General features: G+C 33.2%; 1 protein-coding gene across 1 annotated transcript; it reads right to left on the bottom strand.

Annotated features, from left to right (window-relative positions):
- Positions 1 to 3,725: 3,725 nt before the first annotated feature.
- Positions 3,726 to 55,005, bottom strand: LOC149414064 (Kv channel-interacting protein 4). Its single transcript, XM_089643974.1, has 5 exons — positions 54,290 to 55,005; positions 20,821 to 20,890; positions 12,343 to 12,413; positions 8,656 to 8,850; positions 3,726 to 4,299 (listed from the first exon to the last, which is right to left on the bottom strand). The coding sequence occupies exons 1-5, from the start codon at positions 54,443 to 54,445 to the stop codon at positions 4,171 to 4,173; spliced, it is 621 nt and encodes a 206-aa protein (XP_089500100.1). The 5' UTR covers positions 54,446 to 55,005; the 3' UTR covers positions 3,726 to 4,170.
- Between the last annotated feature and the right edge of the window lie 6,302 nt (positions 55,006 to 61,307).

The following is a 61,307-nucleotide window of genomic DNA, read 5'->3' as shown; positions in this document are numbered from 1 at the left end:
CGGGATCAAAAGTAGCCTATGTCACTTCCCATTCCGGGATCAAAAGTATCCTATGTCACCTCCCAGTCTGGGATCAAAAGTATCCTATGTCACTTCCCAGTCTGGGATCAAAAGTATCCTATGTCACTTCCCAGTCTGGGATCAAAAGTATCCTATGTAACTTCCCAGTCCGGGGTCAAAAGTAGCCTATGTCACTTCCTAGTCCGGGATCAAAAGTAACCTATGTCACTTTCCAGTCCGGGATCAAAAGTAGCCTATGTCACTTCCCAGTCCGGGGTCAAAAGTAGCCTATGTCACTTCCCAGTCCGGGGTCAAAAGTAGCCTATGTCACTTCCCAGTCCGTGGTCAAAAGAAGCCTATGTCACTTCCAAGTCCGGGATCAAAAGTAGCCTATGTCACTTCCCAGTCCTCCAACTATCCATATGCAAAAAATCACGTCGGTCGGTCGCTCCGCTACGACGTGAAAGGACAAACAAACAAACAAAAAACCGCACTTTCACATTTATATTATTATTTAGAATTAAGATAATTATTATTATTCATAGATTTAAAACCATACATACACACAGGCGTATATCTGACATCTTTTATTCATTTTGCTGTCCATTGTATTTAAAATGACACAAAATAAAAACATTTTTTTTACCCTTAATTTACATATTTTGACGAAACTCCACGAGGAATTCAAATGTAACATTTTCATCAAATTGCAAACGTTCGAAATGTTCCCGTATAAATTTTAGGCTATTTCAGTTCTTGAAAAAATTGTGATCCTTAGAAAACAGCAACTGTCATATTGTCTATTGGGTGGCGCAATAGCTATCCTGCCATCACACTGTACAAACAGGAGCGATCTTGTGAAGTGTCTCATAAAATAAATGTTGTAATGCCTGTCAGCATCTTCAAATAGAAACATGGACAGAGATTGGGGAAATTGTCTGGCAGCCATCTTGTATTTAAAACTTTTGAATGAAATTTGATGTCAATGTTAGATTTAAATTTCTGTTAGTCGACCTGAACGAATAATTTTATGTTATATCTTCGGTAAATGAAGTATTTGTGCAGCAGATACTTTACAATACAATAAACATTGTACCACCCACGACCTAGTACAGATCGCTATTTGCTCGATAAGTGCGAAATCTGTTTGATCGACCGTAACCTAACGAGTGATTGGCTACGCACCTACGCGAATGTTCGGAAACGTAAGCGGGATTTGCACAATCACCGCCAGCGTTTTATTGTATGCTGTAGAAACTGCATTGACAGTTAAAGATACCTGTTTTCGGACCGCTTGCACTGGGTTTAGCAGATTTTAGTACTAAACCATGCTAAACCCAGTGCAAGAAGTCTGAAAACAAGCCTCAGTCAATGCAGTATTAATAAATATGGCGCTGTGACAACACATCTTTAAACCAAACATCGTTCTTGTGACGTAATTACGTATTTTATTAAAAAGAAAAATAACCCATTTTAAATAAAGCGATGTAAACAAAGTTATTCTTCTTTTTAATAAAATAGAATTAATTGAATCCTGAATATTCGCAGCTTATTTTAAGTTAACAACCTATATTATATGGGCTCAAAATCACATATCTAATTCAAATATTGTATATTTAACCTCGTTTAAATTGCCCTTGTTAAAGACCACCCAAAATAATATCATTGAGACCACCTTTGCGAACTGAAAAGAGGCCACGCGGTATTTTTTTTATAAAATCCAAATTTTTTATTTGAAGCCAAAATACTCGAGTCTTACTCGAACAAACTAACAATTTAAAAAAATCAAAACGTACACCAAATATCTAGTAAGGATGTGAGTTATTTTATTTATTTGAATTTGAAATTATAATATATAATATATGATTTAAAGTAATTTTTTTTTATTTGTGAGATAATAATTAATTATTTGAAAAAGAAAACATAACTTTGCCTTACCTGCCATTTAAATATGATGCAATCTACATATATAAAAATATTACTGTTCGTTTGTTCAAAATCTTAAGACCCCGTAGTAAGCGTTCAAAGATGGTTCGAAAGGGAGATATGTAAATACGAATGTTAGAGGGAGCGCGCTAATATAGAAAAACTATAGTAATTAACTGAAAATTTTGAAAATATTTAATAAAACACGACTCGTTTGAAATAGAGCAAAAATCTCTCGACAAATGCTTTAGTAGCATTTAAAGATACACTGTGATGTTTTTCATATCTATAACATGTTAAATAACAGAGCAAAACATGTTTTTAATAATTTTCGGGTCTTGGTTCGCGAAATTTTTCTATCGAGGGAATTTCATATATTTAACGTTTCGGCTTAAAAAATAACATATATTTTTTTGGAACTTAAAAACTTAAAGAGTTAAGGCGATGCACTACGTCGTGTAATATTTTAAATCGAGCCGCAATCAATAACACCCCTTACGTAGATGGCGATAAGGTTTAAATTCCCGCTTAACACCATCCGCCTGTTTTGATTTATGCAAGAAAAAAACATGGCCAAAAAGTGCCTTTTATTTTATTTTGTGGATGTTCAGGCATAAATATTTATTTTTTTTCCAATCATTTTATAAATAACTTAATTTGCCACATTAAACAATATAACCATAACCGAAAATGGGTTCGTAAGTAGGAGATTTTGAACTTTAAAGCAGTTTTCATAGGCTTTATACATTATTTTTTCTGGGCTTATAAAAAGACTTATCTAAAAAATACTCGATAATTTCAAAGGCCAAGATGTATTCTACTCGCAGTATTTAATTAAAGCATCAGAAACATTTATAGGCGACCAAATTTTCAAACCAAAAACCCGTGTTTTTGCAATACTACGTAGTGCATCGCCTTAACGAGAAACTTGTTATAAATCGGTAGTGTATTAAATCATAACTTGCAAAAGTGTTTTTTTTCTTAAATAATGAAATTAGCGCCATCTATAGAAGAGAAGATAGCGAACACTCAATATCGTAGATTTAGAAAGGTGATTTTTAATAGTTACTATTAACTAACAAAAAAATTCCTCTAAAATTATAAAAAAAATGGACCAATTTTTTAAAATTATTTAAAAAAAAAAATAGTAATGTTAGATATTTGATTTTAAAAACATATTCAGTTTGGTTGAGTATTTTGATCTCAACTAAAAAAAAAAATTACTATGTAAAAAAGCCTCTTAATGGTTTTGGCTAGGTTCATAGGTGATTTTAATATATACCTAGTAACTTTTCAACCTTGTACCACTACGTCAATTTCTCTCTTCCTTTAGCTTCGCAACATTCTCAGAAAATTAGGTATGCCAAAGACCTCTGGTTCTGGGCAGTTGGGATTCTTACAACACATAAAAAAATCATTTACCGATCGTAATAAAGCGTTGTCTCTGTCTTCAATTTTGTTCAATCATTGAACCATACTTTGCATATCCACAACTTTACTGCTGTAAGTCATAAAAGAAAAAAATGCTTGATTTTATATCACAAACAATTATTTGTTTGTATTCTTTAGTTGGCGGGTGTTGGTACCGTCGCCCCGAGATTTATTCAACGAATTCAATAACCAACATCTTTATCATTGATCAGTCCAGGTGACAAGCTACGTTTGTTAACTTAGCAGGGGTTCCAGGGTTCATTGGGTGAGGTTTGTCCAGAGCTCGGTGAGGGCCAGTTGACGGAGACACTTTGACCTCTCCAGTCGGACTCTCATCGACTTGCACTGCAGTGGGAGGGTTGGATTCATATGTCACTATATATTTATTTAAGTTCTGTCCTCAACAACTTTAATTAATATGATATTTGTTAAAAAACATTAAATTTCGAACAGAAAACCTCATTAAATGAAAAATTGTCAATCGCATTGAGAAGCGATTATTTTCGTTCTCCCATTCCCCACGTGAACTGGAAGTCTCAATAACCCAATTATAGAATTACGGCTTACTGAAGTATAGTTGTGGATGTTAGAAATATTTATTTATGGTTACATAATGTTTCCCGGTAGGCCAGAATACCAAAAGCTCATTCTAAATCCGTCGATTAAAAGTTGTTTGGAAAATTGCAAAACTCGCTCCAGAACTAATGCCGATGAAATGGAACTTTTCATCAGTTTTACTGAGTCGCCGACGGAGCGAGGGGGCTTTTTCTCATCAGCGCGATGAAGGGCCGCCCGGGACAGGGTCGGGCTTCATCACAGGGGGGCGTCGAACATCTGCAATGACCTGGTGATGACTTCGTCCTTTAAGCAGGACTCCATGAACTCTTCGATGGTGATCACCCCGTCTTGGTTGAGATCGAGTTTGCGGAAGACGCGTTCTACCTGAAAGTGGAAATAAGAGATGATTCAATGAAATTGATTCGATCAACACGGTGAATTAATTCATTTGATATGGTGAGTCATACTGGATTGATTCATTTCACATGGTCATTAATACTGAATTTATTAATTTGACATGTTGAGTCCAGATGAATTGCTTCATTTAATATGTTGAGTCAAAGTGAATTGATTCATTTGATATGTTGAGTCAAAGTGAATTGATTCATTTGATATGTTGAGTCATACTGAATTGATTCATTTGATATGGTGAGTCAAGCTGAATTGATTAATGTGATAAAATGAGTAAAGCTGAATTGGTTCATTTGACGTGGTGAATGGATTCATCTGATATGGCGAATTAATGAAGAAAAGAATTAGAAATTGAATTGATCACCAGTCAAACTGAATCGATTAATTTGACACGGAGAATTGTTCTTTTGATTTGGTGAATTGATTCATTTGATATGGCGAATTGTTATGTTGATTTGGTCAATTGTTATTTTGATAATGTGAATCAATTCACTTGATTTAGTGAATTGATTCACTCGATATGGTGAGTCCAACTGAATGGATCATATCATAAATCTATCCAATTGGGGATGCATAGTCACGATGGATGCGGGCAGTTGGGACTAGTGCGCAGTGATAAAACATAAAATGAGTTTTTATTAAATTTTATTTTTAAATTATCTTTACTTAATATAATAAGCCTTGACGAAGCTTGCGATAAGCGAAACCCGGTTGGTTGTCATTATTAATAAAAAAAAGTGGTGTATTACAAAGTGTGTTTTTAATTTAAAATATTTATTTAATACAATGAACAAACGTCTTCAAACAGACGTAGTCTACACCGACTTGAGTAAGGATTTTGATAAAGTCTCAAATAAAATTTTAATTAAAAAATTAATACCCTTGGAATAACGGGGAATATTTTAAGATGGTTTGAAAGTTATTTGCACATAAGAAAAATATCAGTTAAACTCAATTTATACTTTTTTCACCAGTTTGAAGTCTTCACTGGCGTTCCACAGGGGCCTCATTTGGGACCAATATTGTTTTCCTTGCTTATCAACGACATAACTACCGTTTTTGATGAAGTTATGATATTCCTATTTCCTGATGATCTTAAAATTTACAAAACTATTTCTAATCTCAATGACTATTATGTATTACAATTAAATATTGCGAGGTTAAAAGAACTATTCATAAATAATGAAAAATGTCAAACGTTAACTTTTGCCCGTTTCAAAAACCCTATCAATATACCATCAATAACATCAGTCTAAAAAAAGTCGAGCAATTTAAGGACTTTGGAATTATTTTTGATTGTAAATTCTTCATATGAATGAAATAAAAAACTAGGCCATGAAATATTTGGGGTTTATTTTGAGAACGGTGAAAGATTGTAAATGAATTAATTCATTTAAATTACTATTCACTGGGTTAGTTAGAAGCAATCTAGAGTATAATTCAAAAATCTAGGCCCCATTGTATAAGATTCACCAACTAAAAATCTATAGAGTGCAGCATAAATTTCTAAGATTTATTAATTATTAAATAGTAACTCCAGTCGAAGATCTTAATTACACCTTTTTAATGGAATTACTAAACTTGACCAACTTATCATTAAGGCGTACAATTGCTGATTTAGATTGTCTTTTTAAAATAGTGAATGGCAGATAAGAGTCCATGGGTTTAACGAACCTTATTACTTATCGTGTACTCACTAGCAAAGCGAGGTTGAGGACCGACTGATATTTGGGATAAAGATGAGTGGAGATAACGGGAAGAATGTTGCAAAAAAGCATTTAAAATGGAAAATGCATTGAGAAAAGCATTTAAAATGCAAAATGCAAAATGGTTTTTAGAAAAGCATTTCCATTTGAAATGGATTTATTTGAAATAACGCACATCTCTGGTGATGAGGCCCATTTCCACCTCGGTGGCTTCGTCAACAAGCAAAATTGTCGCATCTGGGGCTCGGAAAACACAAGAGTTATTGTTGAAAAGCCTCTCTATCATCAACGTGTGACTGTTTGGTGCGGTTTATGGTCCGACGGAGTCATTGGACCTTACTTTTTCGAAAATGAGGCTGGAGCTTCAGTTACTGTGAATGGATTGCGCTATCGAGAGATGATTAATGATTTTTTATGGCCGGAATTGGATGGTATTGATCTGGACAGCGTTTACTTTCAACAAGACGGCGCTACGTGCCACACAAGCAACGAAACCATTGATCTTTTACGATTGAATATCAAAATAACACCTCTTATTGGAAAACCCTGTATTGGGCCAATGAAGGAAATTTAAACAAACTATATATTATACAGTATAGAGCTATTAGATGTATACTGAAAAATAAATACGCAAGCATTAATCAAATTAGAGAGCAGTTAAATTGGATTCTAATAAAAAAATAGACAGTTATTTAGTGTGTTAATTTTTATATGTGCATAAAGTCATGAACAACCAAATGCCAAAATATTTTAAGGATGAAATTGTTTTTAATAGAGATGTTCAAAATTACGAAACAAGAAATGTAAATAGAATTAGATTGTCATATATGAAGAAATCAAAATTACAGAACTGCCTAATGTACAAAGGACTAAAAATGTATGATGAAATGCCTGAAAGTCTGAATAATGAATGTATTTAAAAATAAATGTTATGTTTATTGTAAAAATATTTAAAGTTTAAAAAGTAATATTATCTTGTTTATATTCAAATTTTGAATAAACTAACTCAATAAATAATAAAAATATCTCGTGAACACCATTTAGGGATTTGAAAGGCTCAGTAAATTACAACTAATAACAAGCCCTACACAAAGCCCTTTCCACAAAACTATAGAATTCCCAATTATTAATGGTAACTTATGTATTTGCGCAGGAATACGTAAAATACGAAAATGATATGTAAAGTATTTAAGCTAATATAAAGAGAATAGAATTTTAGGGTACCAGCTACTTACTCCCCCAATTGGCTGCGGTATAGTAAAACATTGAATACATGTAAAACAACATAATCAAACATAATATCTAAATGTTTCAAAATGTCATCACATTGTCTTTACGAGAAATAAAAATAAAATATTATTTAATTATTCTTTAAACAACAACAACATTACAACAGTCTCAGATATTTGTTATCTCGGAATGACCCTTGATAGTAAACTACAATATAACCTTCATATACATAAAATCACAAATAAAGCTGCTAAAGTGTTAGGCTTCATCATAAGAAACACAAAACTTTTTAAAAGCATCGATATCATTAACGATATACGAAGTCATTTGGAATTTGCATCAGTTGTTTGGTCTCCATTTAACAAAATCCACATAAACAAAATCGAAGCAATTCAAAACAAATTCCTAAAATATCTTTGTTACAAGTCATTTGTAAGATTTAGGACGGGTTGTTTCGGAGAATTTGAACAATTCATCAAATTTCAACGTTCATTTTCAAGTTCTGTGAAAGATTTTTTCAAGTTCTGTTTATATTTCAGTTCTGTCAAGCAACTAGCCTATAATGATATAAAACAGAACTTGAATAGGACTTTCACAGAACCCGAAATTGAACGTTGAAATTTGATGAATTGTTCAAATTCTCCGGAACAACCCGTCCTTAATAATTATGCAGAGGTAGCTTTACACTTTAAAATTGATTCACTGAGTGTACGGAGGCATCATAAGGATGCACTATTCCTGTATAAAGTAGTTAACAATAATATTAAATGCCCAGAGTTGCTAAACAAGATTCAAAACGCTCTTGTGTCCTGTTCAGGGTTGATCAAAGCAAAACGAACTCTAAGCAGGATTCTTGCCTGAACAGACTATGCAATAATTACAATAGCGTATTATATAAGGTTGATATTTTCAGTTGCGAACTTACCAAATACAAGACGTCCATAAAAGAATATTTCTCTGATGGTTTGTGAATAATGTTTATGTCTCTATTATGATTTGATTTATATCTACAACCTCTCTCCATGGCTATAAATGTATTGTTTTGTAAATTTTTCGTTTTATATAATCTTTGTTTTGTATAATTTATTTAAATAACTTATTCCATATTATGCTGTCTCTGTTAAAGTCACAAGGAGGAAATCCATAATTGGTTTTATTTTACCATATAATACTTATGTACAAACTGATTAAATGTAAACTGTCGATTTCTCGAAAATGAATAAATAAATAAATAAAAGCCTCCATGTCGTGGATAAATAAATAAACAGATTGTTATCCTAACGTCAGCGATAAAGATGCAACAGTAAGTAGTACCCTAACTTATTGGATCGGTCTTAACTATTTCAACGCTTAACCGACGCGTAAAAATCTAATAAATCCAGATTATGTTTACCTGGTCCCTGCACCGCCTATCGTCCTCAACGTGCTGAGCTCGTCGACCCATCAGCTCGTGTACAGCCTGCACTATATCTGCGAGCTCACCACGTGAGATGCACCCGTCCCCATTGGCGTCGTACAGCCTAAAGGTCCATCGCAGTCTCTCGTAGATACTGCCTCGAAGGAGTGTGGACAGAGTCACCAGCAGATCCTGCAACACAAGTAAGATTATGTAACAGCTAATGTTAGGTTAGATAATGCAATTTGAAATAATATATAGTGTATTTGCACGTTCCAGAGTGGAAGATTCCCTCAGTATCGCCCTGGTGTAAGCATTTAGAATTTAAACGTTGCTTGAAATGGCTTTGGCCGTGCTTGATCGCCAGATATGAAGAGCCAGATATTTCCCCGCCTTCATCTTCCCCACCTTCCCCTATCTTCTGTTTCAAAACATACCCCAATTGGGGATGCCATATTCTCACTAACTCCATTTTTTTATTAGCAGTAAGGAATCTGGTGCGGTTTCACATAAAAAAATAAAATAAAAAGCTTTCCGAGGTGTAGATAAATAACAACACGTCATCAACTAAGAATTATCTAGACTAAACATGTGAAACTTTAAATTATCTAGACAGGGCATGTGAACTTTAAAATTATCTTGACAGGGCATGTGAACTTTAAAATGATCTAGACAGGGCATGTGAACTTTAAAATGATCTAGACAGGGCATGTAAACTTTAAAATTATCTTGACAGGGCATGTAACTTTAAAATTATCTTGACAGGGCATGTGAACTTTAAAATTATCTTGAAAGGGCATGTGAACCTTGAAATTAATGAGGAAACCAACATACTGGTTTAAAAACCTGTATAAAAAATAAAGTGCAATTGGAAGAAGCATTGAATTCTACCTTTTGTTGGTCTGCATCATTGAGTATAATACATCAATGGTGTGCATGGACCAAGATCATCTCAACGCTCAATAAGCTGATAAGATTGTTTTTCAAACACGAAATTGAAATAGTTAGGAATATTTTTTCGTAGGAAGCAATCACTTTGTGGTTAGACATATTATATTAAATCAAATAAAACACTTTGTTTATTAACCACGACTTTATTATTATTACATCTACCGGTTTCGCTACGGTCGAGCTTCATCAGGATGTGAAATATAACAGTTATATTTCACATCCTGATGAAGCTCGACCGTAGCGAAACCGGTAGATGTAATAATAATAAAGTCGTGGTTAATAAACAAAGTGTTTTATTTGATTTAATATAGTTAGGAATATTTTAGATAGGTACTCTTGGTGACTTTATCATTAACAATATAATCAGCCATATGAATATTTAAAAAATATATATTTATACCTCATAGATAGCTTCTAGGCGGCGTATCAATTAAAATAAAAATTGTCACGTGACAAATTACGACAAAACTTTTGCCACAAAATGGACGGTCTGGTTTCGCTTACGTTTTTAGAAGCTTGGGACTCCTGGACACTCTGACCCCCAGATTTCTACGCACCCCTCATGCTTTATTCCTTCATCAAATGTTCTCTCCTTCATTTCCTTGAAAATAACCTCCACACAGCATCCCAGGGTTTGATACTAAGTACTTGATATTATTTAGTAGTCTGTTAGAAATTATTTCGTAAATTCGCCCATTCAGAGAGGCTAAACAGACTAGGTAATAGTGAGAGTTTAATCAATGTTTACCACTATTACTAATATATTATAATATTTATAACTGATCCACAAAATATATTTTTTCTTACATGCAACACTTTATATTTATATATTTTCTTTTATACTCCAGAAAACACCCAATCGGGCGTAATAAATGTTTATAGACTACACATTTATTTTATTTTATTTTATTGATACATGATTTAGAGAGTACATGTGGTTTTTTTTGTGATATTTCACCCTCCATGCTAGGGATGACCCTGTGTTATGGCGTGTGAATTTTACAGTTTGCGGACATACAATCTATACATTACTATAATATAAAATAGAGAAATAAGAAAAATGATGTATAGCTAGTTTAGGTTGCAAGAAGAGGATGGAGAAGTTAGAGAATTATAAGAAGATGAAAAATTTGAGAAATTATTAGTAAATAGATCACACTAATTGATTATGTACATACTATACCGCTAAGTTAGGGAATAAGGATTTATTATGTTTTGTCTGAAAGGTGATTAAATTGATAATAATAATAAAAATGAAATAAAAAGAATTTGGCATTCTCAGACTATAAAAATATTACCATTTGTTATTTCGGCTACTGCCATTATACCTATCTCTCTCATTCAAAATTTAGGCGTATTAGATCTATCAAAAAATTTATATATAAAGATGCAAAAGTCGGTCATTTTGAATACATGTAGGATAACAAAAGATTTTTTAAATATTTATGTTGAGGGATCAGTAGGATTTATAGGCCCTGTTAGAAGTTCCACCGAGCCGAACCCTCTGATATGAAAATATCTGGAGACGGTGAATTATTTTCCCATTTGATCTCTGGTGAGTTGACGTGTTGTTCTTGTATTGTTTTCTATTTATGTTGCTTATATAATGCACTTGTATAATGTGGATTGACTAGATGATCATTTGTGGAAAAGTGTGTGGAAGGGTTTAGTTTTTCCTATGGGGAAGATTTGACCCGGACATAAAATCGCAAGTATAAAAAAAAAAAGATTTATTGTCTTATTTTCTTAGTAACATACATATATAGAGATAATGAACGATATCCTCACTGGGATCTCCCGTGCTAGAGTGTAGAATGAATGGGTATTGTAGTTGTAGTGTATTCCGTGTGTAAGGATCTATTTCGTAATTTGTTTTTTAAAGGAATGGGGTTGACTCACGGTTTTTAGGTTTTCAGGGATAAGGTTAAAGATTTTAGGAGCTAGGAAGAAAAATTGTCTTTGAGCTGACGTGGTATGTAGTGAAGGTACTTTGTAGTGACCGTTGGTTATTGTTCTGGTGGTGTAGTTGTGTTGTAAGAGAGTTTTGTTTTTATATTTGAACAAAAAATGTATTAGCGAAAAAATTAGAGTTGTCGTATGTTTAAGACCTTATACTCTATGAGGAGTCAAGTGGATTAATTAATTAATTTATTAATTAATTAACAACCAACTTTATTTAATATGAGAAAGGCATTGTAAGTGCTAACTCTCTCACTAGATGGCGTCGGGACAAATTGTCTACATTTTTAGGTGAAATACTAGAACTTGTCAAATATTAATTATTATTTTTGTAAACTAATGTTTAAGACAAGATTTTTTATGCATAGCACAAAGGGTAACAATTATTTTACATGCAATAATTATTGTTTTCAGGTGAAAAAATGTAACAAGCAGTAATTGTTGAATGAAACACTAGTATATATTGAATTATTTCGCAGATAAGAGATAAGCCGCCATAGCTCAGTGGTCAGAGCTGTCGACCGGAAATCGAAAGGACACGGGTTCAAGTCCCGTTGGCGTCATGTATCTTTTATCAGGAGATTTTTCAATGTGGATGAGTGTTTCAGGCGAATAATTATTGCTTATAAAATAAGTATTGTACCTGCTTACATTGTCTGTACTCGGCCTATTGCGCTATGTAATATACACGCATTATTGTACTCCTTACCTTAAACATTGTTTGCATGTAAAAGCCTTCATTTCGTGCATAAATAAATATACTCAACAACTTACTCGAAAACTGATAGCTCCATTGCAATTGACGTCAAAGGCCTTGAAGACAAAGTGTGCGTACATTGTAGAATCTGAAATAAATAAATGAACATTTAAAAACACATATTTATAAAATACTAGTAGTTTTGCGAACAGCACAACTGAACTCAAAAAATTATCTATTTAATTTTCTCTTATTAAATAAACCAAAACTAAAATTTCCCCCGAAATCATTAGATTTTTAAGTAGGAACTTAAATACCTTCCTACTTATAATTATAATCCATATATTTAGTAAAAAAAAATATTTTTATAATAAAAGGTATTATAAATACAATTTGTCCAAAGAAACGTAACTATCTTAAGGATAATTCTTTATTTATTTATTACACGCTCTAGTGGGCTTTTCTTTAAAAAAAATACAAGCATTTTGTATCAGAGTAAACACTTGAAAATTAATACAATAAAGAAGAATGTAAACATAATGGCAAAAATGAATCCTCACGCAAATAATTGAATTTAAAAGATTCAACAAAACAAAATAGTAGAAGCGGAGAAGTTATATGGGTACATAGGTCTATTTGTGTCTAGAAGAGAAGAAATGATAGAATATACAACATTTATACTGCTTAGTTTTAAGATGAAATATATCACCCAGAACAGAAAGACTGTGAAGTCTCGGAATCGGAGAATTTTGGTAAGCTCGTGTTCTGGTGTTATTGAAGTAAAAAGGTAAGAAATGTCGGCATGATTTTTTGGGAACATGGATATTGATAAATTGAAGTAATTCGGGACAGTCAATTTTAAAATGTAGTATTCTTTGTAACAGTATTAAATCTGTGCTTATTCTTCTTTCTGAAAGTTTCAATAGAGACATTTTATCCAAGAGGTAATTGTAATTTATGTTTTGTATAGGAATATGCAATTTATAATTTATAAACCTTAGAAACTTCCGTTGAATTGAAATTGAAACTCCTCAGTGTGTATCATAACATTTAAAAAACCCAAATAATCTCAATAAATAAGTGAATGAATAATAAAAATAAAAACAAATAAATAAATATCAACAAAATCTATGTAAATGATTGTTTGTTCAAAATCTTAAATATCCGAAAGTTCTTCTGATTGCTTTGAAATTTTGACACAACGTTGCATTCGAATATGCGTGTGTTTTTATATTCCTATATTATATATATGTCACCTGTGACAGGTAAACTCATGCTTTTTTGAAAAACAGCGTTATTTACTGGAGGTAAAACAAACACGCACTATTGTTTCTCTATCTGCACAGGAAGACTGAGCCAGAGCAACGCGTTGTGGGATACAGCTAGTTAAAAAATAAATAAATGAATGAATGCATAATAATTACTCAATCAATACGTGCATGATTGAATGAATGCATGAATTAATGAAGGACTTAATGAATGGATGGAACAATAAATTAATTAATTATTTAATGAATAAATGAGTAAATACACGCATTGTTGAATTAATGAATGAAAGGATTGATAAATAAATTATTGAAAGAATGATTGAACATCAACTGAATGAATGGCCGAATTAATTAACGAATTAATTAATTAATCAAGGAATGAATGAATTAGTGAATGAATGAATTAGTGAATGAATGAATTATTGAATGAATGATAGAATTAATTAATTAATCAATTCATGATAGAAATAACTAATGAATGAATGATTGATAGTTAGAATGAATTAATTAAGGAATAAATAAATTAAGAAATTGATGAATCAATTAATGAAGGAATAAATAAATTAATTAAGGAATGAATGAATCAATTAATTAAGTCATGATTTAATCTATTAATTAAGGAATGAATGAATCAATTAATTAAGTCATGATTTAATCTATTAATTAAGGAATGAATGAATCAATTAATTAAGTCATGATTTAATCTATTAATTAAGGAATGAATGAATTAATTAATTAAGGAACGAATTAATGAATTAATTAAGGAATGAATGAAAATATCTCTCTATATGAAGTAAAAATAAATGCCACCGACGGGAACTGAACCAGTACTTTCTGATGTCCGGTCAAGTGCTCTGGATCACTGAGCTACGTCAGCTTATTTCCAACCCGCCAAATAATTCAGTATGAACTAGTACATCAATCAACAATTACTGCTTATTATATAAGGCGATGCACTACGTAGCAATGCAAAATCACGGGTTTTGGTTTGAAAATTTGGTCGCCTAGAAATGTTTCAGATGCTTTGATTAAATAATGCGAGTAGAATACATCCTGGCCTTTAAAATAATCGAGTATTTTTTAGATAAGTCTTTTTATAAGCCCAGAAAAAAATAATGTATAAGGCATATGAAAACTGTTTAACGTTCAAAATCTACTACTTATGAACCCATTTTCGGTTATGGTTTTATTGTATAATGTGGCAAATTAAGTTATTTATAATTGATCGAAAAACATTTAAATATTTGTGCCTGAACATCCACAGAATAAAATAAAAGGCACTTTTTGGCCATTTTTTTTTCTTGCATAAATCAAAAAATGGTGTTAAGCGGAAATTTAAGCCTTATGGCCATCTACGTAAGTTGTGTTATTGATAGCGCTTCGATTTAAAATATTACACGACGTAGTGCATCGCCTTAATTAATTAATTAATATATAATCAGTCAGATTAATTTATTGGCAAATTAGCGAAAGTAGAACTGTTACACCACCTCCAGATAAGCGCAAATTGGTTTGTTCCCCCTTTACCTGATTGGCTCGTCTGTTGATTTGTATGTCTATTGTATATTAAGTTATTTGTTTGGTGTGAAGTTCATACACTAGGAGTACAATCCAGCTTGTCATGTTGTGTTGTGAGAACATCAACAAAAGGTCTGACGACAGAGTGTTGGTTGGTGGCATGAACTCGATATAAGTGTGCCGCTCACAAACTATTTTTGTACGTACCACTTTCAATTGCCTTAAAGCTATAGTGGTGCAAGTTTACAGTATATCAGTCCGAAGCGAAGCTTAATGACAAATCACTATTTTGATTAATCTTTATAACGAATTGGTGTACATTATGAATACCAAAAAATATGCTTTATATAAATTGAAGATTTTCCTATCGTTTCGTTTGAATAGAATACAAATAAAATAAGAAATTACTCAATAAAAAATATAAATGCAAACTACTAAAAAAATATTTTTTCAATAGAAATGTATGAACGCGTAAAGGAAACAATTTAAAAAAAAAGTATTATAGCTAAGATTATCTGTGAAAGTTTCACTTGATTAACTTTTTTGAATCTTTATAAAATTATTTACAAAATAAATAAAAACCAGTTTTTTTGCTTGAATTCGAACGTTTCTAGACTACGTTTGTCAAGCGATTTTAATGCTTATTACCTACGATATAAAGTATACCAAGAATATACACATTTTTGGCTTGTAGCTTCCTCTTAATAAATAGGTCCCAATGGACGAGTCGTTAAAGACGCTGTTCCGGTAAGACAAGTGATCCTGGGATCGATTCTTATTTATGCGATATTTATTTAAATTGCATACACATTGATTAGGTATGTTGTGAGGAAAGTAGTGGAGAGGGGAAGGAGATCGGAAGAGGAAGGTGAGGGAGTACCTGACTGTTCAGATCCGGTTACAAAACATGGCAATAGCCATTTCAAGCAAAGTTTCAATTCTGAATGGTGGTCTGACACCAGGGCGCTACTGAGAGTACCTTCCACTCTGGAATGTGTCGCAAGTGCAATTTTAAATGAATAAATTGCGAAATAACACATATTCATCAAATAAAATTTACTTGCGCACGCCGGTTTTAAGCCCCCGCATACCCAATTTCTACCGATTATTAACAAGTTTCTCGTTAAATCTTTAAGTTTTAATTTCCAAAAAGAAGTTATTTTTGAAGATAATATCTATACATTTGTAATGCCGAAACGTTAATTATATGAAATTCCCTCGATAGACAAGAATCGCAAAGTAAGTTCTGAAAATTATTAAAAATCCACTTTGTTCTGTTATTTAATATGTTATAGACATAGCACAGTGTATCTTTAAATGTAACTAAAGCATTTGTCGAGAAATGTTTTCTCAATTTCAAACGAGTCGTGTTTTATTAAATATTTTCACCATTTTCGCTTAATTATTATTGTGTTTTTAATATTAGTGCGCTCCCTCTAACATTCGAATTTACATATCTCTCTTTCAAACCATCTTTGAACGCATACTACGGGGCCTTCAGTCATTTATTTTTGGATTGGTAGTGGAGAGCCTTACCCCCCGACCCCGGAGGCTGTATATATATTACATGTGTCTCTATTAGTGTCTCTTTTGTCTCTTAACTCTCCTTTGTCACTTGTCTCTCTTTTGTCGCGTGTCTCTCTTTTGTCTCGTGTCTCTCTTTTGTCAGTTGTCTCTTTTGTATCTTGTCTCTCTTTTGTATCTTGTATCTCTTTTGCCTCTTGTCTCTCTTTTGTCTCTTGTCTCTTTTTTATATCTTGTCTCTCTGTTGTGTCATCTCTCTCTTTTGTCTCTTGTCTCTCTTTTGTCTCTTGTTTCTCTTTTGTCTCTTGTCTCTCTTTTGTCTGATGTCTCTCTTATGTCTCGTGTATATCTTTTGTCACTTGTATCTCTTTTGCCTCTTGTCTCTCTTTTGTCTCGTGTCTCTCTTTTGTCTGGTGTCTCTCTTATGTCTCGTGTATATCTTTTGTCTCTTGTATCTCTTTTGCCTCTTGTCTCTCTTTTGTGTCGTGTCTCTCTTTTGTGTCGTGTCTCTCTTTTGTGTCGTGTCTCTCTTTTGTGTCGTGTCTCTCTTTTGTGTCGTGTCTCTCTTTTGTGTCGTGTCTCTCTTTTGTCTCTTGTCTCTCTTTTGTCACGTGTCTCTCTTTTGCCTCTTGTCTCTCTTTTGTCTCTTGTCTCTCTCTTCTCTCTCTTTTGTCTCTCTATTTTCTCTCTTTTGCCTCTTGTCTCTCTTTTGTCTCTTGTCTCTCGTTTGTCTCTTGTCTCGCTCTTCTCTCTCTTTTGTCTCATGTCTCTCTTTTGTCGCTTGTCTCTCTTTTGTCTCTTGTCTCTCTTTGTACTAAATAGGCCATTGGAGGGAGCTTTTACAAAATTTTGTATTTTTATTTGTTGTCTCCTGAAGATGAGTAGATTTTTATAATAGTATGTGTATTAACCATTGAGTTATATATAAATAAATATATTCTACATTCCTTGCAATATCAGTGTGAAAGATTGTTACCGTGCGGAAAGCAGGAAGGGGGTGTGGCGGCTGTCGATGTCGGCCGAATCCTTCAGACCGCGAACGAACTTAACGAACGACTTTTTAACATTAATAAGTCAATCGACACGACTACTGTTTATGTTAAAACCCTACTTACAGATGAATTGTTATACCATTGCTTTCCCTATATTTTCCAGTGCGACTTGTACAATATCTCAGCGTGCATGCCGGCATTTTGTGGTTATCGCCGGAGACCTGTGCCCGGCGAAAATTCCTTACCTGACTGTTTTAGATTGAGTTTCAAACTTTATTAATGAATATTATTGAATATTATGAATGAATAAATATATATATATATTTTTTTTTAAATTATTATTTTAATGTACATCATATGGGTTACATTAATACATACATATTTTGCAAAATATAATATTAAGGTTCATAATTGGTCATGTATACCTTATCAGAAAAGAGGAGCTCTTGTGCCTGATAAGGGAGCCACGATTCTTACTATATATATATATTTTTTTTTTTGTTTAATATAAGTTTTTTTGGAAAAAAAGTTTGATTTTATTTATTTGTTCTTGTTGGTTCGTAATACAGCGCAATTCGGAAGGGAGATTATTGTAGTTTTTTATGGCTTGGTAAATATAATGGTTTTGCATTTGAGTTGTTTTAAAGATTGGCGTAATAAATTGATTTCCATTTCTCATGAGTTTGTAAAATTCTTGATATTCTGTGTTATTTTTTTCTTTACACATTTTTATAATGGAAGTTTGCTTAAATATATCATCAATATTTGGTACTGGAAACAATTTAAAAAGCAATTTTGTTGGGAAAGTAGAGTTTTTTTTAAGTATTACTTTTATAATAATTTTTTGCGAGACTTTTACTGAGTTTAGGTTGTTTTTATAAGATCCTCCCCAACCTATGATTCCGTAAATAAGCAGGGAGTGGACAAGAGCATAATATACATTTTTTAGTATTTTCACACTATATATATATATATATATACACTAGCTTTTATGTGTCGCATAGATATTATGTTAATACAACTACTACCTAGTATGTACATATAAACTTAACATTTTTCGTCTTTATACCTTAGAAGTAGGCAAATTCTTATTTTCTTACAACAGGCTTATACCTACAAACTATCATATTTAAATTTGCTTGGTTTTATATGTCAAATGGTGAATGTTAAAGTATTGCTTTACTATTCTATATTTATAATCTTCACAATATTTTTTTTTATATAAACTATGTAAAATGTCTGACCGATCGCCCTCGATTTAGCAGGCCACTACAACCAGTCAAACGCAGTATATTTGTTAACAATACTGCCAATAATTATTTCGTTAACTTTCTAACTCAAAGGCCTCATACACTATGTGTCGTATTGTATCATGTTACTGCTGCCACTACCTAGCATTTACATATAAACTTTACATTTCTTATTAACTAATGTAAGTCTGTATAACTTAGGAGTAGGAATATTCTTATTTTTGTACTATTTACTTGCTGTTATAATATGTCAAATGGATATGGTTATATGTAATTTTACTATTACTTTTGTGAACTTACAATCTAATAATCAGAATATTATTTTTTATGAACTGTGTATGTAAAAGCCCAATGGGCGTATAAATAAATAAATAAATTATCGATATTCCTTGTGGCTCAATTAATCATCAAAGTCCATACTGATAAAAGTAGGCAATCAATGTAAATTTTTGTGAGATACAATTGTTTACGTAAATGTCAATTTTATAAATTTTGACAAGTCACAGCTAGCTGCTAGATAGTCTAAAAAAATTACTTTACTAGCTCATCAAGGATTGAGTTAAGTTGCTTAAGGTTTTAGTTTGTTAGTTAATCCATGTGTGGTTAAGCTGATACTATCCTTTTCTACGAATTCGGATGTCGCTGAATCAAATGTCTTAAAATGGCTCTAGCCTTGTTTGGTGAACATATCCGAACAGCCAGGTACTTCTCCTCCTTTCTTCTCTCCCTCACACGTACCTTCAGCCTCACCACATACCCAATTGAGGACGTTATAGTCACACTGGCACTAGACGAAACGGAGCAGTTGGAACTCTTGTGTGCGGCCTGTTGACCTCTGCACGACCCGGCAGACAGATTTCAATAAGTAGTGGTGGTGTGACGTCACATTCAGAAGATTCAGGTCTAGTGTTGTCACCGCAGAGGAATGCAGAGCTATTTCAAGAGTGGAGTGCCTCAGAATGATAGCGGGGCAAGTTTACTCCAGATAAATCTATTAAGGCAATGCACTACGTCGTGCAATATTTTAAATTGAGCCGCTATCAATAACAACCCTTACGTAGATGGCGATAAGGTTTAAATCACCGCTTAACACCATCCGCCTGTTTTGATTTATGCAAGAAAAAAACATGGCCAAAAAGTGCCATTTATTTTATTTTGTGGATGTTCAGACATAAACATTTAATTTTTTTTCAATCATTTTATAAATAACTTAATTTGCCACATTATGGAATAAAATCATAACCGAAAATGGGTTCGTAAAGAGAAGATTTTGAACTTTAAAGCAGTTTTCATAGGCCTTTACATTATTTTTTTCTGGGCTTATAAAAAGACTTATCTAAAAAATACTCGATTATTTCAAAGGCCAAGATGTATTCTACTCACAGTATTTAATTCAAGCATCTGAAAAATTTCTAGGCGACCAAATTTTCAAACCAAAAACACATGATTTTTCATTACTACGTATGGCATCGCCTTAAATAATTGTTTGTAGATAAAGTCCTTGTTAGAACAACTTAGAAGTTGAAACACTTTGGTTCACATCGATAACACCAGTCTTAGTCGCAATCAATTTTATTTTCTGTAAGTTTTTATAATTAATATTGATTTCAATTATGAATACCTACTGTTTCTTCAATCGACCATTTATTGTATAACCAACCATATATTGTATTAGGTCACCCCAAGTGAATTAGTAAGGGTGCCTGGGTTCATGGTATAAGGTTTGCACACCAGGTGCGTGACGGGCTAAAGCCTGACTGAAATCAATCAATTAATGCAAATCTTGGTAAAATTGTGTAAATTATCCCACTTCCTGATGTCGGATTGAGCTTAAGCTCGGCAGAATAACTCGTTGTCGATGATAATGCATTCTATCAACACGCGGACATATTGACCGTTTGACCTCTCCAGTCGAACTCTTCCGACCTGATTCTCATTCATGGACACACTGATTTCTGGACACACTGATAATGAAATAGAAGTATTTTAAAATAATGACTTACTTCCATGTGGAAAGAATTTGGCGTATATGTCCTTGAAGGAATCCTCGTGTACAACTCCTTCGGGACATTCCTGTAAAAAAATAAAATAACGTTAAATAAGTTCGTAAAAAGACAATGAATCCACCGTTTATCTCATACAAGCTGACGCGTACCCGGCGTCGCTAGGGGTTTTTCCTACGAGATAGAGATATACAATCTTAAACTTTTCTGTAGGCCTTTTAAATATATACAATTCCGTAGTACACTATTTTAATGTATCTCATAAGGTTTAGCCAGCGTTAGCAATGTAAGCTTCCGACGATATATTTTTTACTAGTTAATTACAAAATTTTCGATAACACTTTCAATAACAACAATTGAAAGCGATTACAATATCAATGGTGCCCCGTTTCAATCGTACAATCATAGAATCGATAACAGTTTTAATCAGATAAAGAAAACAATTTTCGTCACACAATAGATAAAGATAACAATTTTAATCACACAATATAATTGATTCGACAACCGCAAGAAATACTAGTTCTAATGGTACAACAATAAATTTCAAGTGATAACGGGTTCGATCCAAGATTTAAAACATATAACAAGCGATAAAAGTTTGAAAGCGATAACAGTTTCGAATTGACAATATTTGAGAATATTTCAATCAACAAACATACTAATTTCGTTATCTGTACTTTGCGCTAGTTATTCCTGCGTGAAATCTGGTTCAATGAACGCAAATTTGCTTTGAATTTAAGTTTCATTTTCAAAATTGAAATACGTTTTCTTAAATAAGAAAACTTATTCCAATTTATCCAAAGAAAATTTTAAAGTATTCCAGAAGAAGTATGGACTGTCAATAAAATAGTTTGTTATTTTAAATGCTGTTACTCTATGCGCTCTACTCCTCCTAGATTGGAGATTCTCGTAGTGCGTTCCAGAGCAGAACAAATAAACAAGAAATAACAGTTTTAATAAATAAAAAATTGGAAGCGATAACAGTTTTAATCATACGATAAATGAATCGATTACAATTTTAATTATGATACAAATGTTTGTTCGACGAATATATAGAAAAATTGACGTTTTAATGCTTTTTGAAGGTGTGTCAATTTTTTTTCCTCCCTTAAAATACTCAAGCGCGTCTTGCGCCCGCCACCGAAACAAAACGTCTTCCTTTTCTATTAAATCAGACTCAAGTTGGCGTGACAAAGCTCACTCCGAACCCGGAAAGGGCTCAAAGCTCGCATCACAATTACCCGGAAATACACGGAAGCAAAAACGGCCATGTTACAAAACCCGGAACGTTCATAAATACTAACCTATTAGGAGCCGTCGTTATGCTTCGCAGGCTTTGAATTGCCTTTAAAACGAAAAAAAACTTGTAAACTTTAATCTCAAGATTGTTTTATAAATTGCACTGTCTATTATTTAGAAATACGTTTTTATTCATGTTTTATTTATTTATTGAACAATTTTTATAGCGCAGCTTTTATGAGATATCACCTCAGGGGCGCTTTACAGTTGATGCAGGTATTACAAAAAAATATTAATATATTACAAAAATAATGTGAAGTAAAGTTAAGTACAATGAAGTACAGGAACAGGCGACACGAAGATAGAAGATGGAGACTCTGCAGCAAGAATTCTAGGTGGTGAAGTAACTGGGCCAGCTGCTGCAGCGAAAGAGTCCACCGCGTCCACCAACAGTGCCAGCACGAGGTTCGTCATCCATCCAGGTATATGTCTGCTGCTAATAAAGCGCTGACAGAATATACTCTCACAGATACCAGACCTTGGTAGCACCGCTGTGACGTTCGACGAAGATAGAAGATGGAGACTCTGCAGCATGAATCCTAGGTGGTGAAGAAACTGGACCAGCTGCTGCAGCGATAGAGTGCACCGCGTCCAACAACAGTGTCAGCACGAGGTTCGTCATCCGTCGAGGTATGTTTATGCTGCTAATAAAGCGCTGACACCTCACATAGACGTTCGGTGAGTCCATCCTGGTGATTATTGAAGCAGTGCATTCTGCCCGCAATAAAACGCGATGGTCGGGATAATAAATTACCCTGGGCTTAGCTTACTAACACTTGCTAGGCCCTTCAGAGTTTCCGAGAATTTCGTTGAAAACATCTGGGGTGCATTTACCGATCGACGTTCGTTTCGAATGTTGAATATTTTGATCAAAATATCCGAATATTCACTTTCAACACACTGCACTCAAATCACATATTATAACGTTCTAATAATATAGTTGATAAGTTTATTTAAAATGTTGATTGATTGATTTTAAAATAATTTCAAATGGATGTTGCTTCATTTCCATTGAAAATGTCTATCTAACGGGAGGGGGGTCAAATATGAGCCTCTAAGTTGCATATGAGTTATCTGTGCGTCGTCGTGTAGATCTTGAGGTGTTTTAAAAAGTACAATGAGAAAAAAATTCTTGTCTGTTTCAGATAATGTTATATCTCCGGAGTTTTCTCGCAAATTTTATTAATCAATAAAACTCCGGCTTCAATAAAACACTTGGAGCTTTTTTTTTAGATAACGTCAACTATCAAAACCTCCTTGTGATCTAGAAGGTTTTGCATCTATGGGTAACCTATTAAACTAATCTGGTGCCATCTACGGGTGAACTCATACATTATATTAAGGATATTACAGATAATATGAACTATATTTCTCTAGACTGTACTGAATTTAACGTAACTGTTAGATTGAAAAAAAAAAACAAATACATTCGTTAAAATATATTTACATTTTTAATTTTCCCCATAAATTACGTTTCACCGCATTTTTTTAAACCTCATTTGTCACTAGGGCTAAAAATAAAATATTAGTAGTTCGCGCTACCAGACATAGATGACTCTAGTGTAGATAGATCCTAGAGGTTATAGACTTATCCGAAAGATGTCGGTAGCGTATAGGTTCGCCCCTCCATTATCAGAACCGAGCAGGGATAGCAGATATCTAGTTTCTAGTATTTTGATAGCGCAATAGAGCAGGCCGCCCTACACACTTGCTACGTGTTACAAGAGTTTTGGTTCAAGTAAAAGACTCAAGTGCTTGTGTAGAAGGCATTCATTATGTCAATATCCGCGATAAATACTATACAAGAGTCCCAACTGTCCTTTGCCAGTGAGACTATGGCATCCTCAATTGGGTTACGTTGTGAGACTGAAGGTTGTGTGAAGCGGAAGTAAATGGGAAATAAGAAGGATGTGGAGTACCTGGCTATTCAGATCTGGTCACCAAATACAGCTAAAGCTATTTCAAGCAATGCTTCAACTCTGAATGATGGTATTAGACCAGCGCGATACTGAGAGTATATTCCAATCCATTATATATTATTGAATGAATACATTCTGAAATGAAACAAATTAATTGAATAAAATTTACTTTAAAATTTTGAACCCGCGACCTTCGGCTTGCTTGTCGAGAGCCTTATCCCTCGACCACGTAGGCCGTCAAATAATGTGTGTCTTTTTAAAATATTTAGAATAAAAATGGTGTTTCTGATAGTAACCGCAACAGTAGCCATGATTGAAGTCAGGCCACAAGAACTGGCGACTAAAGTTCTAGACGCATATCTTACTTGGGAAAACCAATAAATGTAATTTATTTCTTTGTAAAAGTAACATTTTGTGGAGGAGGTACCCACATATATACTAAATCACCAAGTTTCATTGTGTTTGGGTCATTATTCGAGATTACGATGTGAAGATAAGAAATAGTGGAGGAAAAATAACACGACAACGTACTAAAGAAAAATGATTTCAGGGAAAAAAAAATCAATAAAATATTTTTAATATTTTTGCAGGAAAGGCTTTGTTAGTGCTAAATTTCCCACTAGATGGCGTCGAGACATGTTATATCTACATTTTTGGTGAAATATTTTGACTTGTCAAATATTATTATTTTTAATGATAAACTAATATACATATATAAGACTAAGGTTTAATGCATAGCATAAAGGATAACAAATAATTATAAGCAATAATTAGTCGCCTGTAATACCAATACAAATTGAAAATATCTCCAGAATAAAAATAAATGCCGCCGACGGGAATTGAACCCTCGCCTTTTGGTCAGGTGCTCTGGACCACTGAGCCACGTCGGCTTATTTCCAACACGCCAAATAAATCAATATTTATTTATTTATTTATTGATATTGATATTACAGGCGACTAACTATGGCATATAATAATTTATTAAGTTTTGTTATGTTATTTAATATGTTATAGGCATGAATAAATTCACAGTGTAATGCAACTAAATCAACAAATTTTTGCTCTATTTCAAACGAGTCGTGTTTTATTAAATATTTTCACCATTTTGCTTAATTTTTATGGTTTTTTATGGTAAAATGATTAAAATCCACAGACATATGAATGTTGAAGAACGAAGGGGGTAAAGCTGACTGTGATTCGTCAATAAATCAATCTGACAGTATATAGGCATCTCGCATTATAATATCACCATTTAGTTCTTAAAGGTAAAATCTGCTTTTGAATGAATAGACATTTTTACATGGGAGCGCAAATTACTCGCCACGTTATGAACAAATTTGCGAAGTCCAAATTCGGCAAAATAAATTTCTTCTATTTTCAGAGTCGAATATTTCGTTTACGTATTTAGTTAAGACACTTTTATAAATGTTCATAATTTACTTCCCAGCAACCAACCAGCTTTGTATTTCGCGTCCATCGCGTGATAGTATATGTTTCTACAACTGATCCATATTATACGATGTGAATATGCTTCAAATAAAGTAAAATAATGCTTATATATGGAATGTAATACGACAATTGGGTTTATTCTCTTTTTCACATCTATTTTTACAAGTTTTCATAGCACAAGTCACCATTTTGCCGTGTTATTTCGTAAAATGAACCGATGATGCCTCGACCATAGTTCGCACAAGAATGATGACGTCACGTTTTCTAAATTCACTTGAGGCCATACGTGAGCCCAGCCGGCTCCAATGGAACCGGTATGGGGAGTGGGGAATAATACGCTTTTAATCACTTAGGGCAGGTCTACTAATATTCATATGTCTATGTTAAAATCAGATAATATACGTACTTAAAATTTTCGACACAATTTTCACGGTGTTCATAGATTGTGAAAATGTCCTATTAAGGCGAAGCTTAAAGCTAAATCACTATTTTGATTAATCTTTATAACGAATTGGTGTACATTATGAATACCAAATATGCTTCAGATAAATTGAAGGTTATACTATCGCTTCGCTTGAGTAGAATACAAATAATGAAATAAATTACTCAATAAAAAATATAAATGTAAACTACTAAAAAAAAAACATTTTTTAATAGAAATGTATGAACGCGTAAAGGAAACAATTTAAAAAAATACAGTATAATAGCTAAGTTTTTTTGTAACAGTTTCACTTGATTAACTTTTTTGCTTTCTTATAAAATTATTTACAAAATAAATTAAAACCAGTTTTGTGCTTGAAATCGAACGTTTCTAGACTCCGTTTGTCAAGCGATTTGAATGCCTATTACCTACAATATAAAGTATACCAAGAGTATACACATTTTTGGCTTGTAGCTTCATTTTAACATATGTTTATACCTACTCTACTCTAGGTGATTGTTCCCAAAACAGAACAAATTATCCAGCGATGTTAAACAGTTTCCATCAGATTTTTTGTTAATAAAATCAATATTCTTGTATAATTAGCGGTTTAAATAGGGTTTTATTAGTACTGGCCCGTCATAGGACGTGGTAAATAATGTAGCAAATCGAACGGAGCGCCTCGCATCCGGTTCTGGGCGGTTTCCCGCGTAAATCAATCAGACTGTTTATTTCCCGCGCTTGGCTTGGCGCCAAAACTTTAAAAATAGAACGCCGAGGATTCCAATCAGTTTGAGTGTGCGCCGTAGGTAATATTATTTCCATTTCGCGTGCTTTTCATCAGTTTGACCTCAGTGTGGTGGAAACTATCGGTAATATTGGAAATAACAGTGTATTACCGAAGAAATGTTGTTAGCACGTCAACTTCCTGTTAAATTTTAATCACTCAGAATATATCTCTTCTTAATATATGTCATGACGGAATACCACAATATCAGTTTGTCAATATCAACAAAAGTATTTGTATGAACACGTGTTCCGCCGTCCTCGTAAACACTCGATTTTGACTGATACTTTGTTAGAAACTCTTTCAATTTATTCGTTATGGGCCTGCAGTCCCATTTTTAACAGGAAAACCAATAATTTGATCTGATTAATAAATTAACAGTATATAATATCAGTAATTTTTTTTAAATGCAGACGCCGATAAGTTTGAATAAAAGGTATATTACAAAACTGTTACCCCTCCTCCAAATAATGAGAAAAGTGACAACTGCATTTCAGGCTAATTATCTATACAGGGTGTCCGGAAACTCGTAGTACAAGCGGGAAACTGGTGAATCTACATCACATTTGGAGTCGATTTTGTAGTATATTTTTTTTTGATTTGAGCTTTCGTTATCGAGTAAATCGAGTAAGAAGTTGATTTTTTTTTTTTTTTTTTTAATCAAATTCTTATAAATTATTACTGAAGATCAAAGTACCCAACTAATTAAAACTATTTGAAAGTAAAACAAATGAAGAAACTCGGATTTGAAGCATTATTTTGAAATCACCCTTCATTTAATCCGGTGCAATCATAAAATATTTCTGGTCTGCAAGGTTAAAACATCTGTTGTTCAACCCTAAACACCAGAAAAAACTTTAACCCTAAAATAGCCGAAAAATATATATATATATTTTTTTTGTGAAAATGCTCAAATCAAAAAACTTTATGATTATTTGGGTTCCCCATGTGGTGTAGATTCTCCAGTTTCCCGCTTGTACTACGAGTTTCCGGACACCGTGTATAAATAAAAATGAAAACGTTCGTTTGTCCAAAATGTTAAATCTCAGAAAGTTCTACACCGATTGCTTTGAAATTTTGACACAACTTTGCATTCAAATACGTGTGTGTTTTTATATATTATATTGATTTCACCTGTGACAGGTAAAAACATGTTTTTTTAATAACAGCGCCATCTGTTAGACAAACTTGCTTTTTTATTGTTTCTCTAGCTGCACAGAAAAATTGAGCCACAGCAACGCGTGGCAGGGTACAGCTAGTAAATAATAAAAATACAACAATAATATTCAGTGTATGTTTTTAATGCGGACTGTTGATACTAAAAAGAATATTGATGGTGAATTTATAGATCTGGTAATAAAAAAACGCCACACAGAATTAATAGCTTTTGGTAATAAAATAACCCCACACTGAATTTATAGTTTTGGTAATAAAATAACCCCAGTGACCGGATAAATCATCGCAATGATAATTCATCACATCTTTAAAAAGTTATATAAAGTCATGAAAAGTGATGAAACAAAAACATTATTAACTGAGTTAAGTAGGTTAGGTTAGGTTTAAAAAAATAATTTTTTCATCGTTTCTAATGACTTTGTGTCACTTTTTAAAAGTGTGTTGAATTGTCACTGTGTTGAGTTATCATGGAACCAATAACCCCACACTGAATTTAAAGTTTTGGTAATAAAATAACCCCACACTGATTTTATAGTTTTGGTAATAAAATAACCCCACACTGAATTTATAGTTTTGGTAATAAAATAACCGTTCACTGAATTTATAGTTTTGGTAATAAAATAACCCAACACTGAATTTATAGTTTTGGTAATAAAATAACCCTACACTGAATTTATGGTTTTGGTAATAAAATAACCCAACACTGAATTTATAGTTTTGATAATAAAATAACCCCACACTAAATTTATAGTTCTGGTAATAAAATAACCCAACACTGAATTTATAGTTTTGATAATAAAATAACCCCACACTAAATTTATAGTTCTGGTAATAAATCACCCCACACTGAGTTTAAAGGTATGGAAAAACTGTATGCATATTAAGTTGTTTTTTAAAGTTTTGAAATATATGTTTTATATTAAAAAACTTGATTTTTTGTGATATTTCCTCGTATACATGGTACGTACCACCAATCACAGTTGAAACGTTGTTTGAAATGGCTTTAGCCGTGTTTGGTGACCAGATTTGAATAGCCTAGAACTTCTCAACCTTTCTCTCTCTCATCTCCTTCCCTTCAGCCTTACAACAATTGCAAACCTCCCATGTGTTCCTATTTTTTTAAGTATATTTAGAAAACAGACAGTTATAAATGTGAATTAATTAGGCAGTTAAAATTTTTAGTATAGAATAAACCAGTTAAGTTCCATTAATTTTTTTTATGGTTACAGTTCAGGAAAGTAAGTAGATATTTAAAGTGATAAGTAAAAAAGAATAGACGAACAATAAAAAAATGATTGTTTCCTATGTAGGTTAGGTTAGGTTAGGCCAAAGGGCGGGGAACTAAGTGCAGATTGTCACGCGATGGCGATCGCTATTACGTGTTTCTGATACGGCAACACGACAGAGTCTACCATCTGCTAATATACAGGTAGGTTTGTAGCAGGGCCGTGTTTAGATTTTTTTAAACATAATCTATACGTGTTAATGTTCACGTAATGCAGTTTTTAATAGTACCAAGGTGTGGACGCTCTCTCTGACTTTTTTCATCTAAATACTCAACTAAAATAACTAAATACAAAAATGTATTAAAATATCGCTGCAACCTAACTTTTTGTCGTTTTATATAAAAAATAATTAATACAAAATTCAAAAATGCTTAACCTTTGGTTTCATAAAGGTAGGTAAACATTTTATTTATACTGTTGTTAATTTATGGATTTGAATATAAAGCGTGGTGATTTCACTTTCTAACACCGTTTAGTTCATATATTTCACCATTACAGTGAGGGAGATACAACGAATCAAATGAGCTGCTTCGAAAAGCAAGAGAATAAGAGGTGTCATTTTTATATTAATGGTTTCGTTGCTTGTGTGGCACGTAGCGCCGTCTTCTTGAAAGCAAACGTTGTCCAGATCAATACCATCCAATTCCGGCCAAAAAAAATCAATAATCATCTCTCGATAGCGCAATCCATTCACCGTAACTGTTGCTCCAGCCTCATTTTCGAAAAAGTAAGGTCCAATGACTCCGCCGGACCATAAACCGCACCAAACAGTCACACGTTGAGGATAGAGAGGCATTTCAACAATAACTCTTGGGTTTTCCGAGCCCCAGATGCGACAATTTTGCTCGTTGACGAAGCCACCGAGGTGGAAATGGGCCTCATCACTCAAGATGAATTGCATTTGATTCACTCAAGTGAATTTTAATACTTTCAATGCGTTCTTGAAGCGTGTATCGTTCCATTTTTATTAATTCCGTAGTTTTTACTTTTCAAATGTCAAAAAATGACAGCTCCAAAAGTAACATCTACCGAAATAGCGGGCTATTCAAAATAACACCTCTTATTGGAAAACCCTTTAGCTTGTAATCTTTTCTGTAGCGTCTATTTTTTCCACTCGGTTAAAATCCTTATTCCCGCCACAAAAACGATAAATATTTTGACATCTGCTGATTATGAGTTTCATAGAATTTCTGCTGTCATTGATTACTTCATTATCAATATTTTCTACTCGAATTACAAATATTTTAACCAATTAAGATGTGTTCTATAGTAATAACATCAGTTCAATTCACTGTTCACAGTTATTTGGCAGAATATCGTAAATGAATTTCAACATTCATTCAAATTAACACTGGTAGTGACGGGCATATTTACGACTAGTATTGCGAATTTTGAAAGATTATTATCCTAGATTATTTCTTTATTTTTGAATGAATTTTAGTTAAAATGTTATTTATTTCAAACCTTAGAAATTATCATTACATTGTAAATGTGTATTTATGACATGAAAAGGGACGCTTAGATGGTTTGGGCATGTAGAGCGAATGAGCGAAGATAGGAGTGTAAGAAGGATATATGATGCAAATGTGAATGGTAGCAGAAGTCGGGGACGCCCGAGGAAGACATGGGACGATCAAGTGAATCAGATACTCGAGTCGGGCCATGTCAAGAGTCAGAACAATAGAAGAGTATGTATGAGACGATGTATGAATGTGAATGAGGCAAGGAGTGTGTGCCAAGACCGAGTTGTTTGGCGGTCCGTCCTCTCTGCCTACCCCTGCGGGGAAACGGCGTGGTGGTTAGTTAGTTAGTTAGTTATTTGTATTACATTTGTGTTATGTTTATTTTACCTTACTATTTAAAAAATACCCTCCGAAGTCAAATGTAAAGCCAAATTAACTTAGAATAATCTATAAATTAAATAGCAAAAAATTTCAAACAATTATTACATATTTAATATATGTGGAAACAATAATGCGGGTGAGAAAGGGTTAATTTCACTACGCGCAGTCAATTATAGCATTTTGCAAGTCTTCATTTGAAAAGTGTTAAATCACAGAGTCAACAAGATTCAAATTGTTGTCCATTTTCACAGTTTACGCGATATTTGATGTGTACTCAAACAACAAAGTAAAAAGGGCATCAGTTGGTATAAAAGTGATTTTGCCATTAAAATTAAACGTTTAAAGTTGTTAACAAATTAGCTTGACAAGTTAATTGTTTTTAAGGCGAAGCTTAATGCCAAATCACTCTTTTGATTAATCTTTATAACGCATTGGTGTACATTATGAATACCAAAAATATGCTTTAGATAAATTGAAGGTTTTCCTATCGCTTCGCTTGAGTAGAATACAAATAAATAAAAAAAATACTCAATAAAAAATATAAATGCAAACTACTAAAAAAAATATTTTTTCAATAGAAATGTATGAACGCGCAAACGAAACAACTTAAAAAAAATACTGTATTATAGCCAAGATTATCTGTGACAGTTTCACTTGATTAAATTTTTTGCTTTCTTTTAAAATTATTTACAAAATAAATAAAAACCAGTTTTTTGCTTGAAATCGAACGTTTCTAGACTCCTTTTGTCAAGCGATTTTATTTCCTATTACCTACGATATGAGGTATACCAATAATATACACATTTTTGGCTTGTAGCTTCCTCTTAAATGACGATCTATAATAAAAGTAATGTTTTCTGAATCAGCGTTGGTTGATCTATATTACAAATTTAAGATATAATATATTTCTCAATCTAATTCCTTATTCGCCCCTGCCAAAACTTGACCTAGAGTATGAATAATCTGGCACAGGGATCAACACGCCCGGGGGGGTTTAACACCCCTGCTTTATACTGGTAGGGGGAGTGGTTGAAGGAAGAGGGGATGTGAAAACGTTACTGTTTCACATCTTCTTCTAGCGTAGGGTCAGAGAGGAAATTAAAAATGAAGAACAATTCATTAATAACGGTAAACTATTTCCCCAAATAATACATCATCGACATCGTGAATTTCCTATTATGGTCAGGAGGTCTAGCACGGATGATCGATATATCCTTATGTATGGACTGCTGATACTAAAAAGAATATTGATAGCGAATTAATAGTTGTGGTAATAAAACCACCCCACACTGAATTTATAGTTCTGGTAATAAAATCACTCACACTGAATTAATAGTTCTGGTAATAAAATCACACCACACTGAATTTATAGTTCTGGCAATAAAATCACCCCACACTGAATTTATAGTTCTGGTAATAAAACCACCCCACACTGAATTTATAGTTCTGGTAATAAAATCACTCACACTGAATTAATAGTTCTGGTAATAAAATCACACCACACTGAATTAATAGTTCTCGTAAATTGCATAACACAAACACACTCACACAAAAAATAGATCAAATATCAATAAAAAACCGACACAACACAGATTTACAATAAAAAAAACCTCGGAAGAGGAAATTGACAAAATAATAAACACACTAAAAAACCGAATTGCTCCTGGATTAGATGAGATAACAACGGATTGCATTAAGATATTAAAAAATGAAATTTTGAAACCTATAACACACTTAATCAACCTTAGTATAACACACTCCTGCTTTCCTAGTACTCTTAAAAAAGGACTAGTTATCCCCATTTATAAATCCGGAGACAAAATGGAAATAACCAAATATAGGCCAATCACTCTGTTAAACTCGCTTTCAAAGATTTTCGAAAGAGTATTAAAAAACCAAATTATAAAATACCTAGAAGAAAACAAATTAATCTCGGATAACCAATATGGATTTAGAGACAAAATAGGCACAAAAGAAGCTTTGGCATGTACAGTAGATTATATACATAGCAACTTAGATCAAGGGTACAAATGCATAGCGATATATCTAGATTTTGCTAAAGCCTTTGACTCAATCTGCCACAATTCACTTTTAAAAAAATCAGAAAACATGGGTATCAAAGGCAAAGAACTTCAACTATTTAAAAGTTATATGAGTAACAGAACTCAACAAGTCAAAATTAACAACCATACTAGTAAACCACTGCCGATTACATATGGAGTTCCACAAGGAAGCATACTAGGGCCCGTTCTTTTTACTATTTACATAAATGAACTTTGCAGCATGAAAATAGACGGTGAAATAGTTAGCTATGCTGATGACACAGTTTTACTTTTCAAATCTAAGTATTGGAATAATGTATATAACATAGCAAATTTGGGAATCTCGCAAGTGAAAACATGGCTAGACTCAAACATACTTACACTTAACATATCAAATACAAAATTCACAACATACAGTATAAATAGCACGGGACAGCCAAAAAACAACACAAACACCATAAAAATACACGAATGTTTAAACACCAACATCTGCGATTGCCCTCCTCTAGAAAAAACAGAACAAATAAAGTATCTAGGAATCGTAATTGACCATAACCTTAGATGGATACCTCACATCAAACAAATCACAAATAAACTTCTCAAAACAATACACATTTTCCTAAACATAAGAAACATACATAAAATAAAACAATTGAAAACAATATATTTTGCACTCTGCCAATCAATAATAGAATATGGAATTATTGCTTGGGGAGGAGCAACAAACTCGGCTATCAATTACATAGAAACCGCACAGAAAACGATCTTAAAGGTAATACTAAAAAAACATAGACTGACTGATACAGACCAAATATTCAACAGCTGTGACGTACTAGGTATACGCCAATTATACGTTAAAACACTACTAAACTACATTTTTGACAAAAAAATAAATTTCAACATAAACAAAATAACACTAACAGACCAGTTAGACAAGCGTACAAAGAAAACATAAAAACTCCAACAGTAAATTCAAGCTTTGGACAAAGACACTACCAATACCATGCTATAAAAGCTTTCAACAGTCTAAAAATTGAGGAAAATAAAAATAAATTCACACACAAAATTACAAAATGGATTAAACAACAAAAAAGATAATTTTACCAAAATGTCATAGCATAAAATAAAAATAAAACCTACACGTAACACACAAAACCAATATAAACAACCACATCACTCACAAACACACAAGATTGTATTTAGATTATCTTATATTGTAGATTGTATTTAGATTATATTTTCATATTATAAAATGAAGGCCTCAGCACGGGCAAACCACCCAGTGAGGCCAACATTACTGGAAAACTTTGAAATGTAAAAAAAATATTGTACCAAATAAAAAAAATTAATAAATAAATAAATAAAATCACCCCACACTGAATTTATAGTTCTGGTAATAAAACCACCCCACACTGAATTTAGAGTTCTGGTAATAAAATCACTAACACTGAATTAATAGTTCTGGTGATAAAATCACACCACACTGAATTTATAGTTCTGGTAATAAAATCACCCCACACTGAATTTATAGTTCTGGTAATAAAATCACCCCACACTGAATTTATAGTTCTGGTAATAAAATCACCCCACACTGAATTTATAGTTCTGGTAATAAAATCATCCCACACTGAATTTATAGTTCTGGTAATAAAATTAATATTGGGAAGATGGTGAAAAAGCCCCTGAAAAGTGTAAATTTACTAAGACGGTTTGGTAAGATAAATAATTTCGACGGGTTGGTAGGATAAAATGAAACCCATAACGCAATTTTGTTAGAATTTATGTATATTTGAATAAACTATTTTTTGATGAATTTTAATTACAAGAGTTTCTTTCGATTTCAATATTTTAAATATCAGATTAATGGGGACAAAATTCTTAAGAATGGTTTACACATACATAAAACAAATTAATCGAACACATATATAATAATTACAACTTCTTTTGTACAAAATATAAACATGGAACTGTGCTAAAAAATCCACGCGTTCCGGTGCTGTGTAGTCAATACACATCTCAAAATAAGCGATTTAATATCGGAAAAATATGAATATTCATAGCTAATCGATTATGTTTATTATATTTTATATCAAAAGTGATAATAATTGCAATTTAATTGCTGAAAACATGAAAAAACCATCGGCAGATGCTAATTTCGTTGATCATTCTCTCTGTATTTGTATCCGACATCATGTGAAATACCACAAACTCAGAGATAATTACGTTGCGTGCAGCGTGCAGATCCTGCAAGCAGCAACTGATCGCCGCGTCCAGACGCTGCACAGGACGCCGCGGCCAATCAGAGAACGCTTCGATGTGAACACGTTGCTACAAGTTCATACACAACATCTGATCGCCACCGTGCACGGGATCGCGGACGCGCTTTGATCGCGGCGGTTTGTTCGGGCCTTAACTGTGCCAGACCCCCAGATATATTATATAAACCGATTTATAAAGACAGAGCACCAAGCTTTGTTTTTGCTCTTAAAAGTTTACCATACGCTCCCTTATAACTTGAAATATCCAGTAACTAACAGAAAACTGACAAATGTTGCCTGTTGTATGCTGATGATTCGGTGCTGATTTTAACAGTATGAAAGATCTACAGTCTTTGTGAATCTTGTTTAGGATGAACCAAGTATGTATGAAGAATGAGTTAATGATGAATGTAAGTAAGTCTAAAGTAATGGTGTTTGAAAGAGAGAGTACTAAAACAGTGTGCAATATAGCTGTGAATGAGGAATACTTGGAGCAGGTGGATGAATTTGTATATTTAAGAAGTATGTTCTAGAGAGATGGGAAGGCTGACAGAGATATTGAAACAAGGGGAAATGCAGGTAACTCCCTTCATGGAGTACTAAACGCAGTGGGGGCTAGCAAAAAAACTGTCCAGCGAAGCTAGCAGTCCATGATGCAGTGTTGGTACCTATCTTGATATATGGGAGCGAGGCATCTGGCAGAGGAAGGATAAAAGTAGATAAAAGATGCATGTTGTATAAATGAGATCCTTGAGGTGCGTGAGGGGTAAAATCATGCATGACCGTGTGATAAATGTGGAGATCCGCAAAGAATGCAAGGCTGATGTAAGCGTAATGAGTAAGTTTAAGAAAGGGACGCTCAGATGGTTTGGGTATTTAGAGCAAAAGAACGAAGAAAGGACTGTAAGGATGACTCAAATGTGAATGTTTGGAGAAGTCGAGGACGCCCGAGGAAGACATGGCATGATCAAGTGAATCAGATACTGGAGTCGGATTATAATGTCCTCGAAAATAAAATATGCTTATGAAGTTTTCTTTCCAAAATTTAATATTTTGTTACACTATTTAGTAAGACACTTGCAAATGTGCAATAATTTACCCACCTCACTAAATTTTAGCGTCCCTTCGCCAGGCGATTAGTTTAAAACGAACATTCTGCTTTACTTTTCTGCACATGGCGTGGTTATTTTAATATACGCGCTTCGGTGGTCAATGTATGACTGATGTTATAGTTTATTCAAAGTATTCTCGAACCCTCCTGGTCATGGTGCCGACCAAATGGTCTTGTGGTACGAGTCCAACTAGTCGAAAAGATACCCAGATTTCACGTCAGGGGAAGACTGATTAAAACCTATGCTCTGTCATTCTAACCGATAATCGGATTTGTAGTGTTTGGTTTGGCTTCACGCAGAAAACAATTTAATCGTAGCTTACAAGAAGCCGTTAAATATATAGAGCTAAGTAACCAACACTATGACAGATAATAACAAGTAAACAATATAAAGCAAGTTGTAATATTGAATTATTGAAGATAGGAATTAACTACTTTTAAACTTTAAACAAAAAATGTGCAAAATACAAGATTGAGTCGCATCTGGGATTTTTATTTATTTTTTATTTTTTTTAACTTTATTTATTTTCATTTCTTTACATATATTATACATAATAATAGACAGTAAATAATAACATAATATATATATTACCAAAATTGTATACACAAGAAATGAAAACCCACTGAGGCACTGCCTGAGTGTGGGTAATATAAAACCATTACTATATTTCAAGTACCTTAAGTATAATATATATAAGTAGAAAAAGTTTTTTTTTTGTTTATAGTTATTATAAAAGTAAAGAGAAAACATTATGTACAATAGTTTATAAAGTTTCAGCAAGTGAGTTGTAGAAAAGATCAATAAATTTATAAAAAAGCGTTTCAATATCTGCGTCATTCAGCCATAATTTTACCTCCTTAACATATTCTATTGTTTTATTTATCATTTGAGTTTGTAGTGGTAGAAGGTTAAATGTACGAGGACCAATGAAACTGCTATGTGTCTGCATTAATTTAGTATTTGTTTGGGGGGTGTAAAATATATTATTTGTTCTTTTGCTCATTCTGTTTTCATTTATTTTGAAATAATTTTTGTTTTTAAATAAATATTTCATTGTTTGTAATATAAAAATTTTACGAATGCTAAATAATTTAGATGCTTTGTATAATAGGTCGGTCGAGAATGTTTTATTTTTGTTATATATGACTTTAATTATGTGTTTTTGAATTATTTGTAGGGGCTTAATAAATGTATCAGGTGCGTGGTGCACAATTGAACACAAGATCCTCTGCTTTGCCGAAGCATCGCTCTGATCACTGAGCTAATTCAGTGACTACAGTCATTTTTAAGTGTATTTTAAATAATACTTATTCAATTCCCAGATGTGACCGAAAAACAATACTCCTTTCAAATATAAATACACAACACAAGAAATAACAACACATAAATTAGAAACTATTGAACCCAGTGTCGAAAACAAATCCAATAAGCAACTACAACATATAGGCACAAAGCTTCCTAGCATTTACAACATACAACATTTAGGCAAAAAGCTTCCCAGTATCTACAACATACAATATTTAGGCAAAAGGCTTCCTAGCAACTACAACATACAACATTTGAGCAAAAAGCTTCCTTTATTATGGTACTTAACTCTACCAAAAAATCCTACTCTCATTCAAATAATATTTTAACTTTTAAATCTCAAATAAAAAACTGTATGTAAAACATAGGAAGATCAGAAATAGATAATATACTGACACCAAATAGAGACTGAAACTGAAACCACTCAACTGAACAAAACATAGAGAGATCAGAAATAGATAATATACTGATACCAAATACTAATACATACTACTAAATTTTCCTGTCTAATCAGTTATTTTTATATTTTCCTCTATAATCTGTTATTATTGACTTTTCATATCTAAACTGTTATTTTTATCTTTTCCTGTCTAATCTGTTATTATTGAATTTTCCTGTATAAACTGTAATTATTGACTTTCCTGTCTAAACTGTTATTATTATCTTTTCCTGCCTAAACTGTTATTATTATCTTTTCCTGTCTATTCTGTTATAATTGACTTTTCCTGTTTAAAATTTTATTATTATCTTTTCCTGTTTAAACTGTTATTATTATCTTTACCTGTCTAATCTGTTATTATTGACTTTTCCTGTCTAAACTGTTATTATTATCTTTTCCTGCCTAATCTTTTATTATTGACTTTTTCCTGTCTAAAGTGTTATTATTATCTTTTCCTGAATAATCTGTTATTATTGACTTTTCCTGCCTAAACTGTTATTATTATCTTTTCCTGTCTAACCTGTTTCACATTTTTCGTTTAAGTTGGTTAATATTGTCTTCAATGATGATATATAACGTGATCTTATAACATTTTATTATTTTTTATGTCCAAATAATTTTACTGTCCAAAGAAGCGAAGTTCGCAGTCCACAATGGAGTGCTGGTACCTATCCTGATGTATGGAAGTGAGGCATAAAACTGGCAGATGAAGGATGAAAGTAGATTGAATGCTGTTGAAATAAGATCCCTGAGGCGTTAGTGTGGTAAAACAATGTATGATCGTATGAGAAATGTGGAGATCCGCAAAGAGTGCAAGGCTGATGTAAGGGTAGTAATTAGTAATATTAAGAGAGGGACGCTTAGATCGTTTGGGCATGTAGAGCGAATGAGCGAAGAAAGGAGTGTAAGGAGGATATATGATGCAAATGCGAATGGTAGCAGAAGTCGGGGACGCCAGAGGAAGACATGGCACGATCAAGTGAATCAGATACTTGAGTCGGGCCATAATAGAAGAGTGTGTATGAAACGATGTATGAATGGGAATGAGGCAAGAAGTGTGTGCCAAGACCGAGTTGTTTGGCGGTCCGTCCTCTCTGCCTACCCCTGCGGGGAAACGGCGTGATGGTTAGTTAGTTAATTTTTATGTAATTTTAAGAACATATGCAAGATACGTGACGTGTACCCGGCGTTGGTCGACTTTTCTCTACTTTCTATAAATATAATATGCATTTATTATATATACACGGTGTCCGGAAACTCGTAGTACAAGCGGGAAACTGGAGAATCTACACCACATGGGGAACCCAAAAAAACATAAAGTTTTTTGATTTAAGCATTTTCAAAAAAAAAAAAAAAATTTTTTTCGGCTATTTTAGGGTTAAAGTTTTTTCTGGTGTTTAGGGTTGAACAACAGATGTTTTAACCCTGCAGAGCAGAAATATTTTATGATTACACCGGGTTAAATGAAGGGTGATTTCAAAATAATGCTTCAAATCCGAGTTTCTTCATTTGTTTTACTTTCAAATAGTTTTAATTAGTTGGGTACTTTGATCTTCAGTAATAATTTATAAGAATTTGATTAAAAAAAAAAAAAAAAAAATCAACTTCAAACTCGATTTACTCGATAACGAAAGCTCAAATAAAAAAAATATATACTACAAAATCGACTCCAAATGTGATGTAGATTCACCAGTTTCCCGCTTGTACTACGAGTTTCCGGACACCCTGTATAAACCTTCCGGAAGAAATTCTCTAAATGATAGTGACAATCCTATCAAAATCCGTTGCGTGGTTTAGAAGAACTAAGCGCACAAACAGACGGACACGGAAAGCGACTTTTTTTATAGTATTTAATAATAATAAAAATTAATTAGATCTTGAAGACAGTCTTGCAATGAAAAAGTACTTCATTGCAAGACTGTCACTTGTGTGTAATATATATATCTCTGCCACACGACATCGGCAGCCGGAAGTGCCAGGGATTGGTGCCAACCGGATGTGGTAGGGGAGGGGAAGCGGATGCACATCCGGAACAGATGCGCGCGCATTTGCCAGCTTCCGGCATTTAAACAATGTCGGAGAAGGTATCTATTTATAGTCCGTATAGAAAGTCTAGAAAAATGGAGAACGCTGTGATCTTAAGAAATATCACTTATTAAATTAGATAGCCTTTTGCCTGATATTTTGTTAGGAAAACTTTCAATTTATTTGTTATAGGCCTGTAGTCCCATTTTTAACAGAAAAACTAATAATTTGACCAGATTTTTAATAAATAAACAGTATTTCATATCAGTAGGTTCCGTATCCGTGTACGCACGCCGGGAATTGAAACTGCGACCTCAGTATTCATAGTCGAGAGCCTTACCCTTCGATAAAGGAGGCTTGCATAGCCTTTATTAGACGTTAAATGAAATTGTCCAATGAAAAGCAGTTCTTTTAACAAACCTACATTTATTACGGAGAAAAACGAGTATTCCGAATATCTTCAAATTATTGGTAATCCGGTTAAAACGGGATTACAGGCCGTTTCCTGGTAAACTTTTAGTAAATTCCTAACACATTGGAACACGTATTATAAGGATTTTTATGAACACGTGTTCCAACATCGTGATAATAGTCATTAATTAAAAGTTTTTCAGGAAACCTATTAATTCATCCGTGTAAGCCTCCAATCCCGCTTTTCACTAGATTAATTAAATCAGATAAATTATCAAAACTAAATTTATAGTCTCATTATCGTATGGTTAAAGATCACTCTTCAGAATAGTAAAGATGCTTCAAATGGCTTTAGCTGTATGATCTGCGTGTATGGATCTTCCCATAGAATTGTGGGATTGTTTGGTGATCCAAATATTTACCTAATCGGGGCTTAAATTACCAATACAAAATTGTGTTTATGAAATTCGAATTAGATGGAGATCTACGATGACAGGCGAGTGTAAGTGAGATGAAATGCTAGGCTATTTTTGGCTAAATATGCAAAAGTAAATGACAAAAAAGAATGGGTTGAAGGTGGAATACAAATATGTCCATAAACAATAATTGGCTAAACATGCAATACTAAATGACAAACAGGAATGGGTTGAAGGTGGAATACAAATATGTCCATAAACAATAATTGGCTAAACATGCAATACTAAATGACAAACAGGAATGGGTTGAAGGTGGAATACAAATATGTCCATAAACAATAATTGGCTATACATGCAATACTAAATGACAAACAGGAATGGGTTGAAGGTGGAATACCAATATGTCCATAAACAATAATTGGCTATACATGCAATACTAAATGACAAACAGGAATGGGTTGAAGGTGGAATACCAATATGTCCATAAACAATAATTGGCTATACATGCAATACTAAATGACAAACAGGAATGGGTTGAAGGTGGAATACCAATATGTCCATAAACAATAATTGGCTAAACATGCAATACTAAATGACAAACAGGAATGGGTTGAAGGTGGAATACAAATATGTCCCTAAACAATAATTGGCTAAATATGCAATACTAAATGTCAAACAGGAATGGGTTGAAGGTGGAATACAAATATGTCTAAGACAATAATTGGCGAAATATGCAATAGTAAATGACAAACAGGAATGGGTTGAAGGTGGAATACAAATATGTTTAAGACAATAATTGGCTAAATATGCAATAATAAATGACAAACAGGAATGGGTTGAAGGTGGAATACAAATTTATCCATAAACAATTTAATATATTATATCCATACCCGAAGAAAATGATTACCCTCAGGGCCTATATCATCTCTGAGGATGCTGTCAGGAGGTTCTTTTTGAGGAGAGAAAGGAGTGAACATGGGTCTTAAAGAGACTTAAAGAAACCTATGTTGTAGGAGGGAGGAAACACAGAGGCCGGTAAATTGTTTCACAGCCGAGCTGTTGAACTCGGGAACGAGTCGCAGAAGCGACTTGTTCTCATGTGACAAATTTCAATCGTGTACATACGTTGGGCGCGCGTTTAGCGTGTTTCTCGAGCACCTTCCATTGTATTGCCGGTAAAACAAGGTCAGAATACCTACCTGATGCCTGTGCTTTAAAGATTGCATTCCGCTTGATAAGATTGGGGAATCTATCTAACAAAAAAGAGTCAAGGGTTTATTTCAGGTATTTTGGGGGTCAGACCAGAGATGGCTGCCACATCCAACAGTGGAGCGCACTTGGGATTAGTACAGGATCAGCAGTTGTGTACTATCTGCATTACAGTACACCCAGCTTCTGTTAGGCTAACTTGACTCTGGCCTTCAACGGAGCCCCCGATGAGACCCTGATTTGGTACGTACAATATTGCCTGTCTTTATAAAATGAGTTTATGAATGTTATAGCCCCACTGGCTCCGGGAGGTCGGCATTTGTGTGCGGTATTCAAACAAATAAAACAATTCCAGCCTTGTGGAATTTATCGGTACAAACTTGGCACCATAACGCCAGAATGATAAATGGCCGCATTTTGGCCAGAAAACCAAAAACACTTTGCATTCAGCCAATTTGCCAAGAAATAAGGCAGATTAAAATGCGTTTTGTATTGCGGAGAGATGTGGAAATTAAATTAAATAAATTGGCGACTAAATCAAAAAGTTTGTTGGCTTTTATAATTCCCACAATTAGGCGAAGCGAAGTAATACAAAATCAGATGTTTTTGGTTTAAAAATGTGATCGCTTATAAACATAGATGATGCTTATAAATAGAACACTTGATATACGAGTAATCGTATGTATTTTTATTAACACCTTTTTGGCAAATTGCGTTTTTTATAAAATGATCAGAATTTTTTTTTAAATTTGTGCTTAAACTTCACAAAATAAAGCAAAACACGCTTTTTGGCGATGTGTTTTAATTGCATAAAGCAAAACACGCTTTTTGGCGATGTTTTTTAATTGCATAAAGCAAAACACGATTTTTGGCGATGTTTTTTCATTGCATAAAGCAAAACACGCTTTTTTGCGATGTTTTTTTTATTGCTTTAAGAAAAAAACACTTTTTTGCGATGTTTTTTTATTGCATAAAGCAAAACACGCGTTTTGGCAATGTTTTTTTTTATTGCATAAAGAAAAAAAAACGCTTTTTGGTTAAGTTTTTTATTTGCATAAATCAAAACAGGCGGCTGGTGTTAAGCGGGAATTTCAACCTTATCGCCATTTACATGAAGACTGTTATTGTTAGTGGCCTGATTCATGACGTGGCGCGTTTTACAATTTAATAAAATTCAACAAAAATATAATATGAAATAAATTATTATAAAACCGAAGTGAATTGAAACAAAATAAATTAATAGAGAAAGTAATGAAAAAAATCACCTCAGTTTTTTTTTAAATATTTTAGTGTGCATTGTGTGTTACGTGTATATATTTTATTATTTTAAGGCGATGCACTACGTAGTAATGCAAAATCACGTGTTTTAGATGCTTTAATTAAATACTGCGAGTAGAATACATCTTGGCCATTGAAATAATCGAGTATTTTTTAGATAAGTCTTTTTACAAGCCCAGAAAAAAATAATGTATAAGGTATCTTACGAACCCATTTTCGGTTATGGTTTTATTGTATAATATGGAAAATTAAGTTATTTATAAAATGATCGTAAAAACATTAAAATATTTGTGCCTGAAGATCCACAAAATAAAATAAACGAAACTTTTTGGCCATGATTTTTCTTGCATAAATCAAGAAAGGTGGATTGTGTTAAGCGGGAATTTAAGCCTTATCGCCATCTACGTAAGGTGTGTTATTGATAGCGGCTCAATTCAAAATGTTACATGACGTAGTGCATCGCCTTAAGTTATAAATGTTATGATGTAGGGTAATTAAAATGACAAATAAAATTAAAAGAAAATGTTCAAATAGAATTGACGGAAGTTATCACGAAGCTTGTAGCGACTTAGATAACAAATTTCATATTTCTTTCTCATATTTACGTTCTTCACTCCCTCTGTTTATAGGTGGGGTGGATCGATACCCCCTGCAAGCGGGGGCTAGAAATGAGGGTAGGTTCTAGCCCCCAAGTGGGGAGGTTTATGGGAGGTTTATGGGAGGTTGTGTGAGGTATTTAACTACCCAAGCGCTTAGGTCACGGATTTCAAGGGGTCCCGATGGAAAAATGAATGACAAAATTTGACTATAGACTTCCTATAAGAACTCATCATGTCAATTAACCTATTCTAATCTAAATCAATAATCCTTTATACTCATAAATACAAAAGAATAATGATTGGATTATTTGTATAGCGCTGTTTTCGTGAGAAAATCACCTTTAGGGCGTGTAACAACTTAATTTATGCATTTAATTCATTCCTATCACGTAGACTTTGGCTTATAACTAAGTTTTATAGCTAGTGACTTATAACTAGTGGCTTATAACAAAGATGAATGTCGAGTGATTTACATCTAACTGATTTTTTTATTTAATTTAATATTATAGAAACAAACAGTACATGATTTACAGAGATGAAACAAAATATACAGGAATAAGATATTTCATGTTGGGTACCTATGATGTGTTTCCTTGTAATGTCTGCTAAAGTGGTATGTTTATTCCTTAATTACCAGGTGACGTGTGTAGTTTATAGGTGTGTGTGTGACGTGTTTAATGTATGTGTGAGAGTTTGTGTGTGTCTGTATGTATGCGCAGTGAATAGTTTAAATTATTGACATGATGCCACGTTTGAATTTGGGCAGTGAATCCGAAAAATGTCAATGTTAGAGTTAAGACAAATATTATTTAGACTGTGAAGAGCTCGGTTAATTATAATTATATATATAAAACCATACATATTTTTATGACCGAGTGGGTATTTACACAATTCCGCTATAATATAACTTACAACTACGGCTTAAAGAAGAGATTTAAGACTAACATACATATTATTTACGTTTACAAATAATATAGATTGTTATGATTTCTGCCCGTGGTGTCAGTGAGTAATTTCAAACATAGTTTACGCATAGTAAATGGTTGTTAGATTAATGTGGGTAGTCAAGGAGAAAAATCCCCTGGACTGAGCAATGAAATACAGGATTTTCCAATAAGAGGTGTTATTTTGAATAGACCGCTATTTCGGTAGATGTTACTTTTGAAGCTGTCATTTTTTGAAATTTGACAAGTAGAAACTACGCCATTGATAAAAATGGAACGATACACGCTTCAACAACGCATTGAAATTATTAAAATTCACTTGAGTGAATCAAATGCAAATCTTCTTGAGTGATGAGACTCATTTCCACCTCGGTGGCTTCGTCAACAAACAAAATTGTCGCATCTGGGGCTCGGAAAACCCAAGAGTTATTGTTGAAAAGCCTATCTATCCTCAACGTGTGACTGTTTGGTGCGGTTTATGGTCCGGCGGAGTCATTGGACCTTACTTTTTCGAAAATGAGGCTGGAGCAACAGTTACGGTGAATGGATTGCGCTATCGCGAGATGATTAGTGATTTTTCATGGCCAGAATTGGATGGTATTAATCTGGACAACGTTTACTTTCAACAAGGCGGCGCTATGTGCCACACAAGCAACGAAACCATTGATCTTTTACGATTGAATATCAAAATACCACCTCTTTTTGGAAAACCCTGTAAAACTGGATACGGTTATTATTCTGGATACGACAATTTGAAAAGGTGAGTCTTTAGTTTTGCTCTTAACTCAGATGAGCTGTCGATCTTTCGCAAATATGAAGGGAATTAGTGTTTGTTGCAAGCTGTTGGGCCAGCTACTGCAGAAGGCTGGTCTCCAAAATTAGTATTGGGATTGCGCTTAGGTACTGAGAGTCCACCTATAGCTGTTGAAGATGCTGATCAAAGGGTTACTTTCCTGATATTAACATCGTTTGGAATGCACAGTTCCGACAAGTAGGATAGCGCCATATCATGTACGGCTTTGAAAGCCATCCAGCAGAGTTTGAATTGGATTCTTTCAGGGCACTTAAGCCAATGAAGGTTCCACAGATGTTGTGAGTTGTGGGAATATTTGGAAACACCGGTTATCAGCCTTGCTGAGCATTGAAAACTGACTGATGTCTGACAGTGTATATTTTAGGGAGACTTGCATATATGCAGAGATGTGCAAAATGGGTACCCAAAACCATTTGAAATGCAAAATGGAAATGGGTCAAAACTTTTCCATTTAAAAATGCAAAATGAAAAATGGGTTTTAGAAAAGCATTTCAAATGCAAAATACCTATTTTCAAAATGCATTGAAAATGCAAAATGGTTTCTAAGGTCAAACAATTAAAATAATTATAGAATTTTTAAACAATTTTGTCATTTAATAATGGACATCAATGTAGAACAAACATATTACATGATGATAAATCCAAAAACACCACGACTACAGATTATGAAACCACGAAAAAATTGCGCGGGACTAATGTTGCCAACGTAAAAACATAGAAACTGGTATCTAATATTTAATATTACAGCGTCATGGCCCCATGTTCAGTACCTATTTGAATCAGTATTTTTTTGTAATGGTATCACTCAATTGCCAGGGCTCCTACCAGGGAGCAACTTGACAAATGTAAATTATCTCTCATAGCGAGGTTGAGGACCGACTGATATTTGGGGCTTATGAAAAAGATGAGTGAAGATAGTAGGAAGAATGTTGCAAAAAAGCATTTAAGATGGAAAATGCATTGAGAAAAGCATTTAAAATGCAAAATGCAAAATGGTTTTTAGAAAAGCATTTAAAATGCAAAATGGAAAATACCCATTTTGCATTTTGCATTTCCATTTGAAATGGATTTATTTGAAATAAAGCACATCTCTGCATATATGCCATTGCAATAGTCGAGTCATGATAACAAAGGAAATAACATCTAACACGTAGATTGGAAAAACTAAAGTATTTACAAATAATTGACAAAAAAGTCTCCTGCTTTCGTTACATTTTCACTTATTTAACTAGAAATAACTAACACATTACACAACAATATTATTCACTTTCATTGTTTTGTCGATTGAGCATAAAAGTAAACATCGTTTTTTTTAATGTACCTACACTTTTTATTTTTAATATTGTCTGGAAGGATTGCTGCTCATAGTGAGTATGCATGGTGTTTAAATATATTTTATCGTGTTGCCGTGTAAAGTGTGTGTGTACATGGGGGGTTTCAATAAGTCCTGTATTTTTATATATGTTTATTTTGTATATAAGGAGACATGTATTATATTCATATATTTTTTTTAATGTTAGTAGTATTAAACTTAAATCTCAAATAAAAGACTGGACACAAAACATAAGGAGATCAGAAATTAAAAACATACTGACACCAAATACAGACTGAAACCGAAACCATTCAACTTCACTAAAAACATCATGTTTATAATATTTTCATATTGTTCATGCTCACCACGGAAGATCACAGTGATGATATTGTTACCTCCATTTGTTAAGAAAAATAAGGTTTTAATAAAACCTTTATAATAAATTTCGCTGAGGAATCTGGTAAGGAAATGGCTTTATTGAGGTAGTCGGATTACATAGAGTAGCCAGAGTTGTCACAGTTTTGCTGACGTTGAAAGACGAGTCGTCACGGTAGTTGATCTGCATCACGATCAGAGATGTGCAAAATGGGTACCCAAAACCATTTGAAATGCAAAATGGAAATGGGTCAAAACTTTTCCATTTGAAAATGCAACATGCAAAATGGTTTTTAGTAAAGCATTTCAAATGCAAAATGCAAAATACCTGTTTTCAAAATGCATTGAAAATGCAAAATGGTTTCTCAGGTCAAACAATTAAAATAATTATAGAATTTTTAAACAATTTTGTCATTTAATAATGGACATCAATGTAGAACAAACATATTACATGATGGTAAATCCAAAAACACCACAACCACAGATTATGAAACCACAAAAAATTTGCGCGGGACTAATGTTGCCAACGTAAAAACATAGAAACTGCTATCTAACATTTAATATTACAGCGTCATGGCCCCATGTTCAGTGTTTGAATCAGTATTTTTTGTAATGGTATCACTCAATTGCCAGGGCTCCTACCAGGGAGCAACTTGACAAATGTAAATTATCTCTCATAGCGAGGTTGAGGACCGACTGATATTTGGGGCTTATGAAAAAAAGATGAGTGGAGATAGTAGGAAGAATGTTGCAAAAAAGCATTTAAAATGGAAAATGCATTGAGAAAAGCATTTAAAATGCAAAATGCAAAATGGTTTTTAGAAAAGCATTTAAAATATAAAATGGAAAATACCCATTTTGCATTTTGCATTTCCATTTGAAATGGTTTATCTCTGATCACGATGGGATGCATATAGGTCCGTTGTCCATGATCACGGTGATGAATCGGTGTATCGACACGGCGTCAGTGAAGACCGAACTTGCAGTTGACGTTCATCACTAGTGAAGACCACGGGTCTTCCTGGAACTCCATTTTAAAGTAAACCAAAGGTACAGTGTGCCTGGTTGGCTGATGATTGTGAGCCAGAACCGCGGGCGAAGCCGGATACGCTTGTAGGTACCTACAGACCGTCCGGTAAAGGCGAAGCGCCCGTCAATAGTTTCAGCTTGGTACTTGAACGAGACTAGGTACCGCGACTACATAAATACTACGCTGCTCTCGAAGATCTCGGGCTCTCAATGTACTTACGCCGTTCTCGATGTAAGTTCCATGTATTGATGTTCTAGATCTTTCGAAGGAGTACCAGGTATTATTCTAGTAGCTGCCGCTACAATTATTATAATTATCTCTTTCCCCTCCCTAGTACCTTCAGCATCAAAACAATTCCCAATTGGGGATGCCATCGTCTCAATGGCTGGAACGGTTGGAACCAGAAAAAAATTTAAAGGTATAAAAAAAAATTAAACATCAAAAAGAAAAATTATCTGGAAAAAAGCCTCATTTAAAAAGATTTAAAAAAAAATTCAGCGATATGAAAATACAATAAAAAATTTGATGCTTCATAAATTCAATTTTCTTCGAAAAAAATATTAAAAACATGATCATACAAGTGGGCCATTACAAGTGGCCGCACTGGGCTTAGCGGCAATCAAGCTGCAACCCCACTGGGTTTTATTAATAGCTGTATGACAGCATTTTCCCCGCGTTTTGAATTAACAACCAAAATTACAACCGACTCCAGTCCAAAGGGAAAAAAATGATGATGGTTTTATTTCACTTAACAAAAAGATGAGATTTTACACGAGTGAATGTTTTCGATTATCAATGTGATTTGGCAGTATCAATTATTACTTTTAAATTTGCATTCATTTTTTTTCATATTTAGATCGGTATACAAGTGTAAAACTGATAAATCTATATCACACAGAGAACTCAAAAAAACAATAAACGGCTGCTATCCCCCATACCGACTTTTGGATTGGGTCACATTAGTCGTATTCCTGTTAAAAATGGGACTGCAGGCTTTTAACGAATGAGTTATTAGTTATTAAATATTTCCTAACCATCTATCAGTAAACACGAATGTGTAATGATGATGTCAGAATAGATGTTCATAAAATTCAAAACAAATATCACGTGTTCCGATATATTCTGAATGTACTAATGTTTTAGTAGGATATGGCGTGCCATTACAATTTTAACATACAGGATTTTAATAAATCAGCAATACTCATTTTTACCCATGTGTGATGAAGATTTTCACCAGTTTTCCGCTTTTCTACCTATGGCATCTACGTAGGCATATTTGCCACAAGTTTTCGGTCACCATGCATGGCATCTACGTAAGTATATTTGCCACTAGTTTTCGGAAACATGTATGGCATCTACGTAGGTATAATTACCACTAGTTTTCGGATACCATGTATGGCATCTTCGTAGGTATAATTGCCACTAGTTTTCGGATACCATGTATGGCATCTTCGTAGGTATAATTGCCACAAGTTTTCGGTCACCATGCATGGCATCTACGTAGGTATAATTACCACTAGTTTTCGGATACCATGTATGGCATCTTCGTAGGTATAATTGCCACTAGTTTTCGGATACCATGTATGGCATCTTCGTAGGTATAATTGCCACAAGTTTTCGGTCACCATGCATGGCATCTACGTAGGTATAATTGCCACTAGTTTTAGGCCACCATGTATGGCATCCATACCGATACCTGTCTACCATTCTGGTATATAGGCTAGTTAGCATCTTACAATCGATACGGATGGTTATACATTATTTAGTCGACAATATCAAATCGACGCAGGACAAATTATAATATCGACCTCTGTGAGAAAATGTACATATTGTGTTGTTCTATAAAATGGAGAATCATTTTCTCAACTAGGTAATTATCTTGTTTAGAAATGTTGATAATCGAGTTCCATCTGCAGCCAGTGAGACTGTCATCCCCAATTGGAACATGTTGTAAGGCTGAAGGTGGTGAGGAGGGGAAGGAGATGGGTAGAGTAAGGTGGGGATTCGTAAAACTGAAAATATTCATAAAATATTTGCCTTTCAAAAAAAATATAATTTTTTTAGTTGACAAATTAGGAAGACGTAAACACCTTTAGTAAACATGAAAAATCACGAAATCTTTCAAAAATATAATCAAAAGAAATACACTTTTTAAATATATATAATTATTCAATAAAATACAAGAATTTTCTGATTTTAGGTAGGTACCTACTCTAAAGCCTGTCTTAATTATTTTTCACTCAATCAGTACCAATTATGAATGTGACACTTATTCAAAGCAAATTAGAGTTCATTGAACATGAAATAAATTTACACAGCTCAAAATCACAGGCATTCGAAATTAGTATGTTTTTATAATATATGTGATAATAACTAATAACTTACTTGTTTTTTAGCAAAATGACGCTTTTGTAAATTGTAGCATCTTACCCGAGAATGTGTTAATATATTTATAAAAATTATATATATCTATAACGTGTAGTTTCTTCAGAATAGCTACTTATATTAAGAGAAATGTTTATTTTCCTCTAATGATAAAAAAATATGTAATTAAGTTATATGGAAATGTACTTGAGTTTTAGTATTTTTTCCAACTAAATAAACGTTTACTATACCTACTCTACTATACCTACTCTAAGTTATATGGAAATGTACTTGAGTTTTAGTATATTTTTCAACTAAATAAACGTTTACTATACCTACTCTACTATACCTACTCTAAGTTATATGGAAATGTACTTGAGTTTTAGTATATTTTTCAACTAAATAAACGTTTACTATACCTACTCTACTATACCTACTCTAAGTTATATGGAAATGTACTTGAGTTTTAGTATATTTTCCAACTAAATAAACGTTTACTATACCTACTCTACTATACCTACTCTAAGTTATATGGAAATGTACTTGAGTTTTAGTATATTTTCCAACTAAATAAACGTTTACTATACCTACTCTACTATACCTACTCTAAGTTATATGGAAATGTACTTGAGTTTTAGTATATTTTCGAACTAAATAAACGTTTACTATACCTACTCTACTATACCTACTCTAAGTTATATGGAAATGTACTTGAGTTTTAGTATATTTTCCAACTAAATAAACGTTTACTATACCTACTCTACTATACCTACTCTAAGTTATATGGAAATGTACTTGAGTTTTAGTATATTTTCCAACTAAATAAACGTTTACTATACCTACTCTACTATACCTACTCTAAGTTATATGGAAATGTACTTGAGTTTTAGTATATTTTCCAACTAAATAAACGTTTACTATACCTACTCTACTTTGAATTTTTCACAGATAAAATAAACATGTTTACAAGTGACAAAACGACAAGTTCGAATAATATTACGACGAAAGAAGATTCTAATAACGAGGGTTTGCTCGACGCTCACATTTTAATTATTTCTGATGAACGTATTTCTAAAATCTCAAATATTTCTCGGATGTAAGTTATTTATATGTACGATTAATAAAAACAGGACCTTACTGTTCAAATATTTTATGTAAAACGGTTTGAAAATTTAATAAAACGTTTTTCAACTACAAAATACCATACGGCAGAACAGATATTCTAGCACAACATAGCATGACAAGAGGAATGGTGCTATTGAATGAAATCTCAGAAGCACTAGATATATATAATTCTTCTTTAAATAGCCTAAAGTTTTTTTTTGTATAATAATTATCTTCATAGGTGTTAAGATTGTCAAATTGAGAATTGTACAGTAATTGGATAATCTATCTGTTGTGCAATAAATAAAAAAATAAAAAAAATAAAAAAATAAAAAATAAACGATAATCACCAGATTGTTTTTATACACGATTCCTCTAGAAACATTGGAGATTTTAGTAATACGTTCATCAGAAATATCGATTTTCTAGGGCTGCTAGGGCAAATTCGACCGTAAGTCCGTCCATTACGCCAGGCCTCGCGCTGAATATTGTTTTTACATGACTTCTTCACTTATGTCGTTAAGAAATCAACTTTATTTTAGAGATTTGATAGGGCAAATTGAACCTTGGGTCTGTGCAATACACCAGGGCCGCGCGTCGCATATTATTGTGCACGGCTGCTTTACTTACGTCGTAATGATTCTGGCTTTATTTTAGGGTACATTATTTTCTTGCCAAGCGAACACAATTTAAGTTAGCACTAGCTGAAGTGTACCAGGAGTTTCTCGAAGACATATAAATGGTTTGGGGTAATTGACGACTGGGTGCAATTTTAAGGTGAACATAATAATAATATTATTCCGGAAACTATAGAACATATCTTATCGGGATGTTCTATATTAGCACCGTCCGAATATACATTTAGGCACAATCAAGTTTTAAAAATAATTCCCCAAAGTTTGGTAATTAAACATAACTTGATTGACTGCCGTAATATAGTACCATATTATGAATACGAACCAAATTCATTTTTAGAAAACTAATTTTATAAAATATATTATGATAAAACTATACTAACAGACCGAACGATTAGTCATAATAGACCCGATATAGTTTTACATGACAAAATTAATCAAATAACTTATATCATTGATGTCGCTATTCCAAATTCCTGTAATATTCAAAAATCTGTTAATGAAAAAATAAGAAAATACACAGATTTAGGAAATGAGATAAAAAGAATTTGGCATTCTCAGACTATAAAAATATTACCTTTCGTTATTTCGGCTACTGGCATTATACCTAGCTCTCTCATTCAAAATTTAGGCGTATTAGATCTGTCAAAAAATTTATATATAAAGATGCAAAAGTCGGTCATTTTGAATACATGTAGGATAACGAAAGATTTTTTAAATATTTATGTTGATGGATCAGTAGGATTTATAGGCCCTGTTAGAAGTTCTACCGAGCCGAACCCTCTGATATGAAAATATCTGGAGTCGGTGAATTATTTTCCCATTTGATCTCTGGTGAGTTGACGTGTTGTTCTTGTATTGTTTTGTATTTATTTTGCTTATATAATGCACTTGCATAATTTTGATTGACTAGATGATCATTTGTGGAAAAGTGTGTGGAAGGGTTTAGTTTTTCCTATGGGGAAGATTTAACCCGAACATAAACGTATTCGTTTCACTTGATCGTGCCATGTCTTCCTCAGGCGTTTTCGACATATTAAACCATTCACTTCCAAGTCATACATTCTCCTTGCGCCTCTTTCTGCGTTAATAACTAACATTTTACCATAACAAATTATTTAATTCATGTTTTCCTCAGATATCCCCGACTTTTTCTACTATTCACTTCATGTAGTATCATTCACATTGTCACTGTTCAAAAAACTACATTATTTCGACTTCAATTCGACTTTTTATCCCATTCCAGTGCAGAGATAATGTGTAAAACCACTCTCTAAACACTCCTGGCACTAATAAGAACAAACTTTGAAATTGTCATCGAAATGGGATGAATAATTTAGGAACAAACGAAGAAACATTCATTTTTATGTTTACACTCGCTGAACCGCGTCACGCGTTGTTGTGGCTCAGTCTGTCTGTGCAGATAGATAAACAATAGCGCGTCTTGCTTTTGCGTCCAACAGATGTCGATGTTGTTACCTATATAATATAGGTATATGAAAACGCATGCGTATTCGATGCAAAGTTGTGTCAAAATTTGAAAGCAATCGGTGAATTTCTTTGGGTGAGTTGATAGGAAAAAAGGTTTATAGTAAAAGAGATGAAATTGTACTCACCGTTTTGAATCCCCGGTACATGATGCGGATCTCCTGCCTGGAGAATTTGGTCTGTCGGCAGAGGTCGTCAAGCGCTACCGGAATGGGTTTAGGGACCCTCACAGGGTCCAGTTCGTAGACTACCTCCTCCATGGGAGAATCTGGTGGGGTCGCCATTTCACTGCTTTTTGCTGGTGTCCTCCCTTAGACAAAACCAGGCTTTTTGGCTTTCAAAGTCCTTGAATTGTGCACGTCTTAACTTAACACTTTCTTGTGTTAAGTAGGTAGCCTTCGAAGTCCTTTGTTTTCAAGATTAGTCTGATTTTTAACCAAATCTAACCCAACCTTGGATTGAATAGCTTTAATTGTTCTGATATAACAGTTCTAAAATAACTTTGCCGGTTGATTGAATTACCTTTCTTGATCTTTCAATGGTTCGTCTGTCAGGTTTAAACACTTATATCACTGGATTGGTAAGTATTGCACCTAACTCGAGCCTTTGCTTTTTGTAATCTTTATCATTGGGATTATACAATTGAGTTGCCAGATGTTGTTAGATGTCCTTGTTAACTTTGTCCTTTGTCTTCAAAACGATTTTGTCAATAATTTTGCCAAACTGTACGTTTTCAATGCCGTTTTTGATTCACAGTTTTGCAGATATATCTGAAAAGTGTCTTTTAGAATTCACCCCTATTGGTTAGGTTATATCCGAGTATATATGTACGTTTTTTCTTTCTTTCAGAGATCTACTTTTTTTAATTTGGTTTAATTATATAGTTTGGCTTGACGAATAAATATAACCTGACCTAACTTATCACAAGTTTAACATTCTGTTGTTGTTTGTTTGTTTGTTTAATAACTCAACCACGTATTTTAAAACGTCCATTAAGACACAACCGGATTTTTCATTTGGATTAGTAATTAACTACTACACTTTAAATTATTTGGTTTTAAATGTAATTTTTATAAAATATTATAGTCTTTCACTAACTTAAGCTTTTAAAAAATCACTATTTAATTTATAACTGAATATCTTTAAATGTTTTCAAATTTAACTCGATATTGTTTAAGATGTTATATCCTCATTACCTTTATTTATTTAAAAACACACTTATTTATTTTTTACAAATTTTTCTTAATTTAACTTAACTAGAAATGTATTTTTTTTCTTCAAATACAGTAATTGAACATAGTATCTAGACAATTAATTTCACTTACAACAGTCCACTTTCTAACAGAACACAGTTTCTCGCACTTATTTTATGTACAATGCTTGTGAGGAATGAAACTTGCTCTGCCGACATATTTAACTAGAAGGTAATTTTATTTTTATTACTATTATGTACTTGTCTTTTTTATTTTAAAAATATAAAGAATGAAGCTCAAGGGAAGTTTAAATAATTTATGTCTTCAGACATAAATTTATAAAAGTTGCTTGAAATGGCTTTAGCCGTGTTTAGTGAAAAGATCTGAGAATCCAGGTAGTACCCCACCTTCCTCTCACCTTTTACTATTTTCAGACTAACAACAAATCTCAATTTAGAATATTTGGCTAATTTGTAATGTCGCCATCCTTAAGAAATGTTTCCTTTTGGGACTCTAATTGTGATATCCGACCATTCTAAATTTAGGTAAATACAAAATATACTTTGATGATAATTGCCTACGTTGATTTAATAATGTATAGCATATCGTATAAATGACTTAAAATATATAGAATCTAGTATAAATGACTAAAAATATATAGCATCTCGTATAAATGAGTGAAAATATAAAGCATCTCGTATAAATGACTTAAAATATATAGAATCTAGTATAAATGACTAAAAATATATAGCATCTCGTATAAATGAGTGAAAATATAAAGCATCTCGTTTAAATGACTAAAAATATATAGCATCTAGTATAAATTACTAAAAATATATAGTATCTAGAATAAATGACTAAAAATATATAGCATCTCGTATAAATGACTAAAAATATATGGCATCTTGTATAAATGAGTGAAAATATATAGCATCTCGTATAAATGACTAAAAATAACGTTGGTTGTAATTATTTATGTATATTAAATTCTATAAAAAGAGAGGACGGAACGCCAAACAACTTAGTCTTGGCAAACACTCCTTGCTTCATTCACATTCATACATCGTCTTATACGTGCGCATCTGTTCATTACAGCCCATGTTTTTGTTGCACTTTTTATGTGAAACAGCACAGGGGTCCCAACTGCTCCCAACCGTCTGGAGCCAGTGAGACTATGGCATCCCAATTGTGGTATGTTGTGAGGCTGAATGTAATGGGGAGGTTAGGTGGCTATTCAGATCTCGTCACCAAACACGGCCAAAGTCATTTCAAGCAACGTTTCAATTATGAATGGTGGTCTTACACGATACTGAGAGTATCTTCTACTCCGGAACGTGTCAATAATACAAATTAATCAAATAAAATTTACTTGCGCACACCGGGATTTGAACCCCTGGATTCCTAGTCGAGAGCCTTACCTACATCTTCCTCGCGCTTCCCCTACTTCTACTATATATTTTCGTTTACTGCTTTATTTGTTAATCTGCTCATGCCCATAAGTGCCCAAACTATCTAAGAGTCCCTTTCTTAATCTAACTCACTACAAAACATGGCTTTGCAACATGACGTAAAGATGAGAAAAAATATATCTATAATATACAACAAGATTTTGTCAAATATATCTATTAAATATACTGTGATTATCACAAGAAGATGTTCCAAAAATATCTATTAAATACACTGCGATTAACACAACAAGATGTTGTCAAATATATCTATTAAATACACTGTGATTATCATAACAAGATGTTGTCAAATATATCTATTAAATACACTGTGATTATCATAACAAGATGTTGCAAATATATCTATTAAATACACTGTGATTATTATACCAAGCTGTTGTCAAATATATTTATTAAATACACTGTGATTATCATAACGAGATGTTGCAAATATATCTATTAAATACACAGCGATTATCACAACAAGATGTTGTAAAATATATCTATTAAATACACTGTGATTATCACAGCAAGATGTTGTCAAATATATCTATTAAATACACTGTGATTATCACAACAAGATGTTGTCAAATATATTTATTAAATACACTGCGATTATCACAACAAGATGTTGTCAAATATATCTATTAAATACACTGTGATTATCATAACAAGATGTTGCAAATATATCTATTAAATATACTGTGATTATCACAACAAAATGTTGTCAAATATATCTATTAAATACACTGTGATTAACACAGCAAAATTATGTCAAATATATCCATTAAATACATTGCGATTATCACAACAAGATGTTGTCAAATAATTACGAATCTAAAAATCAACATTTGATATCGGGGCCGAATACAAAAATGTTTTAAATTTGTGTATGAATGAAGAAAATACGTACTAAATACACTGTTTTAGCAAACAAATCATATAACACGTTGAAAGACGTTCACTGAATCTAAAAATGTGTTATACAGACAGTAAAAAAACAAGGAGATTGTCGTTAAAACACATAGCAGACATGTTTAAAATTTGGGTTTACTTGGTGACTTGGGTTGGATTGTACTTGGTTATCGTGGTCTATTGTCTGGGGAAAAGCAGTTCCACGAATGTCATTTTCACGATTATCAGTTTAAATTAGTATGCAGCGCGTCGACGTCGAACAAAGAGGATCCCCGCCCGACGCCCGGGCTGACTGAACTGGGAGACTGGCGTCGGGGCGCCTCACGGGCAGCGTCGCGAGTGGGAGCAAATCAGCGAATGTTCAACTGTGGAGATATGTTTTATTTAATTTATTCATATTAATTTGAACCACTCTCAACTGCCAATTAAAGTAAAACCAGTACCAACACGGAGAAAACTTACTGGCATCAAATATTGATAATTTATTAAGAACCTCATCAAATTATTCGTAATCCGGTTAAAAACGGGATTGCATGCCTCTAACGAATGAATTGATAGGTTTCTTAATAAACTTTCAGTAAAACAACGTTGCAACACGTGTTCATAAAAATTCTAATAATTTCGCATTTCGTCATTGTATATTATCAGGACTAACGCAGGAGCATGAGCACGTGTTCCGATATACTAGGAATGGACTAAAAGTTTATTAGGAAACGACCTGCAATCCCGATTTTATCAAATCGGCAATACTCATTTTTCTCCGTGTACAGTTAGTGTAGACCTCGCGTCCAAAAATGCTTGTTTCTAATTTTCTAAGTTTATAAGTAGGTACTAAAATACCTACATACTTAATTACTAACCATAAATATATTTTATAATTTTTATGGGAATACCGCTCAAGAGTCCCAACTGCTCCCAACCGTTTGGAGCCTATGAGATTATGGCATCCCCAATCGGGGTACGTCGTTAGGCTGAAGGTATTGAGGAGGGGAAGGAGATTGGGAAGCGAATGGTGGGAGAGTACCTGACTATTCATATCTGGTCACCAAACACGACTAAAGCCATTTCAAGCACTTTTGTTTAACTTCTGAATGGTGGTCTTACATCAGGGCGATACAGGGAGTATCTATTATTTTTAATGAAAAAATTACATGTGGTCAACGAATGCCCGCTCCATTCATTCCCCGGCGGGATTGATGAGGTCCACATGGCGACGCCTGAGGCCCTAGACTGGCTCGCAGAGCTAGATGTCCCCCTCTGTCCCCCCCCACCATACGAGAGAAGAATAAGAATTAAAAAATTGTAAAGGACACTCTAGAACACTCTTGAAGTTTTTACCGACAGGGATATTTGAAAAAAATATACATCAAATGAGATTTTCTTGCGCACGCCGGGATTTTAACCCGAGACCTCCAGCAAGCTAGTCAAGAGCTACCCCTCGGCCACGGAATTCGATTTGACAGCTTGCAGTAAGAACCACGATTGTACAAACTCTAGCGGTATAAAAATGGTGTACCGAACCTCGTCACAGCTCATAAAATTAGGAGTGAATGATCTCATAGAAATATTTGTATCTCCCTTAATGTCATAATGAAAAATACCATCTAAACAGTGTAAGAAAGAGAAAACTTCACGCTTTTTATTGAAATCAAGAAATTAACCATAGAAGAATAAAAATGCACACTTTTATGAATCCAAATGTCCGACCGCAATTTGAAAAAAAGCCGAGAATTTTTCACCAAGTAATTATTTTTATACGAAATGGTTAAAAGTGGGGTGACAAAAACGTTTGTAATACATTTTTCTGATGAAATGCTTGTGTGTTTTGATTTATTTTTCGCTATCAGTAATTTTAGTCACATATTGTTTTCTTTAAAAAATTTAATATTTCGAAAGTTTATATTTATATCTATTTTTCAAAATGCAAAAATCAGTCATTTTAAATACATGTAAGATTACGAAAGATTTTTTAAATATTTATGTTGAGGGATCAGTAGGATTTATAGGCCCTGTTAGGAGTTCTACCGAGCCGAACTCTCTGATATGAAAATATCTGGAGTCGGTGAATTATTTTCCTATTTGATCTCTGGTGAGTTGACGTGTTGTTCTTGTATTTATTATGCTTATATAATGCACTTGCATAATGTGGATTGACTAGATGATAGTTTGTGGAAAAGTGTGTGGAAGAGTTTAGTTTTTCCTATGGGGAAGATTTAACCCGGACATACATCCCATCACGTAGACTCCGAAATAATGAATTGTTGTTCCTCAATCACCACTCTCTGACTTGTAGTTATTTTCTATATGTACATTTTCTATTTTACATTGTCTTTGCCCTTCACATACATGTACTCTCCATTCACTGTCATCTATGTTTTCTTATTCGTGTCAATATTATGGTTTTAATGGACATATTGTCCGTAAATTAATAAATTAATTAATAAATAAAGTTGGAAAAAAATAAACAATTTGATAGCGTATTCTTATCAGCGCACCATTCAAAAACAATTTTTAGTTTTAGGATACGAAAAGAAATATTCCTTTTTTCGGATTTCTTTCTAGACCTTTTGACAGAATATGAGAGGTTAACAAATAAAACTATTTCTATAAACGAGTATATCTCTAAATAGTATAAAATAAAGTTGCTTTCCGCGTCTGTATGTTTGTGCGCTTAGTTCTTCTAAACTAAGCAAAAGATTTTGATAGGGTATTCACTATCATTTAGAAAATTTCTTCCGGAAGATTTATGTATATAATACGTGTATAGAAAGTAGAGAACAGTCGATGTTTCGTAATCAAGTCGTAAATAAAAATAAAATACTTTCGAGCACTTACATTGCTAACGCTGGCTAAACCTTTTGAGATACATCAAAATAATGTACTACGGAATTGTAAATCTTAAAAAGGCCTACAAAAAAGTCCAGATTGGTATATGTCTATCTCTTAAGGATAACTCCCACCAACGCCTGGTGCACACCAGCTAGTAAATTATTGCTACCAAAATGTTTGATATTCGCTGACTTGTTATTGTGAAGGATAATAATACGCATGCGCACCTTACAAATTATTCTCGGTGTTGCTCTATAAAATAAAATCTAAAGAAAAGTTTGCCATTATGATAATTTAAAAATAAAGCAATTGTAACAAGTAATACATCTAAATTAAACATGAAACAGAACAAGACACAGAAAGACAATTATAAGATTGACAAAAATAATAAGGTTTCTAGGAAATAAAATAAAAAGAATTAGTTTAAGTAAATGATTTAATTAGTTTTTAAGGAAATGAAATAAAAAGAATTTGGCATTCTCAGACTATAAAAATATTACCATTCGTTATTTCGGCTACTGGCATTATACCTAGCTCTCTAATTAAAAATTTAGGCGTATTAGATCTATCAAAAAATTTATATATAAAGATGCAAAAGTCGGTCATTTTGAATACATGTAGGATAACAAAAGATTTTTTAAATATTTATGTTGAGGGATCAGTAGGATTTATAGGCCCTGTTAGAAGTTCTACCGAGCCGAACCCTCTGATATGAAAATATCTGGAGACGGTGAATTTTTTTTTTTCCCATTTGATATCTGGTG

Source organism: Hesperophylax consimilis, chromosome 20 (assembly GCF_061612785.1).
Source record: "Hesperophylax consimilis isolate HC1 chromosome 20, BYU_Hcon_1.0, whole genome shotgun sequence".
Lineage (NCBI taxonomy): Eukaryota > Metazoa > Arthropoda > Insecta > Trichoptera > Limnephilidae > Hesperophylax > Hesperophylax consimilis.
Note: the sequence above shows the minus strand (reverse complement) of the source record. Positions and strands in the feature narration are given on the sequence as shown.

Bases quoted from the DNA above. Each gene is read 5' to 3' on its own strand.
- LOC149414064 (XM_089643974.1), bottom strand. From the start codon at position 54,445: ATGGCGACCCCACCAGATTCTCCCATGGAGGAGGTAGTCTACGAACTG. The intron at 20,891-54,289 runs GTGAGTACAATT...ATTTTTTTACAG, and splicing joins TGTACCGGGGATTCAAAACG to GAATGTCCCGAAGGAGTTGT. The intron at 4,300-8,655 runs GTAAACATAATC...TTCCACTTTCAG, and splicing joins ATAGGCGGTGCAGGGACCAG to GTAGAACGCGTCTTCCGCAA.